At 44.5% G+C, this 71,554-nt stretch overlaps 3 protein-coding genes and 2 pseudogenes across 3 annotated transcripts in view; 2 read left to right on the top strand and 3 right to left on the bottom strand.

Annotated features, from left to right (window-relative positions):
* LOC130381718 (cilium assembly protein DZIP1-like) overlaps positions 1–15,019 on the top strand; it is a 20,624-nt gene extending 5,605 nt beyond the window's left edge. The window contains exons 5-18 of the mRNA XM_056589434.1: positions 381–496; positions 1,904–2,062; positions 2,870–3,007; positions 3,426–3,488; positions 3,849–3,977; positions 6,453–6,504; positions 6,740–6,790; positions 10,231–10,457; positions 10,990–11,200; positions 12,317–12,491; positions 12,685–13,103; positions 13,445–13,584; positions 13,881–14,052; positions 14,743–15,019. Coding sequence (XP_056445409.1) covers positions 381–496; positions 1,904–2,062; positions 2,870–3,007; positions 3,426–3,488; positions 3,849–3,977; positions 6,453–6,504; positions 6,740–6,790; positions 10,231–10,457; positions 10,990–11,200; positions 12,317–12,491; positions 12,685–13,103; positions 13,445–13,584; positions 13,881–14,052; positions 14,743–14,828 — 2,138 coding nt within the window. The 3' untranslated portion in view covers positions 14,829–15,019. The remainder of the gene's footprint in view (positions 1–380; positions 497–1,903; positions 2,063–2,869; positions 3,008–3,425; positions 3,489–3,848; positions 3,978–6,452; positions 6,505–6,739; positions 6,791–10,230; positions 10,458–10,989; positions 11,201–12,316; positions 12,492–12,684; positions 13,104–13,444; positions 13,585–13,880; positions 14,053–14,742) is intronic.
* A 147-nt stretch (positions 15,020–15,166) lies between these two features.
* Positions 15,167–18,862, bottom strand: LOC130381719 (claudin-10-like). Its single transcript, XM_056589435.1, has 5 exons — positions 18,518–18,862; positions 17,358–17,519; positions 16,791–16,872; positions 16,298–16,405; positions 15,167–15,870 (listed from the first exon to the last, which is right to left on the bottom strand). Exons 1-5 carry the CDS (start codon positions 18,747–18,749, stop codon positions 15,648–15,650), a joined length of 807 nt encoding a protein of 268 aa, XP_056445410.1. The 5' UTR covers positions 18,750–18,862; the 3' UTR covers positions 15,167–15,647.
* Positions 18,863–20,735: 1,873 nt separating this feature from the next.
* On the bottom strand, positions 20,736–24,187 carry LOC130381641 (claudin-10-like). Its single transcript, XM_056589337.1, has 5 exons — positions 23,744–24,187; positions 23,154–23,315; positions 22,591–22,672; positions 22,034–22,147; positions 20,736–21,177 (listed from the first exon to the last, which is right to left on the bottom strand). The coding sequence occupies exons 1-5, from the start codon at positions 23,973–23,975 to the stop codon at positions 20,787–20,789; spliced, it is 981 nt and encodes a 326-aa protein (XP_056445312.1). The 5' UTR covers positions 23,976–24,187; the 3' UTR covers positions 20,736–20,786.
* Positions 24,188–29,754: 5,567 nt separating this feature from the next.
* LOC130380963 (claudin-10-like) lies at positions 29,755–33,291 on the bottom strand (annotated as a pseudogene).
* A 9,441-nt stretch (positions 33,292–42,732) lies between these two features.
* Positions 42,733–70,258, top strand: LOC130380962 (ATP-binding cassette sub-family C member 4-like; annotated as a pseudogene).
* Positions 70,259–71,554: the final 1,296 nt, after the last annotated feature.

Genomic DNA, 71,554 nt, shown 5'->3' with positions numbered 1-71,554 from the left:
AAGTTGACCCCCGAACCGATTCTATGCTCCTATCACGTTTTTGTCGAAGTCATATCTTTATTAGACAAGTGTAGTCGATTGCACCTGTTTAGGGCAGTCTTTGATCACCTGAGTTACACTTGACTGTTATTTTCTAAGTGGTTCTGTGGTTGCCGTGGTAGAGAATCTAGGTCAGAAGCCTGGACTATTCTTTTCTTCTAAAAATAAAGGTTGAAGCTTTAAGGGATGGTTTGGCTTTTTGCGCCCTCAAGTGGTTAAAATATAATTAACAGAATAACATGGCCGTACGATACAATACATGTGAGCGAATACAGTGGAGATGACTCATTCAGAGACTTTAGGATACTATTAATTAAAAAAATATGGTGCCGTGCCAACAGAATCGCGGCCAGACAACGAGAAGAAGTCTCAGCTGGACGTCCTGAAGGAGGAGATCAGCAGCCTGAAGGAACAGCTGGTGCAGCAGCAGCAGACCCTGCAGGCCAAGACCGATCAGGTAGGCCTGTCTGTCTGCCCCTCTGTCTGCCCCTCTCTCTGCCTGCCCCTCTGTCAGTCTGTCTGTCTGCCCCTCTGTCTGTCTGTCTGTCTGCCTGCCCCTCTGTCAGTTTGTCTGTCTGTCTGTCTGTCTGCCCCTCTGTCAGTTGGTCTGTCTGTCTGTTTGTCTGTCTGTCTGTCTGTCTGTCTGTCTGTCTGTCTGTCTGTCTGTCTGTCTGTCTGTCTGTCTGTCTGCCCCTCTGTCGGTTTGGCTGTCTGTCTGCCTGTCTGCCCCTCTGTCAGTGTGTCTGCCTGTCTATCTTTCCCTGTGTCAGTGTATCTGTCTGTCTGTCTGCCCCTCTGTCCGCTTTTCTGTCTGTCTGTCTGCCCCTCTGTCTGCCCCTCTCTCTGCCTGCCCCTCTGTCAGTCTGTCTGTCTGCCCCTCTGTCTGTCTGTCTGTCTGCCTGCCCCTCTGTCGGTTTGGCTGTCTGTCTGCCTGTCTGCCCCTCTGTCAGTGTGTCTGCCTGTCTATCTGTCCCTGTGTCAGTGTATCTGTCTGTCTGTCTGCCCCTCTGTCGGTTTTTCGGTCTGTCTGTCTGTCTGCCCCTCTGTCAGTTTTTCTGTCTGTCTGTCTGCCCCTCTGTCGGTTTGTCTGTCTGTCTGTTTGTCTGTCTGCCCCTCTGTCGGTTTGTCTGTCTGTCTGTCTGCCCCCTCTGTCGGTTTGTCTGTCTGTCTGTCTGTCTGTCTGTCTGTCTGTCTGTCTGTCTGTCTGTCTGTCTGTCTGTCTGCCCCCTCTGTCGGTTTGTCTGTCTGTCTTTGGCAGATGCTTTTAACCAAAGCGAAGTCCATTTGTCAGAAGAAAGAGAAACATTATATCGTTGTCGGTACAGTAAGAATTGCTTTGTTAACTCGTTCCCTGTAGTTTGTCTGTCAGACCCTCTCTTTGGAAGTCACCGTTGCTTTCCTGTTCTTTGAAACGTGAATTCCGAAAAGCCTTCTAAATCAAACCAGAGATCTCCTCCGAAAGTAGAGTCCATGAAGATTAAAGGAAGGAAAATCTGATAGTGAATAAAAGCGACAGCGCTCCATCTCAACCATTAAATCTTAAACCTAACCCTGCCAGCAAAGGACCTTAGTCTAACTCCACTGCATTTGGTCCTTGGCTTAATAGGCGGGGAAACCTAATTTGTGAATAAAGACGACAATGCTCCAAACGCTCTATCTCCATCATAACCATCAAAGGAAATCACCTTGAGGAAGAACAGTGAGTCCTTCAAATGTTTTATTGCTAACAGCTGATTGTGCTTCCCTTGTGTGTGTGTGTGTGTGTGTGTGTGTGTGTGTGTGTGTGTGTGTGTGTGTGTGTGTGTGTGTGTGTGTGTGTGTGTGTGTGTGTGTGTGTGTGTGTGTCCGTCCGTCCCTCCTCCAGGAGAAGGAGCAGGAGTCTCTCCACCGGGACCTGGTGCGGGAGCTGGAGCGCTTCAAGGCGGAGGAGATGACCCGCATGGACCGCAAGATCGAGGACAGCCGCGACGGCTTCCGCCGCGAGATGGAGTTCTTCTACACCAGGAACTTCCAGGCTCGCATCGTAAGCTGAAAAGGATCCAGTACTCACGCCGTAGCTCCTAGACATAGTCCAGTCAGTCTGGTTGTATATAGCCCAACATTTCAACAATCTCATGGCCAAACATTCAACTAGACGTATCTGAAGTCAATGATCAATATCGATTTCAGTAATGTTGTAAAATCACATACTTTTCCTGATATATTTTACTAATAAATAATGCTGGCCAGGATGTAACAATCTCTTTGTTTACAATAATCTTGCAGACAGAACTCTGTTATTTAGTTTTTATAATTCTGAAAGTCTCCTGGGCACTGGAAACTCAGCTGTGGTGACTTCACAATGTATAGAATATTAATCAGATCAAATTTATATTCATATATCTATAATCAGGTGGAAATACATAATTTGCTGCTTGATGCTTTAAAAAAATAAAATGGATCATTATGAAATGAATTATTTTTTCTGGGTTGCTTGTCAGACAAAGCAAGCAAATTAAAGACGACGTTGGGCTCTGGTAACTCGGGGTTATGATTCATCGGTTATTCCCAAAAGTTCTTTGTCGATAAACCGGCTATGAAAATATGTACCCTACTATTTTGTTGAATCGGCTAAATATATATAAAAAACGCAAGCAGTGGTAAGAAATGGCCAAAATAGGAAAATAAGGACACTGCCAAAGACGGCACCATCTGTTTTTCTGGAGGAGATAAAAGTCTTCTCGTGTCTTGTTTGATATCAGGACACAGGATCGAACCAGTGTGCACCCATTAAAACCGTGCTAACCCCTCTTTTTCCTCGCCCTTTGACCTCGCTGACCCCACCCTGTAGGAGCAAGAGCACAGCCAGATGTCGCGGCGCGAGACGGCCAGCAGCCCCGTGCAGCGCCCCCCCGAGCGGGAGCAGGACGCCCACGCCGACGCCCAGGCGCACGCCATGCAGCGCCTGGAGCAGCAGCTCAGGAAACAGGTGCTGCTCTATTGTTTACATGGTTACCGCGGCGACCGCACCCGCTCTTAGAGCGGCACCTCAGCCTGGCGTCGGATGTGCTGTCCCCTACTCGCCGGGATCTTAGACAGAGATTCGCAGCTCTTTGATTTTTGGAACTAAAGCGTTTTGTGCGTGTGTGACAAAGTGTCAAACATGTGTCAAACATGTGTCGTATGGCATAACAAAAATCGGACAAGCAATAGTTATTATTCTGTTATTGTTTGAGAGAATAAGTGTTGAAACTGAACTTTGAAATAGAATGGGAATGGGTAATCAATGAAGCAAATCGTAAAGAATACTAATGGTAATAGTATTAGTATCGTAAACAGCAACAACTTCTTATTTGCTATATTTTCAGTATGACTAGATGATTGACATTGTGTCCCCCACCCCCCAGGATAAAAAGTGGGAATCCAGACTGCAGGAGATCAAAGGCCAACACGAGTCAGAGAAGAACCAGGTAACACTCACTCACTCACACAATTACAAACTCACTCACTCACTCCATCACCTACACTCACTCACTCAATCACCTACACTCTCCCTCTATCACCTACACTCACTCACTCCATCACCTACACTCACTGACTCACTCAATCCCCTACACTCACTCGCTCACTCACTCACCCAATCACCTGCAATGTCATTCACTCACCCATACTTTGACTCACGCATACTTTCACTAAGTGACTCTCTCAATCACCCATTCACTCACACTCACTCCCTCCCTCACTCAGCGACTCACTTGCAAACTAACTCCCACTCCCACTCACTCCAACTCTCACTCCCTCCCTCACTCTTTCACCCGTTCACCGGGCAGCTGCTGAGTGAGCTGAGCAGGATGCAGTCGTCGGTGGGGGAGCAGCAGAGCCGGGGTCAGAGGTCACTGGAGGAGATGGAGAGGAGGCTGCAGGAGAGAGACCGCACCATCACCTCTCAGAGAGAGCAGGTCTGTACACACACACACACACACACACACACACACACACACACACACACACACACACACACACACACACACACACACACACACACACACACACACACACACACACACACACACACACACACTGATACACACACACACACACACACACACACACACACACACACACACACACACACACACACACACACACACACACACACACACACACACACACACACACACACACTGATACACACACACACACACATACCTACACACACAAACACAGACACACACACACACAGACACACACACACACACACACACACAAACACACACACCCGAAAGAAAAAATAAAGTTTAAATTAAGTGACGATCCATCCCATGTGGCGTCTCGTTGCAGCTCCTTCCTTTTAGGCCACTAAGCAAACGTCTTGTAGATGAGACTGCGCCTGGGTTATTTTGGTTTCGATATTGGTTATATTTTAAAACAGCCCATCATTGTAGCCTACCACTCGTGGAATATAGCCTGGTTAACGCCAGACCTCAAGTCCTCAATCTACTTTGAGATGAGGTCTGGGAACCACACATTAATTTTCTCGTATTTGAGGCGTGGTTTACGATTGCCCGGAGCCGTTTATTGGGCGCTACGAATGTCTATCATATGAGTCTGTACGTAGCTCATAGCCAATCAAAGCCTGTTGGTAGCAGGGTAAAGACATCCTTCTTGGTAATGAAAGAGTTTAACGCCGAGTTTATCTAAGGCTGCATCGAAAGGTAATGCGTCTGCTGCCATTTTGGATCCGTAAACTACAAGCTTCGGTGTGTCGCAATGACGTCGTCATCATCTTGCCGTCCCTCTCTGTTCTGTGATTGGTTCCCAATCTCAGGCAAAAATCTGATCCATGGAATCCAGGCTGCCTAGCAGCACAAAATGAAATCGCACGCAAGGCAGCATGGGTATACCCAGGCTACGTGGAATAAGGAATTAAAAAGAGATTATGGAGTGATTTGACTCAGAAGTGACATTCGGCAATGGCCGCGTGAGATGTTCAGAACAAATTCAACTTCTAGTTCAATAACATCCACAGTTAAGAACGATTGTCGTAAAAAACTTTTTGCAAGGCAAGAAGGCACGTTTTGGGGTTATGTACAATAAAAAATATGAACATGCATGTTGCACTGTTGTGCAGTGGACTTGCAGGGAATTTTGGAATTAGTAGGCTCGAGTCAGCGTTTCTTTGATATCTAGGCTTTCTTTTTCTTTGCAAAAAACATTAGCCTATATAGTAGGCTTGATGCAACCGGCAGATGGCGGGCGGTTGCAGTTTTGAAAATGGTTCAAGAACATTGGTGCGGACGGATGACGGACGGACGATGAGTTTGTGATGCGGTTGCGGATAAGATAATAGCCCATCCACCACGCATCTCTAGTGTACACACACTCACACACATACACACACACACACACACACACACACACACACACACACACACACACACACACACACACACACACACACACACACACACACACACACACACACACACCATCACCTCTCAGAGAGAGCAGGTGTGCACACATACACACACAAACACACATAAGCAGATACACATACACAGAGACACACACAAACACACGCACACACATACACAGATACACATACACACAGACACACACAAACACACACTCCCACATACACACACACATGCAACACACCTCATCACCTCTCAGAGCTCTATCCACACACTCCCACACTGGACACACTCCTCTGTGTGCACTGGTCAGGAAGCGAGCTGGTGTTCCGGGTCTTGTTCAGGATATCCTGTATTTGGACTCGCTGGCTGAGATTTCCCGTGTTATCCTACAGCAACACTCTGTCATTCATAATACGCTCTCCTCTATCAGACAAGCACGTTCAGATACAACAGATGTAACGAAGGACTTGTGTAAGGATGAAATATAATAAGAATAAACCACAACATACAGTATATTATTTCTGATATGAATGCAACCTGTAAGGGTTAATCCTGCCGATTTTATCGACTCAATCAGCTGTAACTAAAGTCTTCTTCGTAGTGCATTGAGCTTGTTTTAGCGTTGTCAAGGAAACATGGTTGATAGATGTGTTTCACCATAGTTCTTAATGTTGGATTTGTAGTGCATTGATTCAGAACAGTTAAAGGTCCCTTTATCGAAAATGACTCACAGCCTTGGAACATTATTGACTAGTAATGGGACTGCCTTCAAATGTAAATGCATTCTGAAGCCTTGCCTCTGGTCTTTTTTGTCTTAGGTTGCAGCTCGGTGGCAGGTTGAACGAATCGGTTTAGTTTGGTTACCACCTTGTCCTAAAAGCGCAATAAAGCCTAAATAACATGTGTGTGTGGATAGTATAGTCCAATATACCGGGCCCCTTTAGAGCAGTTCCCTAAGCAACAACCCTGGGTGTTTCTAACCAATTACGGCCATCCTCTCATTTTCTTCTTCTGCAGATTAGGAACATATCCTCCCAACAGCCGGTCACCAAGATAGTGGAGGTACCAGGTAAGGACCCTCCATCATGTGTTGAAATGACTCCATCTTGTGTTGAGACGAGTCCATCATGTATCTGGATGATGACTCCATCATCTATTTAGATCACTCCATAAATGATTTAGATGCATATGGCAGCTGTATCGACGGTGACAGTACCCTCATCCCCTCTCTCTCTCTCTCTCTCTCTCTCTCTCTCTCTCTCTCTCTCTCTCTCTCTCTCTCTCTTTCTCTCTCTTTGTATTAGTCATCGTCACGGCGACCCCACCAGAACCGAGACGCAAGCGAATTGTCCGCGGTAAGTCAAAAGGAAAACACTGAAATTCATCAGACGAAATGTTAGCTTTTGCGCTACGCTAACCCAACTGCGACGTCTCCTAACACCCTGTGATTGGTTAAGAAGGAGCTTGGATGCGGGAGGATGAGGATGCAATGTACAAAAACGGAAAGAGAACCGCACCAAAAAACGCACACCCCTTCCCTTCTCCTCTTCCTCCTCCCCTTCTCCTTCATCCTCCTCCCCCCTCTCCTTCTCCTCCTCCTCCTCCCCTTCTCCTCTTCCTCCTCCCCTTCTGCTTCATCCTCCTCCCCCCTCTCCTTCTCCTTCTCCTCCTCCCACTTTTCTCCCCCTTCTCCTCTTCCCACTTTTCTTATCCTCTCCCCTTCTCCTCCTCCCACTTTCCCTCCCCCAATTCCTCCTTCACCCCCTTCTCCTCCTCCTCCACCGTTCTCCTCCTCCTCCTCCCCCTCCTCCTCACCCCTCCTTCTCCTCCTCACCCCAACTCCTCCTCCTCACCCCTCCTTCTCCTCCTCCCCAACTTCTCCTTGTCCCCTGAAACATTTTTGTGATCCCGTTCGGGGCCGTCCAATCAGAGGAGGCCACGCCCCCGGCTCCTCCGTGCCATTCCCTGGATCCGATACAGGAGATGTCGGAGGAGGACAGAGGTAAAGCGTGCGCGAGGTTGCTCCGCCTCCTCCACCTCCTCCTCCATGTGCACGTTCTCTTCTGCATGGTCACGTTCTCTTCTCCCTCCCTCCCTCCTCCCTCCCTCCCTCCACATCCTCATCCACACATGGTCAGCTATGGACGTCCACACAGAGCTTTCTGTGCAATATGGAACTGTTGTGGATTGCGCGTGCATATTGTTGTGGTGATCTCATTCTGTGCTCATCGTCGCAGTGTGTGTTTGTGTGCGTGTGTGTGTGTGATCAGACGCCCGTCGTTCCAACCCAGATGAACACATGATGTACGGATTCACGGGCCCCTATATGGAGTTAGATTCATGCCAAAACCCCGCACACACGCAAAACGTGTTTTGCTCACGCATAACGATTCACACGCACACAAAACGTGTTTTACTCACGCAAAATGATTCACACACACGCTCAGTGTGGTTTGCAAATACAAAACATCATTCACAAACTAATACATTTTGCTTCAGAAACAAATACAGTATGTTTTACACAAAGTACAAAAAAAAATCCTTCAAGCACACAAAACCATTCTACAAGTACGGAACACGAAAGCTGCGCGTGGATCGGAATGCATTTGCGCACAGATCGGATTGCATTTGCGCACGGATCAGCAAGGCGGAAAATTAGTGCCAAAAGTCACGTGACAAATAAATGTCCTGTGATTCATACTACACAACAGCAGGTGGCGGTGTTGAGTCAGTTTAAGGCCGCCAGGAGGATCTTTTTTCTCCCCAAAATCTTTATTTGATGCCGGCCAAACGTGTGTGGATTCAACTCCATACTATGCGACTTGCCGCCCCTTTGTCACGGAATCTGAATTGACGAACACAGAGATTGTGACATCCGTCAGCAACACGCAAGCTCTGTGTTCGCCAATCTACTTATCGAGTCTTAAAAACAAAATGGCGTCGACGGGTGGTCTACTGATGGTATTGTGTGTATAAAATGTACTTTTTAATAAACAATCTGTACACTTATAAAGTTCTCAATGCCTCGTTTTATATCTTAAGACCCTTATTGTACTACCCAAGAAGTGTCGGGCTACTTCTAGCATTTTAAATGGTTTAAAATAGCGATTTAGTTTTTACCATAACCACTGCCCCCATTGTTCCAAGTTTATAGCCTTTAGATAGAATCGGCTAAAAACAGCCAACTGAAGAAAGCGTCTATATGCGTTTTTTGTGCTCCAAAACGAACGTTTCAACTCAAGCATCAAATAAAGATTTTGGGGAGAAAAAAGATCGTCCTGGCGGCCTTAAACTGACTCAACACCGCCACCTGCTGCTGTGTAGTATGAATCACAGGACATTTATTTATCACGTGACTTTTGGCACTAATTTTCCGCCTTGCTGATCCGTGCGCAAATGCAATCCGATCCGTGCGCATCGGATTGGAATGGTTTAAAATAGCGATTTAGTTTTTACCATAACCACTGCCCCCATTGTTCCAAGTTTATAGCGTTTTGATAGAATCGGCTAAAAACAGCCAACTGAAGAAAGCGTCTATATGCGTTTTTTGTGCTCCAAAACGAACGTTTCAACTCAAGCATCAAATAAAGATTTTGGGGAGAAAAAAGATCGTCCTGGCGGCCTTAAACTGACTCAACACCGCCACCTGCTGCTGTGTATTATGAATCACAGGACATTTATTTATCACGTGACTTTTGGCACTAATTTTCCGCCTTGCTGATCCGTGCGCAAATGCAATCCGACCCGTGCGCAAATGCATTCCGATCCACGCGCAGCTTTCGTGTTCCGTACTTGTAGAATTGTTTTGTGTACTTGAAGGATTTTTTTTTGTACTTTGTGTAAAACATACTGTATTTGTTTCTGAAGCAAAATGCATTAGTTTGTGAATGATTTTTTGTATTTGCAAACCACACTGAGCGTGTGCAGGGGCGGCCCCAGCACATTTGGCGCTCTAGGCGAGGGGGGGGGTGTATGAAGCGATTGTTGACGGGGGGGGGGGGGGGGGGGGGGGTATAAAGCGATTGTTGACGGGGGGGGGGAGACGTGGCCAATAGGTGTTTTTTTTTTTGTTGTTTTTTTTTTTGTTGTTTTTTTTCTCGCGCATTTTATATTTTGCGCCCCCCCTCTAAATGGCGCTCTAGGCGGCCGCCTGACCCGCCTGTAGGGAAGGCCGCGCCTGAGCGTGTGTGTGAATCATTTTGCGTGAGTAAAAAACGTTTTGTGTGCGTGTGAATCGTTATGCGTGAGCAAAACATGTTTTGCGTGTGTGCGGGGTTTTGGCATGAATCTAACTCCATACCCCTATTTTACCTTTGAGTGTTAGGGTGACCCACCCTTCCAAAGTCCATCCTCTCTCCACGGGACATCACACATGGATGCCTACCAGCCTACCGAGTGGACTGTGCCAACTGGTTGGCCGGTAAACTGCAATGGCTTGTCAAGGGCTTATCAACATCATACCCGTTAATAATAATAATAATATAAGAAGAAGAAGAAGTAGAATACGTCTTTAAAGGTGCCATATTATACCACCAGGTGTGAGTGTGATTAGCCGTTACAAGCCGTTTAGACAATCGACCTCTTCTGACATCACAAGTGGGCATGACCACCTAGATGTGTGTTGGATAGATCTTGTCACCTTTAACAAATTAATTGGCACTCTGCATTTTCCGGTTAAGAGCAGGCGCCCATTAGTGTACTCATTTGTTAATTGCTTCCCTAATTGGATAACTGGGATGGCGGATGGATGAGTCATTGTGCCGTGGTGTCCCTTTGTTTCTGTCGTTGTTCCCAGACTCCAGCAGCGTCTCGGAGAAGAGGCGCCCCCCGGTGGTGTCGGCGGAGAGCAGGAGACCCGAGGCGGCGGCGGCGACTCCGGCTCCGGCTCCGGCTCTGGCTCCGGAGCGGCGGGAGAGGCTGACGCCGGCCGCCCTGCGGAGGAACCCCAGCCTCAGGAGAGAGCTGCGGCCCGCACTGGAGCTCGCCCTGGCCGAGAAGCTGGAGGACCTGGGGCTCCGGCCGGTATGCTACGCTCAGCTACGCTCATCAGAACACCTGTGTTTGTGTAATGTTTTCGTCATGATGTTTTTAAGAGACCCGCAGCAAATTTTGGATGCAGGTCATTTAAGGGCCGTAGCGGTCTGGAAGGTCGAACAGTGGGAACCGTCTCTCCTCGATTGATCAAACAGTGGTTCCAACTCGCAAGCCTTAGCTACAAGTAGCGTTGGATTTGGCTTAAAATCGTAAGATTTAAAATGAATTTCAAAAAAAGATTGTTGAAGTGATTGTACACTTCTAGCTATAAACCTCAATGTGGTACGCTACATGCTACCTAGATGTTGCTAAAACAAGGCTAAGGTTATTGGCTGCCCACATACTGTTTGTTATTTCTGTTACTGTTTGTTAATGTAATCAAAAACTTCATGAAGGACAATCAATGGTCATAACAATGGCGCCAACATCGCAGACCTTTTGATCGTCATTGTCACACAGTTTACCGACAAACAAAGAAAAGTAATTGATTGTGTGTGGGTGTCCTTTGTTTCCTCTCCAGGGGCAGAGTGGTCTGAAGAGCAAGGAGCTGAGCGGCATCCTGTCCCAGGTGGTCTCGGCGCGGGAGAGCGCGGCCCGCGAGGTGCCGCAGTACTGGCGCCACCGCGAGGAGGTGGTCCGCGACCTGGAACAGAGGCTTCAGGACCGACGCCGGGGCAGCGAGCCCGCCGCCAATGGCTCGCTGCGGGCCAAGGCCAGGGCCGCCGCTCAAGGTACGGGGACTGATGATGGAGTCATGAGGGACCCCTGTTAGAGGCGCCATAATCTATGTATATCTGTCCCTTTGAAAACATAAAGGGTTAAGGTTGCTTAAGCCTGAAGTCATAGTGATCTGCAAACGACTACTCTTTCATTGGCATTGGGATTAAACATGACATAGTATACCCCCAGGTGTGAGTGTGATTAGCCGTTACAAGTCGTTTTGAAAATCTGCCTCTTCTGACATCACAAGTGGGCGTGTCCACCTAGATGTGTGCCTGATAGATGAGCAACGTTTGCTTCAGTCCACTAGGTAGGCTTGACGAGTGATCTATCCGTCATACATCTAAGTGGAAACGCCCACTTGTGATGCAAGAAGAGGCAGATTTTCAAAACGGCTTGTAACGGCTACTCACACTCCAACCCTGGTGGCAGGGCCGTCGTAAAGGGGTGAAAGGTGATGATGATTCTAGGGGCCCACAGCCCAGGGGGGGCCCATGGCAATAAAAAAAAAAAAAAAAAAAAAAAGTAACTACCAGCCCATAGTACTAGGCCCCCCCCCCCCCCCCGTCAACAATTGCTCCTTCCACCCCCCCCCCCCAATTCAGCGCAGGGGGGCCCATCAGTACCTCTTGTACAGGAGCCCAGGACTTGTTGCAACGGCCCTGCCTGGTGGTATAATATGTAAACTTTAATATCATGCACGGATCTGAAAACTGTGGAAAAAAGGGATTTTGGAGTCACGAGCAAAGGTTTGGAGCTGCTGCGCTAACCAAATGTTAAATAAAAACAATTGACTTCTTGGCTTTCAAACTTCCAAGACAGAGCCAACATAGTTCAATACCAGTTATCAAACAGTACATAGACACTTCAGGTGAGTTAGTCCCCGCTAATGAGTTAAACAAATAAGCCAACTGTGTCTAGCCAAGTCCTTAAGCACTTTTTAGAAAGGAATGCGGTAATTTGTTGTGATGACACTGAACACACTCTTTTATGAAGCTCTATCTTAGACTAATGCTAACTTATTTTCTTTAACGACCTAGATAAGCTCCACTGACTCACTGCTGATCCACAACATGGTACTTACTTTGTGTGTGTGTGTTTGTGTGTGTGTGTGTTTGTGTGTCCAGCGAGTCAAAACAGACCTCGGTCCAGTAGCCTCCCCTCCAGGGTGACTCAGGTGATGTCTGGACCTCCGGCAAAACAGGCCAAGACCCCCCAGCCAACACCCAGGACCAGTACTGTCGACCAACCGAAGACCTTGACCAGCAGAGCCAGGAACCCGGCCAAGGCTGCCGTACCCAAGTATGGAAAACGACAACAGTAGTGGTCGCACTGTCGTCTACGCTAAAACACGAGATTCACTGGGACGTGGCTTTGCATGGGAATTCTCATAATAAGCAGCGGAAGTAACATGATGAATCTAGCAATTATGCTAACCGTGCTAATGCTAGCAGTGCTAATCGCACTGAAGCTAATCATGCGTCTCGACTCTCAGCTTCAGGACACCTCCTTTCAGCTCAGACGAAGACTCAGAGGAGGAAGAGGACAGTGAGGATGACGACGAGGAAGAGGACGAGGAGGATCTAAGAAGGATGCGCGGGCGCTCTCAGGACCCTAGGGGCCGGTCCCCGCAAGCCTCCAGACCTCAGCGGGCCCCCGTTGTGCTCCAGAACACAGCCGGCAGACCCAGCCCGGTCGCACGGCAGCAGACTCCAGCGCGGCCCGCACTCGCCTCCACGCCCAATCAGCAACGGGCACCAGCCGGGAACGTCGTGAAGGCGGCGGCCGTTAAGGCTCCGGACAGCGATGACGACGACTGGTCGGAGGTTAGCGTGCTGCAAGAGATCGACCCCAAGCGGCTACAGTCTTATGAGGACCGGAACGGCAGCACGGACAAGAGACCCGCGGTGAAACGTGAGTGCTGAAAGTGTTGTGTACCATTGGATAATGTTTGTTTTTGGCTCACATTAGGTCGATTCATGATTCATGATTCGTGACAAAGGTATGTGAACACACAACTATCACTTCAATATCATAGCTTCCCTATTTTATTTTTTGTTTAAATTAAAGGACAATAACGATCAGAACTATTGACAAGGTTAATAAAAATCCTGATCCTGAAACTGCAAAAAAATATTTTAAATGTGCTTCAATTTTTCTTAGCTAATAAAAGAAAATCCATTGATGTTAATTAACCATCGAAAAAATAAAATCTTGCTTAACCTGATTAGCTCGGTTCACTTTCAACCAATCAGAGGCCACGGTGCGGGAGTTGGCTGTGAAAGTGGAGAACAAGCTGGCGGAGAGAGGCGGGCGACGGCCAGCAGGGGGCGTGAACGTCGCACCGAAGAGTACAAAGAAAACAGAGGAGGAGGATGTAGTTCAGGAGCTACTGGTGAGGGCCCCTTTTCTTCTCGAGACCAGTGGTTGCAAGACGCTGTGCCTTTCATAATAACACACTTTGTTTGTATAGTGATATCTAGACACTCACCGGAACTTCACAATGGGAATAAAAAGTAGGAGTAGAGAATAAATAAAGAATCTAAAGAGCAATTTGCCATATAGTTTTATTTGTATTACTTTCTATATATATATTTTAATTAATTATTCCTCACAAACAGACCTACTGTACATTCTTTAGATATTTTTCATATTGAGTTCTTCTGTTAAATATTTATATTTTACTTTTAGTACACAGATCTAGAGGAGAGCAGTGATTGGGCGGTGTCGTCCCTGGAGGAGCCGGGTCACATCCTGGCTCTCCCCAAGTCGGGCCCCAAGGGGCCCCCACCGACCAGGAAGAGTCTGGACTCGTCCAGCACTAGCGTCTGGGGAACCTCCACGGGCAAGGGACAGAAATCCGGTAAGGGGCCACACCACAATTTGTCATGAAATATTGTGAACATGTTTAAATACCTCTAGATTTGTATTGCCTCGCTGTACTTTTATTTATTTTAGTTAAACCTATGAACGTTTTCCATTAGCCTCTAGTGGCTTGAGTAGCTACAGTTATAGCTATATGATTGATATGAAGCTATTTAAAGATTTACCCAGAAAAAAAATCGATTCATAGCAAAATAATCCCTGTATGGATTGACACGTGACAGTTGTGATTTATTCCTTGAGAAGCATTCTATGTTTTAATGGAGTAAACAGCTGCAGAAGAAAAAAATGACATAGTTAGACTTAGACTTAAAGACTTGCTTTATTGTCATTCAATAAACACAGCATCAGTGCATATATTAAAGGCCCTTCGTTACCTTGGCTCACGGTGGAGTGGACATATAAATATATGTAACATTCAAATATTCACAGAACATAAAGTGCTGGTATTACTTAAACAGGTTGAAATGACTGAGTGTATTAAAAGGATAATGATAAACGAATCAAGTGACAAAGTGATATTGCACTCAAAGGTAGAAGTTATAGTCCAGTGAGGATCCCATGGAGGGTGGGGGGTGTTACAGTCCATAGATGGGGGTTTATTTATTATATTATATATTAATTAACAGATTCCCTCGTAGCTCATTCGTTGTGGTCGCGTGTTTCTCAGGAGTGACGGACACCGCGGGGGCCGGCAGCACGCTGAAGAGCAGCCTGATCTCACTCAGCGACTTCAGCGACTCAGAAGACATTTAGCATTGCACACCCTACTGTTCTGACCCCACATGAACCCTGGAATGTCTTTGATGACCCCTTTATATATGATTTATGAGATTATTTTACCCTATAGGTACTGCTTTTATAGTGTCCGATTTATATGTGACAGAATCTTTTTTGTAGATTTTTGTTGATGATTTTCTCCTTTATACATTCATACAAGCAATAAATTGGGCTCTTTGTTCAATTAAATATTTCCATTCTGTCCATTGAATGTTCAAAAACAACAAAAAAGAATGTAAAAGAACGACATGAGACGTTTAGGGAGAAATTGCAATTTGTCTCAATTGCTTTATTTACATAAACAACAACAATATCAACCCAAAGAACCACCAATCTGCTAACGATAATCTAGTTCGCTCTTGTTGCTCACCAATCAGGGATCTGCTACCAGGTGACTGACCAATCATTGGGCAGGGGAGGGTTGCAGCATCCTTAGGGCGGGCCCAGTATTAGAAGGTTAGTGTTTTGGCTGAGGTAGGATTGAGGGTCTGTGTTAGGATTACAGTTGGCATTTTGATGGTGAATTTGATACCTTAAGTGATGGATTAGTGGGATAGATAAGATATTGTTTAAATTCATATAAATCAGTTTGACGTTAAGTAAGATGTTTTTGGGTTAGAGGTTAAAACAAGTCATAAAAAAATAAGTCACAGACCAACAATCTTGAAACATTTCTTGACACACAAAGAACAAAAAAATAATAAAAAGTCCAGTTCATACAACAACACGAATAAGTATTACAAAAGGCTTAAAAAAACAAAAACTCATGAGTCTCTGACCAAGCGGCTGCGACCGTCATACAAACTCCTCGCTCCCGGGGAAGTTGATGGTCCTGGGCTGGCTGGTGGTCCTGGGTGTCCTGATGGTCCCAGGGGTCCTCGTGCTCCGGACCCCCCTGCTGTCGCGGCCCTGGTAGAACAGAGGTGGTCCGTAGGTCCGTCTAGTCCGCGCTGTTGCGTACGTCCGTCTGGAGCGGGCCTGGGCGTATGTTGCGGGTCGGCGCGGACCCTTGTCGCTACTGGAGGAACGGAAATGGGCGTTATTTAGGATGGGTTTTTTGATTGGCATGTAGGGTGTTAGCCTCCCATCCAATAGGTGATGGCTTCCATCCCCTCTGTCCACAGTCCAACAAGTAAGCGCTCTGTAAGCAGGATGCCCTAAAAGAGTGTTCCCAAAACTCTAGGGGAAATGCATTTGGGGTCACCGGAGCTCGCTGAAGTATAAGCTTTAAGATATTTGACGATAAAGTTTGTATCTAAATAAATCAGACTATTTTTAGTTTGATTGGGTGATGAATGATGGTGAGTTTTAAGCAAATCCACAAAATTGTCAAAAGAAAAAATACGAAAAACAATGAATTCAGTGTGATTTACGTTTGACAAAAGTACCCACTAAAGAACTTTAGTAATCAATGGTGAGTTGCACTGTTAAACTGGTCGTTTTACCTGAAGTGTAGGCCCTCTCTGCCAGAGAGATAGCTCAAAAGGCCCCCTCCAACAAGCAGGAGGCTGGATCCGCCCCAGCCCACGAAGACCGCCGCCCCCAGCTCAAACCTGACCCGCAGAGACAGCAGATAGCGAGTCTGTTAAGAGATTGTGTTCATGGCTGGAATTTCCATTGAAAAATAAAATATGAATAACTATTTCACTATATTCTTTGGTAAAAAAAAAGATATAGATATATTCACAATGTGTACAATTCAGTACCTTGCAGTTACTGATTTCATGTCCTGTCTTACTGGCTGTGCAACAGTGATATGCAAACTAGCTCGGCTAACCGGTTGGCCTAAGTGTTTTTTTCAATACAGCACAAGTTAGCTTTGTGACCTTTCATTCCTACATGGAAACGTGTCTCACGGTTCTGTTTTCTGTCAACAGAAACAGAAAACAAAAAGTTCAGTCAAATGACTGCTTGCCACAGAAGCAACACCTTACTCACTTCTGTGACACAAAGTTTGGATCCTTGAACTCGCTAACGACTCGGTTGCCCCAAAGTGAGTAGGTGACCATCCCACAGAGACCTAGGAGGAAGCGAAATATAGGATTATATTTGATATACTGCTGATTTTACTGGTAGGCTATATTTCATTACGATAGAGTAATAATAAAGCGATAAAGAAATTAATGATATTTAATCAATTAAACTTAATTAATATAGTTGTTTAGGGTTTAAAGGGTTTAAACTTCCATTTTACTTGAAGATGGTTTTGCATTGTTGAAGACTCCCTCGAAAGGTTTAAAAGTGCCATTGCGTGCATGATCTGCGACGTCACGTCAACTGCTTATTTTTAAGCGTCACTGTGACACGTGCTGTCCCCAGCTGTCCCCCATAGGTTACATTAAGGAGCTCTATTACAGTGTGATTTATATATATCTATTCCTATTTGGTTTGGAGTTTACGTACATTTCTGAGCAAAATGGGCATCTCTTTCACGATTGGTTCGGGGAACCCATTTTCCCTGTCAATCACAGGTGGGCTTGAAACCCAATTTTTTTTTTTTTTTACCTGATACAAAATACGTGACCGCTCCTGCGAAGGTGACCCGGGCGTTGGCGAGCTCCGAGCCGCCGATCTTGGTGCACTTCATCCCGATGAGCGTCAGGACGCCGCCGAAGAAGCCGGTGGCGACGGACGCCACGGCCAGCGCGCGGCACGCGTGGAGGAACGCTGGAGGACACAAGACGGTTGAGGAAGCGAACCATTTGTCCGACACACACAATGCACCCAGAGGAGCGTTATCTAAGTAAAAACAGAGGAAAGGAAATTAAAGTAAATCGATCTGTAACATTTATTTATTTCGGGGATATATCTTTATAGGCCTACATATTTATTTATAATAATTATATATTTGAATTATGCCTACTTCATTCATTTCACCGCTGCATATATTATAGTTTCCTAGTTTCGTGCTTTTGGCCCAGAAGCCCAGGGGGGGCCCCCATACCCTAAAGGGAAAAACATTAGCCTACTTATAATAACAGCACGTCATGCCATCAATAGCCATTCCGCACGGGCGTAGACAGTAATTTTGGATATAGAACTACTGACGCTACGAGGGGCCAGCTCAGCCAATGGAAGCACAATGTCGAACAAGAACTTGAATGGGGCCGGGGGGGATTATAAGAGGAGAGTGTTGACATGTAGTAAAATCCAATCACTAACCGTGGCCTTTCTAATTAAAAGTATTCAGGCTCTCAGGGGCCCCACAGGTTGCCCCCTTAATCTGGGCCCTTAGCAGAACCCTTTGTTTCCCTTTGTTAATCCTCAATTTGTTATTACTGTCTAAATCATTGTTTGATTAAAAATCTGAACGTAACTTTGCTCAAGTTCTGAAACACACATTGAAGTAGACCCACAAAATAATTAGATCTGAACCATAACTTTACAGGTCGTAACGTTTTTCATGGTTAGCTTTTGATTTTTACATTTTATTCAATAAAAAATACAAGCGGAAGCAGCATCTCAAATTATTTTATAACACTGATCACGCCTACCGCTCATTTCACGCTTTCCTTTTATTTTTTTAATGTTTATGGAGACGCTTTACCTTTCTTTGTAAAGGTAAAAAATCTCTGGTGGGCCTATTTAATCACATGAAATAAGGCCCACTGATACCTAATACAGGCCCGCTAAACAGTGACGACTGGCCGACGTCTGACGCCTACCGGAGAGTCCCAGCATGGAGGGGTAGTACTTGCAGTCGGAGACGCCCGTGGTGTCCGAGATGCAGTCCATCCACAGATTTGAGAAGTAGTTGGCGGTGGTTAGGACGGTGCTGCCCACCTCAGAGAAGTTCCAGTACTCCGTGGGCAAGGTGGAGCAAACCAGGACCCAGCCGCACAGACACGACACGAAGCAGCCCACCTCCAAGTACATCACCACGGTCCTGTACTTCATCGTGGCCGTCCACCCCTAATCAAATAGAATAAAATCCAACAGCAACAAAAGGAGGAATCTGGAAAATGCTACTGTGATTTAATGGTTAAAAGACCATGGGCAATGGAGAGAGAAGACAGTTGTAAAATGCTTTCAAGACAAGTCAAGCTTGGATAAACTGAGATCAGGTGTTGAGCGTCAAAATGCTGATGCGGGCTGGTTAAACCAGTCGGTCTTCATCACGTCTTTTAGTTGTTTTTGCCCAGTAAGCATTTGACCCAACACTTTCCCACGAGTGGAAGTGGGAATGTCCTTTTATCTGTAATCGTAGCCAACCCCTCTCAAATTTCTTGCTTAGAGAGAGAGTTTCATATGCCCCATGTTTATTTGAAGATGACATCACTCTGTCTAATCTAGAGTAGCTAAACGGTCGAGGAACAAAAAAAAGTAACAATAACAAGGATCCAATCAAATGAATAATTAATTGTAAATTGCAAAAAAGGCAATGATTATTCAAGGGTTAATCAGAGTGGAGTTTAGTCCCTTCTGGTTGGGCCCTTGGGCCTGACGGCCCCCACATCATCACACACTAATACCCTGAAATGGACTAGGAGACAAAGTCAAAGTGCCAGGGTTGTCGATTAGTGTTTTAATAATGTCATTGCATTTTGTCCATTTAGATTTTCCATTTCCGACCGATTCATTTCCAGGGTTCCTTTGCGTCAGACACCTCGTTAGGGCTAACAGGGTACACCTGAGCTGCCCTCCCCAGCTGCTACAGGCCTAAAGGAGAGCCCCACTTCAGTCTGCGCTTCAGAAAGTCCTCAGATGTGAAGGCTTGTTATACTGTGGTGGTTTTTCGTCTATTGTCTGATCATTGTGGCTAGTCCTACATAAAATAGGGTGTCCTTTATGTACAGCGAAGTTTCTTGAAATTTTTGAACATTTACCATTAATGAAATAGATGAAATCTTGGGGTTTCTGAAGATTTTATAATTTTACGATATTCATACACTTGAAATCAAAGATGATATAGCATTTGACCACAAAAGGTATTTATTCAGTTTTATTTATGTACATCATTGGCAAACCAATATATAGTATAACTTTGAATCTTTGGTAGAAAGTACAGTAAAGGTTTCCCAATAGCTTCCCAGCATTGATATCCTCTTTATTGAAACAATTCAAGCATTAGGCTGTTGTGTCAAACAATATCCCCATTACGTTCTGGAGAAATCTTTCCATGTGGCTCCAGAGCGGCTGACATTTTGGATCGTAATCCTAGTAGTACGGTGTTATTTATATAAACACTAACGTAAATGTAATAGTGCTGTGACACTCCTACCTATATACACATGTCTTACCCTGAACCAGTTCCTTATGTGTCAATGGGCCAAAAATATATAAAAATCTAAAATATTTCTACATTTTGGTGGTATCTGGAACAATAAATTATTTAGTGGCTATATATTTTTTTTTTCTTTGGTTTCCCACTGATGAGCAGGGGTTGAAGGACAACAGGAGGAGTTGAGATTAAAGGAGTGTTTGAGGAATTGATAAAAAAATACAGTGAAGATGACCAGACAAGCCCTATTCACTATCCCCAGGACGGAATGAACAGAAATGATGAATAGAAAACCAATAAACCCAATTGCCAAACTAATTGATCAAGCAAAAACAATATCCACACATCCATTCAGATTCACGGTCGACAAAAACGCACAATCGTATCTGGAGAGAACCTGTAATGTAATTGCACACTATTGTATTTAAAGGTGACATATTATACCAGGTGTGAGTGTGATTAGCCGTTACAAGCATTTTTGAAAATCGGCCTCTTCTGACATCACAAGTGGGCGTGTCCACCTAGATGTGTGCTGGATAGATCAGTCTACCAGCCTACCCAGCGGACTGCAGCAAACGTTGCACATCTATCTGTCACACATCACAGGTGGACACGCCCACCTGTGATGTCAGAAGAGGCAGATTTTCAAATCGGCTTGTAACGGTTAATCCCACTCACACCTGTTGGTATGATATGTCACCTTTAAATATATTTCAAACGTAGTTGGTATTCAAGAAGGGTATGCGGTCACTCCTGGACCCAGCGGACCGAGACGATACTGTCCCAGCGCCCCCAGCCCCGCTGGAGCGAGACGACCGGCTGGACCTCGACGAGCGGCCCGACTCCGAGGCTGATGACCTGGCGGCCCGGGACCGAGAGGGCCGCCCCGCCGACCTGGAAGACCCGGATGACCTGGAAGACCTGGAAGACCCGGAGGAATGTTCGGCCCTCGACGAGATCCCGGACACATCGGAACGAGCAGTGGAGGAAGAGGAGGAGGAGGTGGAGGAGGTGGAGACCTTGCTCTTGGATGGGATCTCAGACACGGTGGACAAGGCCGTTGTCGTCTCAGGAAGCTCAAGAACGGCGGGAATCACGATAGTCCTTCAAAGGGAAAGTCGAACTTTATAAGCGGGATTTCTTTCATTGGTTCAGCAATCTTCATCCTTACCTTACAGCTTGGGTAGGCAATTTGGAGAAACAAGTCAGCAAGATTTGGAAAGAATCTAACCGTAAAAATCCCAACCTTCTCTTCAGGCCTATGTCTAAAGCCACTTACCAAAAATACTTGACTAGCTCGCTAGCTTTAGCCTAGAGGGCGAGTAGACAGAGTGGTAGGCCTTACAACCTGCCACAGATACCGGATTTGTTAAATTTTTTGACTGAGTATTCTAAAATCAGTTGCCTACCATAGCTTTAACTTACCCCTTATAAACTATACACGGCAAAGCGATGTACCATGGTAACAAGTATTTCAATTTTACATTGAATCATTTAGCCAAACATTTTATCCAAACGGGATAGAAAAATGGAAGGGCTGCACACCCTCTTTCAAAAAACAACCAACTACACAGAGCGCAGAGTATAGGAATTATTATCATAGGTAGTGAGAGGCATCGTGGGAGTTCAGACATCACAACAAAGTAACCCGACACACACAGCTAACCTTGAAACACAGGATCTTCTTATCAGAGAAAAAAAAGAGCTATAATAATCTTATTGTGTGTGTCTGTTTGTGTGTATATTTGTGTGTGTGTGTTTGTGTGTTTGTGTGTGTGTGTGTGTGTGTGTGTGTGTGTGTGTGTGTGTGTGTGTGTGTGTGTGTGTGTGTGTGTGTGTGTGTGTTGTGTGTGTGTGTGTGTGTGTGTGTGTGTGTGTGTGTATGTGTGTGTGTGTGTGTGTGTATGTGTGTGTGTGTGTGTGTGCGTGTGTGTGTGTGCGCACACGGGGGGACGCTTACGTCACTTTTCCTCCACACAGCGGCTTGCATGAGGCCCACAGGTAAAAACATCCGCCAGTAATGTGAAACGCAGAGCCCACCCAGCCCAGGAAGAGAGGGGTCCCCAGGTCAAACCTAGAGAGAGAGAGAGAGAGAGGGGGGGGGGGGGGGGAGAAGGAGAGAGGGAGATAGAGAGGGTGAGAGCGAGAGAGAGGTTAAACATACGTAGAAAAGGTGAGGGATAGAGAGAGAGGGGGGGAAGACACAGAGAGAGGGTGAGGGTGAAAGATAGAGGGATAGAGAGAGTGAGAGAGAGAGACAGAGAGAGAGAGAGACAGAGAGGGTAGAGAGAGAGAGAGAGAGAGAGAGAGAGAGAGAGAGAGAGAGAGAGAGAGAGAGAGAGAGAGAGAGAGAGACAGAGAGAGAGAGAGAGGGTGAGAGAGAGACAGAGAGAAAGAGAGAGAGAGAGAGAGTAAATGAGTTAACTGTCATTCACAATGCAGTTGAAGAAATGATATTGTTTAACAATGTAATATATGATTCATTGAGCTAACAACGAAGATGACTTCTTGACCTACTTCAGTCCTTCAAAATGGGGGTTGAAGTATTCTCCAGAGACGTACTGGGCATAGACCACATACCCGCACGTTGACAGGATACCTGAGGTTCACAAAAGCATTCACTTCAGATTTCAGAATTACATAAGGTCGTTATTATACATTAAGAAAAAACTATTTGATAAAGTTTTAGAAAAATACATTTCAACCTTTGATTGAGCAAATATTGGTTGCACTTTATTATTGGTTTAGCTTTCTTCATTAAATAATAAAAATGGAGAGTGCAGCTATTTGTGTTTTAGCAATATTGAATCTTTGCTCGGATAAGGAAGTCCATGTTCAATGCAATCCCTACCATGTTTTGGCACAACCCCTTTCCTCCACAGTGAGTCAGGCACTTCAACATGTTACTTGTTGCATTAAATAGATTGCAACTAGATTGCTAGTTGGCTCGAAAACACTAGAGTTGATTATGAAATACTGGTCCAGGAATTTAATAAAACATTGCAAATGTACAACTGGGTTGTTTCATGTCTCTGGGACACCTATCCTAGTTTACACTCCTCTGGTTCCCAGCTGCTTACCGCTGAGTATGTGGAAGCATCCCCCTGCGTAGACCTTCCTGTGTTTGGGCTTCTCCTTCCCACCCAGGAAGGTGCATTCCATGCCCATCATGCTGAGCACGAAGCCCAGCGCGCCCACCGCCAGCGACCCCATTAGCAGCCCACGCACTATCTGGATGTGGCCTGCAGGGGGCAGCAGATAGACGGAAATTTCAATGATGGGAAGAAAACGGGTGTTGCAGAACAAGGTCGAAGGATGAGACCAAAGGCAGACCCAGGAATAGGCCAATATAGTACTATGTATGGGAAAATTTAATGGACTGAAACTGTGTGCCAACATTGCATGAATGACCCTTCACTGTAAACATTTCCACACACTGCACAAACCTAAAATAACCTAAAAGAGTTACAAGTGGCAAGTTGTGTCCTCTAAGACTCATCCTTCACCCAAATACGAAACCAACTAGCCACTGATCATGTCTATACAAACTAAATCCATTTTTTTTTGGGTCAATAATTTACAGAAACATGCCCTGTTTCAAAAGTGCCCCAGATCGTTCAGAACACACTTCAAACTTCTACCCAACGAACAACAGACACGTCTCACCCACCATCCACGGACCAGAGCACGGGGAAGTCGTAGCAGTTGGTGACGGCCGTGGAGTCGGTGAAGCAAGCCCGCCAAAGGCTGGACCAGAACCAGGCTATCTTGATGATTGACGAGCCCCCCATCCCACCAATGGAGGTGATCTTCCAGCCCTCCATGGCTATGGTGCAGGCCACGAAGATCCAGCCCAGCACCGTCATCAGAAACCCCCAGATCTGGACCACACGGATCTTCATCGCTGCTGGGAACCCCTCGGTGTGTTAGTCTCTTTTTTGGGGGGGAGAGGGGGGCGGCGTCTTGACAGACGTTGCCAAGGAATCACGATCCCTCCAGACGTGATTTTTTTCTTTGTATTGCGGCGTTCTCTTCACCTTGCTAACTCCTAATTTGGCCATCGGAAGTCCATAGCGATTCACAGGGAGCTCCGAGTGAGGTGTGGAACGACCGTTTCGTGTTGCAGGCCGCTGCGTGTGAGAGGCGGCGGTGTGCCGAGCTCTCAGGGCCCTCACCGTCACTGCTGGAGATGTGGAGTCAAGATATTGGCCGAAACTGTAGGCCTCAGCATTCGGCTCGGGTTATCAAAACAAGGGATTAGATGCACCTTCTCTCATCCTATTGGTTGGTTTCTGGGGCACTCAACAAGTTAGATTGTTGTTTGAATTCAACAATATAACTTAATCAGAGCAATTAGAGCAATAGCCCTGATTTGGCGACAATTTTAACTGCTTTCTGTACAATGATTCAGCAGGATAGGATCTACTTTTCCAGACATGTTGGATCTTTCTGCCTAGATGACACCTAACTCCACCCAGCCATTGAGTTTGACAAGCCCTTACCGGTGTTCCTTCATATTGTTCTTATTGCAATACTATGACATTAGTGCTTGACTTGGCTGCAGGGCAGACACCACCCAGCATCTTCCTCTGAAGCTGTTAAAGGCCTACACTGTGGGGCCGCATGCTGAGCCTCAGACCGTCTACTGCCCATGCTCTCTGAGCCACCATGACTGGAATTAAATACGTCATTGGAGGGTTATTAGGGTTAGGGTTTGGGGGTTGATTGATGTGAGGATTTCTGCAGGGAGCGTCCATGAAAGGGATGTTTCACGACCCCGGTCTCAGCTTATAAGTAAAGGAGGGACAGATTGGCTGTGGTGACAGTATTGTACCATGTGATGTGAGTGGGCCCCCCTGGTGATTAAAGTGTACAAGGCGAATAGTGTGTATGTGTGTGTGTGTGTGTGTGTGTGTGTGTGTGTGTGTGTGTGTGTGTGTGTGTGTGTGTGTGTGTGTGTGTGTGTGGGTGTATGTGTTTGTGTGCTGGCCAGCTCGGTTTTGGGCTGTGATATGCACCTGTCGTGAACATGTCCCACCGCGATTCTTTTTTTAGGTAATAGAAGAGAAGAAGAGATCATCCTTGATTCTCGCTCTTTAGAAGAGTTGCGTTTTAGAGAGGGGAAATACAATATGTTATTCTCGAACTAAATCGATCTCTTGAGGTGTGAGACATTGAACAGAAAGGACAAAAAACAAAACTATGGAGCACCTCACTATAGGAAAAAAGAGATTCACCCAGAAGTTCTTATTATTGATTGAGAATCACATAAATAATATCAACCATATAAACCTCAATCATTTCAATTAAGTTGTGTGCTCAGTCCTTGTTTTAATTGCATGTCCCCATTTGCCTTATCGTAACCTATTTGTTTTGTTTTTCCCAATAAAAAGTGCATTTCACGACAGGGAGTGCATACCAATGCTGCACAACACCTGAGAAGAGAAGGGTTGTAGTAGCCATTCAGTGATCTGGGTCGACTGACCATGGTCGCTCACTCAGACTACTTGTTACGACCAGCAATTGGCGCCAAAGCTAGTGGTCCGAACCAGTTGGCGAGTGATCAGTGAAGTTGTCTGTGTTGTAGCCTACGTTAAAGAGGAAACGATGATGAGGAAGCAATTATGACATACATTTCTATGGAGGTAGATTTGTGTCTTTATTATGCAATCAAAAATAATAGGTTTGAGAGCAAAACTTTCCACACTGCAATAAAAAAATAGGTTTGAGAGCAAAATTGTCCACACTGCAATCAAAAAATAGATTTGAGAGCAAAACTATCGACACTGCAATCAAAAAATGTTTTATTGCAAGATAAATTAATGTGATAAAAAAAAATATTAATGGGAATCCAAAAGTTTTGTTTGCAAACCCAAAAGTTTTGGTTGCAAATCCAAAAGTTTTGTTTGCGAATCCAAAAGTTTTGTTTGCGAATCAAAAAGCTTTGTTTGCGAATCCTAAAGTTTTGCTTGCGAATCCAAAAGCTTTGCTTGCTGTTGAGCTGAATCTCGTGGGCGGGACCTACGCCGAAAGATGTAAGACACGTCTCTATTGGCCAGTCTCGATCGCAGTGACAGCTTGGCAACATCCACAGTTAGTAACGAGAGAGGGAGTTCTATTTCATGTAGGCTACGCCGTCTAGGCTTCGCCTTATGGGCTTGTCCCGTGCGCGCGCTTGCGCGCCCTGAAAATTCCGTAGGCCTCCCTGTCCGCCGACAAGGAGACCATGGCAGAGGAGAGCAGGGCGATGTTGTTGAGCGCCGCCGCGGATTGGGAGAAACAAACAAACACCCTGTCCGTCAGGCCGACAATCTGCTTCTGGAGGCGGTCGGGGGGCAGAGGCTTTTCAGATGTTGCCAAGCTGTCACTCCGATCGAGACTGGCCAATAGAGACGTGTCTTACATCTTTCGGCGTAGGTCCCGCCCACGAGATTCAGCTCAACAGCAAGCAAAGCTTTGGATTCGCAAGCAAAACTTTAGGATTCGCAAACAAAGCTTTTTGATTCGCAAACAAAACTTTTGGATTCGCAAACAAAACTTTTGGATTTGCAAACAAACTTTTGGGTTTGCAAAACAAAACTTTGGATTCCCATTAATATTTTTTTTATCACATTAATTTATCTTGCAATAAAACATTTTTTGATTGCAGTGTCGATAGGTTTTGCTCTCAAATCTATTTTTGATTGCAGTGTGGAAAGTTTTGCTCTCAAACCTATTTTTTGATTGCAGTGTGGAAAGTTTTGCTCTCAAACCTATTATTTTTGATTGCATAATAAAGACACAAATCTACCTCCATACATTTCTGAGCCAGCAGTTTGAAAAAAAGGCAAAATTGCAAGAGAGCCAAACGATGACCGTCATGCGGGCGAAATCTGCATATTAGTGAACTTTAAAGAGATGGAGGCCGGTGGCTCTTTGTCATCCATGCCCAAAAAGCATGATTTAATTTAGCAAATTGAGGAACTATTGAGGACCAAAACCTAGTTCCTCCCTCATTGAGCCCCCCCCCCCCCCCCCCTTTCAGAAAGAAGGCACTCTCCAGCAGGCTTCTGTCATGCTGAGTGGATAAATCTCAACACACAAACTAGACCAACATCAATGCTCTTGAGATGTGTTTTTTATATATATAACACCTGCAACAGCGATATGCTGCTGTACACTTCAAGTTGTTCAGGTTGTCACTGTGAGCGGAGGAAAGACGTTAAATGTATGAATCTGTTTCAGGAGGAATACATGACTTCGCAACGGCGAAGTCTTTTGACAGTTTATTATTTATCCTGCTGTCCGGGGGGCAAAGTATTTTGACTATTTGATTATGATCTCGGTGCCAGGGTTGCTAATTCCTAGTTGCGCTAAAGTGTGGACACGCTGCCCTCTAGTGGTCACTGAGGTGCGTGCTTCAGGAAATCGCAGCCGACCAAAAGCTGTCATCAAAAACGTATTTGGAGTCTACGGTGATGTTAATCTGAGCGATCGATGCGTCAATCAATGTAATGTGTTTATTAATGCGTCATTATCCTTCCTCTTGGAAACATACACCCAGCAAAAAAAAAAAAAAAAAAAAACGCACAATGCAACCATTATCTTAACTCCCCCCTGCTCCTTCTCCTTGGAACAATCCAGAAACCTGATCACTGTTTAGCGGACGGCAGGGAACCGGGGCGACCAGGTAAATGAAGTATTTTCGTCATGGGGGGCAAGTGCTATTGTGTGACATGGGACGGTTGGGACGGGGATGGGGGTCTCGATATTGATCAACAGGTGGTGATAGATCAGTGCTAGTGATACATTATGACCTCTCGAGGTCAGAGGGACACTGCGAGAATGGGAGGAAACCATCTTCTGTTTTAGACTTTTCTCAGAGGGGCCTGTTGATTTTGTAGTAAAGGAAAACCTGACCCATTAAATCCATTACAATTCTTCACTGATAAAGTTTTTGTATCTTTATATGGGTTTCATTGGTACATTTCAGTTAAATATGTTTTTTTTAAGTTGTCATCACAGAAGTCAATAGCCAATAGTGATGTTTTATAAAACTTTATTTACGTTGACACGTAAAAATGTACAAACAATGAGAAAAAAACGTTGAGATATTGAGTAGAAGGATTGAAAGTGGTATAGGCTACATGGCGTTAAGCAGCAGGTATTGAGTTAGGGCATCTTGCTGTAGGGTGACTACAGTTTCACCCCCTAACCTTAAAGACAAACCCTAATAACTTGTCACTAGATCAGGAGTTCCTAACCTTTTCGACTCATGGCCCACTTCCTATCTCTGTTTAAAAGTAGATATTTCGGAGCTCACCCAAAACCCAATAATCAAAAGTAGTGGAGGCTTACTACATTAACCTAACTTATTAAAGTTATTTCCTGTTCTTGAAGTTGTATGAGTTATTATGGAGAGCTTGTTGCAATTTTTAGAATTCTGAATTCAGTGTTGTTGTTTTCGATGTCCCCGTCGCTGCGCCCTGCCCGTCACACATAGGCGTACGTTCGAATCTCCGCGTCGAGTCCCGCTGAGCGCGCTGCGTCTCCGCGTGGAGTACTCTGCCTTTCCACGGGGCGAGCGGTCGCAAATGACGCGCGCCTGCCGTAGGTGTACTCTGGTCTACTGGACAAAAGGAACAGGCGGAAAAATAAAAGAATTGAAGTGTGTGTATATGCATATATATATATATTATATATAGATATATATAGATAATTGTGTGTGTATATTGGGGCTTCAATGGTGTGGTGTGTGGTGTGTGTGTGTGTGTGTGTTTGTGTTGTGTGGTGTGTGTGTGTGTGTTGTGGGGGTGTGTGTGTGTGTGTGTGTGTGTGTGTGTGTGTGTTGTGGTGTGGTGTGTGTGGTGTGTGTGTGTGTGTGTGTGTAAGTGTGTAAGTGTGTGTGTGTGTGTAAGTGTGTGTGTGTGTGGGTGTACACCTTGTGGTGTCGCATGGTCGACAATAAATAGTGATTCAAATTGAGAGGAACGTACAAACAAGTGAAACCTTGCCTTGACGAACTGCGCTGAGGATGTCCCGCTATCAAGCGTTAATATGCTATTTATAAATCAATGAAAGTACAAATATAATGAAATGGTTAAAATACTACTACTGGTATTAATTCTTTAAATTCTACTTCCATAATTTTCTACCCTCACAGCAAACTGTGTTCTGTCCGCAGTGGTTCTCTTGCCCTCGCTGCCAAGGTGACATTCACATAGATAATTGAGGTCGTTATTTAACTGAAACAAAGAAAAACAGTCATGTCATAATGGATATTAAAAAGAAAATCATGCTGTTCACCCCAGGAACCACGTCTCTCCTCGGGGTCAGAGTTGGTCTGGGGGTCACTGCACAGCTTTTCCCTGACTGGAACCACAGCGCTCTTTAAACAAAGGCCTGCCTCAAAGGGCAATAAGAGTGATTCCCTATATTGTATTCATGCAGTAAAATCTCCCAAGAATGACCCTTGAAACATCCCAAGAGCCTTGGAGGGGACAAAAGGCTTAAACAAATATCATTAAAATCCTTATTTGAGTAATTTATTGTCCGATTGACTGATTGACCGATCTACTGATTAGTGATTGATTGAGCTTGCCTGACTGTGAAGCCTTCCGACAGGGGACAGACAGAAGACCAGGCCTCCCAGGACACACAGCACGGAGCCGGCCCAGGCCGATGAAGAGCGCGCCGCCCAGCTCAAACCTGCACAGGGACCACAGCCCAATGCATCATCACGCTAACGGCATCGCTAATGCTAATGGAAACAGTGACGGTAATGGACAATGATGATTATAATAATGATAATGATATAATGTATGTAATTTTAAATTAATGAATCACACGAAAAAAAATAATAACTAACTAAACAAATACAATCACGTTCAAAAAGAAGACACATAATAATTGGCAAATATTTACCTTCTGTGCAATGAAGAGAGGATCAAAGAAGTCTGTGGTGATCCTGTGAGCGTAGATGGAGCAGGCGGTGATGCAACAGAGCCCTGGAACAAGAAAAATACTAACAAATGATCCACTAATTATTCCGCTCAAACCAGTTGGGGAACCAAAACCATGGATGTGTTAATGCTATTGACTGCCATGAAAAATGTTAAAGATGATGTTGATAGACACTACAGGAGCTAAAGGTCATGTATCTATACGTGTGTATGTGTGTGGGTTTGTGGTGTGTGGAAGACTTTGGGTGTGTGTTTGTGTAAGTGTCAGTGTGTGGTGGGGTGACTTGGGTATGTGTGTGTGTGTGTGTGTGTGTGTGTGTGTGTGTGTTTGTGTGTGTTGTGTGGGTGTGCTTTTGTGTGTGTGTGTGTGTGTGTGTGTGTGTGTGTGTGTGTGTGTAGTGTGGTGTGTGTGTTTGTGTGTGTGCATATGTGTGTCTGTGTGTAATCATGTGTGTGTGTGTGTGTGTGTGTGGTGTTTGTGTGTGTGCATATGTGTGTCTGTGTGTAATCATGTGTGTGTGTGTGTGTGAGTGTGTGTGTGTGTGTGTGCATATGTGGTGTCTGTGTGTAATCATGTGTGTGTGTGTGTGTGTGTGTGTGTGTGTGTGGTGTGTGTGTGTGTGTGTGTGTGTGGTGTGTGTGTGTGTGTGTGTGTGTGTGTGTGCGTGTGAGTGTGTTAGGTTAATGTGTGTGTATTAGTGTACTCTTGTGGGCGTGCATACATGCATGTTTATGGGGGAATGCATGTGTATGTGTGCATGTGTGTGTGTATGTGTGCATGTGTGTGTGTATGTTGCATGTGAGTGTGTTAGTGTGAATGTGTATGTGTGTGTATATGTGGTGTGTGTGTGTGTGTGTGTGTGTGTGTGTGTGTGTGTGTGTGTGTGTGTGTGTGTGTGTATGTGTGTGTGTGTGTTGTGTGTTTGTGTGAGTGTGTTTGTGTATGCATGTATGCATCTGTGTGTGCATAATGTGTGTGTATTAGGGTACTCTGTGTGTGTGCATACATGCATGTTTTATGGGGGTATGCATGTGTATGTGTGCATGTGTGCTTTGTATGTGTGCATGTGTGTGTGTGCATATGGTGTGTGGGCGCTAGTGTAGGGGCTCCCATGGACGCTGTTTTCACCGTCAGAGACAAAACTGGGAGTCCCGGCCAGGGCGGTGAGGCGGGCCTGGTGGGCTCGGAGCCCCCGATCCGCGTGCAACTTCCATGCCCACAGCATGCCCCGAGCAGCCCAGGAAGCCCAGAAACACGGACGCGATCATCAGACCCGGCACAGCTGGATATAGGCTGTGGGAAAGAAGAGAGGGAGGAGAGAGCAGAGCGGAGCCGAGAGAGAGAGTCGAGAGGGCGGAGAGCCGAGAGCGAGAGCGAGAGCGCGAGAGCGAGACAGAGAGAGGCAGAGAGAGGCAGAGAGAGAGAGGAGAGGGAGAGAGAGAGAGAGAGAGAGAGAGAGAGAAGAGAGAGAGAGAGAGAGAGGAGAGAGAGTAGAGACGAGAGAGAGAGAGAGAGAAAGAGAGAGAGAGAGAGGGAGAGAGGAGAGATAGAGAGAGAGAGAGCAAGATTTGGGGAATGAGGGGAGAGAGTAAGACACGGACTGAAGAGCAAAAGTAAAATAAACTTTATTTTAGAAGGGGGAGAGAGAGATCGAGAGAGAGAGATGTCGTGCGTGGGAGATTTGAAGGTCACTTCTGTAACCACTGTGAACTGGGGGAGTTGGTAAATAAGGACCGTTTGACATTTTCACTTTTTTGGGGACCGGGGAAGATCCGGTGAACCTCGAACTCTCCCTCGCGTTGAGCCTTTCTCAAATTGCGGCGAGCAGGTGAATTAGGGGCCACTTTGTGTCCGAGCAGCCGGGCTCGTTAGCGGGTAAGTTGTGCCCCTGCGCTGGCCTTGGTGGATGTGGTGGCAGTTGGAGCGCCGCCACATTCCTCTTTACGAGCCGTATAGAGTTCCCCTTCCCTGGTTGTTTTCAATGGTGCTCATTCATCTGAGGAAAAACAACTGTCCGCCGTAGATCGACACGCAACGGGAACGCCGCGCACCGCGAACGCATGGACACTATGCACACGCACACACAGGCCCACGCTGACACACATATCAGAACCAAATTGTTGTTATTGTTATTGTCTTCCTGGTAGACAGCGTTTTATCTTGTGATTGATACTTCATCTAAAATATTATTGATCAATGACCTCCACAGCCGTCATTGCACGCACACACACACACACACACACACACACACACACACAACACACACACACACACAACACACACACACACACACACACACACACCACACACACACACACACACACACACACACACTTGTGCTCACATGGTTGAGTGAACACTGCGTAGGGCAAATGTTGTGTGATGACCGCGGGTTTGATTCCACTTGCTTGAGAATCCCTCTTTCTCTTTCAAAACATTTCCTGTCCCCGTCTACCTTTCCCATGTCCATGAAGGGATATTCATACATATTAATAAACGTTTACGCACAGATTGATAACAAAAAAAACACATTGTCAAGAGCATACTGTGCACACACTCACACACACACATATCTCTGAAAGATCACACAAACTGGCCTTCTCTTTAAACCTCTCCTCCTCTCAACACACACACACACCACAAACACACACACACACACACACACACACACACACACACACCACACACACAACACCACACACACACACACACACACACACACACACACAAAAGTGCACACTTCCCTTGTTGATAAATCACACACACAACAACAACACAATAACAAAAACTACCACCATTTGTACGCAACACACACACACACACACACAGACACACACACAAACACAAACAGACACGCACACACACGTACAAACACACACACACACACGCAAAGTGCACACTTTCCACCCATCAAGGTAATAAATCACACACAACAACACAACAACAACACTTACAAACACATTAACAACATCAACAAGCACCTCTACACCACACACAGACACACACACACAAACACACACACACACAAACACACACATACACATCTCACCGTCCAGGGCGAGCATGGAGGGAAATTCCTTACAGTGGGACACGACAGTGGAGTCGGTACACACACGCTCTTCCTCCACAGGTGGACCAGAAGGTTGCCGTAGTGATGACTGGTGCCGGTCCACAGAGGACCACCTTCCAGTGGTCATGGGCAGCGTGGAGGACACCAGGATCCAGCCAGATCACGCTGAGGAGGAACGCCACGATCTCTGTCGCCATGTGGCCCATCAATCTCTCTCGGTCTCTCTAATTCTCTCTCCCTCTCTCTCTCTCTCTCTCTCTCTCTCTCTCTCTCTCGCTCTCTCTCCTCTCTTCTCTCTCTCTCTCTCTCATCTCTCTCTCTCTCCTCTGAATTTCTTATCTCCTCTCTCCTTGTTTCCTCTCTCTCTAATCTGGTGATTCTATCACTCCATTCCTTTCTTCTCCCTCTCTCTGTTCTCTATTTCTCTCTCTTTGTTTACTCTATCTCTCTCTATTTTGTTTCCTATCCTCTCTCTCTCTATCTCTCTCTCTCTTCTCTCTCTCTCTCTCTCTCTCTCTCTCTCCTCTTCTCTCTCTCTCTATCTCTCTCTCTCTCTACTCTCCTCTCTTTCTCCTCTCTCTCTCGCTCCCGGTTTCTCTATCTCACCTCTTTCTCAGGTCAAATCTAAGTATTTACATGGCCTGTCCCTGGGATATGGTTTTATGACAAACGCGCGTAATAGTGATTGTAATGCCTACAAAAAGTAAAAGAGAAAATATCTGTAAATATATCTAAACTCATCATTCTACATCATCCAAAATTTGAAGAAATTAAAAGTAGTCCCATTCTGTGTGTCCCTCTGTCGCTGTCTCTCTTATGTCCTCTGTCTCTGTTTCTCACTCTTATCCTTGGTCAGCCTCAACTGACAAATAATGGTCAAAGTCGGGACCTTGGATTTAGTTGAGAGGTAGACACTCTTTCTCCTATCTCTCGATCCTTTCATCTCTCTCTCACTCGCTCTCTCAAACTTCTGTCTACTTGAACTTACTATGAATCCTCTTCATGCTCTTGTCTCTCTCTCTCGCTCTCTCTCTCTGCGCTCGCACTCTCACACACACATGCTTAGACAACTAATGCTTAGCAAACACACACGCACACACAAAAGTAACCACCAAAAACAGGCACACACAGACCAAACACTCTGCGTTGTTCTAATACGAGATAAACAATATGTACTCAATTTACGAAGCCTTTGGCTTTCACAAACTTAGATTTCTGGGATACTTTTGTATCTGTGCACTCAATGTATTACTTTCCTTGTGTCTCTTCTTTCGTTTGTCAAGGTTAAACTCCTTACTACCCTACTACGTTTGGTTTCATTTCAAATTGATTTCCTTGTGTTGCTATTTTCATGTGTTAAGCCACGTGTACTGATGTTTTTTTAGGTTTATCTAAATAATTTTGATGAATTAATTCTTATTATTATTAATATAATAGTAGTTGTAGACAATGTGGGATCAGGAATGGGAAGCAATCTTTTCAAATATACCCTGATAGCAAAAGTCTCACAGATACTAGTAAATGTGGACACAAAACACACCTACACCATTAATATTTAAATTATTATTTAAATGTTTATAATTGAGTTGTGTATTATACTAATGCATTTATTATAATTGTTTATAATTGTGCTTCTTATTCTTCTTTTCTATAATAATAATATTGCGGGATGGTCTGTCAGTTACCCAAAATCCTCTTACACCTAATTCCTATAAGATGCATCGGCCAGTAGAAACTACAATCTTTTTAGCATTAACAGGTAATGATTATAAAGCAATACTGCCCCCAAGTGCGGACTGTCTTTGACGCTCGAATTAAAACAAATCGTGGGACATTAGAAAATTTGATCTGTTGGAGGACACACCACACACACACAACACACACAACCACACACACACACACACACACACACACACCACACACACACACAACCACCACACACACACACACACACACACACAAACAAGCCAAACTGTTCAAACGAAGTTACAAATGTGTTAAGGTAGTCCTTGTTATCTTCGAACAATGTGGTCTATTTTCGGTCACCTCCATTCAATTAAATTGAATTGTGTAGCCCTTAATCAATTAAGGAAACACTCCCTTAATTAGGCCAAGGAGTAACAATCTTTAAGAAGGAACGTAGAGTAGGCAGAGTCTCTCTTGGAGACTTTATCATCTTTGCAGCACTTGACACGTGTATATGAGTAAACTATGTCGTACGGGTAACATTCCAGCCAACACGGACTGCAGAAGATTTCACGAGGTTGTTGATAGGGAAAATTGCCAGGGTGGTGAAGTCTTAGGGCGTTCTGCTAAGTGCTCTCTAGTAGTAGCAGCTGCGGCTCTAGACCCGTTTCCACCTGGGCCAGGACCAGTCCGCCCAATCACAGCTCTACCAGCCCCCCCCCCCCCCTCTTTCTGAGGAAAAACTGAGGAATGTATGCCAGTACCATCGTCTTAAATTTGATGCAAGCTACTACAGGGAGCCAGTGGAGGTCCCGGAAAGAGGGGGGTCACATGGGAGAACTTCGGTAGGTTGAACACGAAGCGCGCTGCCGCATTCTGGATGCGCTGCAAAGGCTTTATCGAAGAGGCAGGAAGTCCAGCCAGGAGTGAGTTGCAGTAGTCAAGGTGGGAGATGACCAGTGATTGGACTAGAAGCTGAGCTGCTTCCCTTGTGAGGAAGGGCCGGATTCTGCGGATGTTGTAAAGTGCAAATCTGCAGGATCGGGCGACCGCAGTGATGTTTGCAGTGCAGGATAACTGATTGTCCAATACCACACCAAGGTTTCTGGTGTTCCCAGATTGTGTCGTCCTCAGCTCCTCCGACAGGCTCACCCATTCATGCACACACCGACTGCGGAGTCAACCATGCAAGGCGACAGCCAGCTCGTATTCTTTGTTTAAATTATGTATTTCTGTCACCTGGACTACTCTGTATCTTCATTCAAAGTTTGCTGCATAAATAAAATTGGATTTACCATTCGATATTGTGAAATGAGAATTACAAACGTATAATAAGCATTGAACCTACAGTGCAATAGGCCTTCATTAAATTATTCATCTGTATTTGTCACATTGGTGTTCCCAGATTGTGTCGTCCTCAGCTCCTCCGACAGGCTGCTCCAGAGGCGAGGACAAGGGCGCAACTGCCTACTTTCTGGGGGGTATGCAGACACTTAGCAGGCACCCCCCCCCTCTTTGATCTGGGCACAAATTTGACCTAAAACACACTCTGATATTGAATCAAAAAATTCATTTTGAGTGCACCAGGACAGATATCCGGTGTTTTTTTTAGAGGCAGCCTTTCTAAGATGCTCTGCCAGTGTAACATCATACCGTGCTATAAGAGATCAAGGATACGCAGAAAATGTCCATTTCTAGGATTTCCTATCTGTGCATTTTGTCCCTGTGAAAAAGAGTTTCCTCGACGCACAATGTTGTTGGTAAAAACATATTTTTACTTAAAAACAGTCGAGTCACTTGCACAACTCAAGGCGCCCTCCAGTCTAGAACTCTGGCCCTCTTAAGGAGCACCAGAAAGGGTGTGGCTCAATTAATCTATGAGCCACAGCTGCAGACTATTACAGGGCTAACAGCCAGACAGGAACACGTGAATCTTTTAAAACATGTTAACACAGTGAAGATGCCATTCACATATTCACAGTCCCCCTCAGTGGCAGGTTTCTTTCTGCAAGGAAGAGTATGCAGTCGATCACTCGAGTCAACAGGCTCTCTGCAATTCGCTATCAATAGTTTTACCTAAGCGGGGTGCCAATTCTTTCCACATCAGATAAGCATTTATGTGGTAACCACTTGTTTCATGGTGCTTCAGTATCTTTGAAAGACACTGCCAGTTATTATACCCCACCACTCTAGTTTCACCAAAAAGCTTACATGCAAAACAATAGACTCTGTTAGAACTGTACAGAGTACAGTAACCAATAAGGGTGGGAAAAATAATCGATTCTTCGATGCATCGTAATACTGTGTAGAACGATTCAGTCTCGATTCAGATACGATAATAATCTTTTTTTTTTTTTTGGGATTATTATTATTATTAATTTATTAAATTTTGGATTATTAACGGAGTTATAAAGTATAAACTTTATAACTCCGTTTTTACTGGGTCTATTGACATAAAACAAAGAATTGCATAGAGATTGAAGTAAAACAAAATAACCACAAACAAGTTCCTTTATTTTTCTTGTTATGATCCGTTATATTGTAGGCTCCATTCTATCAGTACACAGTTGCAAGACAACAGTAACCTGTGTTTTACAGTAGTAGATGTAGCTAACCTGTATATTTACAAGCCTCCTCTTGATACACTGACATAAAAACGACCTTCCCAATCTTTCTTTTTCTATATTGTGATTTGTGACCCCGAGGGCTTTCTTCTCTGCCTCTCCATATTGAGGTACGTGTCATCAGATGACAATACGGTTCAAATGAAGACACTCTGGCGCTCACCTCCAGGGCGTAGTCGAGGGGGCGGCCACTGGAGCGCCGTGTGGGGAGGAGGGGGGGAGGGAGGCGAAGGAGCGGGGGGGCGCCTTATCAGTGACGTTCCTCTGTTACTGATCATCATATCATGTACACAAACGCTGTTAAATACAGAAAATGCCGACTGAAATAATTGTACTTCCATCGCTTTGGCGCCCCCTCTGGTTCGGCGCCCCTATGCGCCGCATATAGTGCATACCCACTTTTTGCGCCACTGGGCGAGGACCATAGACACTAAAGGCCGCCTCCCCGAAGGGCCCTGTCCTCAACCGGGGAACAACTAAGAGGGCAGAGCCAGGGGAGTGGACTGATCTAGAGGGAGCACACATCAGGAGCATGTCTGACAAGTATTCGGGCACTGATCCATTGTTTTGAACACCAAAAAGAGGATTTTAAAATCGATTCTAGAACTGACAGGCAACTGATGAAGGGTCCATAGGACAGGTGAAATTGGTGCTCTCCTTCTGGTCTTGGTCAGTACACTTAAATGGACTGTATTTATAAAGCACTTTACAGTATTGCCTGTCGTTCACCCATTCATGCACACACCGACTGCAGAGTCAACCATGCAAGGCTTCAGCCAGCTCGCCTGGAGCAGTTAGGGTTAGGTGCCTTCCTCAGGGACACTGCAACACTCAGCTAGGAGGAGCCGGGGATTGAACTAGCAACCTTGCGGTTACCAGTCAACCCACTCTACCTCCTGAGCTAATACAGTTATACGTGCTGCTGGAGGACTTGATCAACCAAGGCTCAAAAGCTTTACAGTTGGAATTTGTCTTTGTTTGATTGGTCTGCTGTCGGTTTTGCACCCCTGGCCGTCATATTCTACTGACGTGCAAACAACTACTAGTGTGATGATGCGATTATTCGTCAGGAAGATGTCAATAAGCTAAGCTAGCTGTTTATATTTTTTCTCAACAGGGAAGGGGTGGTCAGAGGGCCAAGGTTCAAGAGTCAAAAGTGACATATTATACCAGCAGGTGTGAGTGTGATTAGCCGTTACAAGCCGTTTTCAAAATCTGCCTCACAAGTGGACGTGTCCAACTAGATGTATATGGTATGTCTATCAGACAACCAGCCTAACCGGTGGACTGTAGCAAACATTGCTCATCTATCCTTCATACCTCTAGGTGGAAGGCCCATTTGTGATGTCAGAAGAGGCAGATTTTCAAAGCAACGGCTAATCACACTCAGACCTGGTGGTATAATATGTCACCTTAAATGCAGACCAAATCCTGTGTTGCAGAGTTCAGCGCAGACTGCTGCGTTTGGTGGGAGTGTCACTTCCATGGCCCATTTGTGTGATGTCATGTTACGCATTATCAACACACAACGCCAAGTGGCTGCACAGCAATTCACTTCTTTGAACTTTGAGGCTGACCACTTCTTTGAAAATGTCAGAATGCTACAATGCTGACTCGAGATCCAATATTCAGCAGTCTTGTTGGTCACATACATATACAAGAAAGGCAGTTAAATGAAAAATGGCAGTGCCTGCAGAGATGGTGCAAAGATTTTTTTTTTTTGCAAAAAACAACAAATAGAGGTATTCTGTACAGTAAAATGAATAATGCTATCTCTAAATGGAAACAAGGTTGTCCTTCCCACGGGCTCCTGCGGGATTGACCCCAGCAGCGTGATGTCGGCTAAAGTTTCTCCAAAAGTGGATTGTGTTTCTACTTCTATCTACACACCGCTGCACTTTTTGTGCCCCCCCCACGCTGCCCCCCATTGCGTAGCTTACCACGCACTACCCCCATTGAAATGAACGGTTGTACAAGGTTGCGACGCAACGCCTGATTCAGCCTGACAAACAATTCAGGCATTGCATTGATAGCCACAGACTGCTGCAGTGATGGAGGGGTGTCACTTCATGGCCCATTTGTGTGACGTCATGTTAACTATTGAAGGCCATTAGGGCAAATTACGTCTTAGAAATGTCCGAGACCAAGATTTGTGTGTCCAAGGTGACATATTATACCGCCAGGTGTGAGTGTGATTAGCCGTTACAACCCTTATCACACTTACACCTTGTTGTGCAATATGTCACCTTTAACATGTAGTTTGGTCTTGTTAGCACATCATATGTTGATGTGATAATGCAACAAAAACTGACATATCAGGTCTCATTTTGGCATGTTAACACACAAATGGTCTGTTTCAGCCAACGGGTTGTTCCATTCTTCCATTCTTGTTCCATTCATGTATTACTTTATATGGGTGTTCAGAACACTACAGCATAAAACTAGCGATGTATCTCACCTTGCCATGGCTACTTGGATTGCTTCCTCATCATCCGATTTTGCTAGTGTAATGCATTCCATAAATGTGCGGTATCATAAGACAAAGTGTGCAGTGACTCAGCAAAAACATCTCCTTTTAACGTGCTTTGCGTTTCAGGGTTCCTTTAGTATCATGAAGACACTCATCACTGCATAAATCTAACACCTACACCGAAAGGACCTTAGTCCTTTACATGTTACAAGGTACAAACATTTTTTTGTCATTCTACAACGTAGCAAGATGCAGTCCCATTGGCTACTTTGTTACCCATTCGATTATGGAGGATGAATTTAAAGGTGACCATTCAGATAACGGCAAAAGTCACTAAAAATATGAAGGCATACATACTGTAAATGTATTGATAGGCAGTATGCAACTTTATGTATACTATTTCCTGTGCTTCTATGGACATAATTACTTATTGCCTAATGTCATCTTATGTTACGACGCACACATAAACATGCACACAAAGTTAACAGGGAAATGCAGAGTAACAGCTCGAGGTATTATTCAATGTACACACTATATCTAGGTTCAGTGATTGTTTAAGATGTTTCGTTAGTTAGTCAAACTGCTCTGGGCATTTTTCATGCTCACTTGCGCTTTTGAGGGATTACAATCGATTTGGCTATATTCTGTTTGAGGAATAACCTAAATGATAAATTGAATACAATCCGTATTCCAAACAAGTGGAGCATGAGCTACATTTTTGTCTAAATCACTTCAGTCATTTACTTGTTTAAAAGTAAATGATTTAGCCTGCTGCCTGCCTTTACTCCAGACAATAGTGCACTTGATGACATAACAAAGTTACATGTTGCAGCTGAGCTGCCCTAAACCCCCCCCCCCCCCCCCTCCCATGTGTGCTATGAGTAGGTGACTTAGGGGTCAAGGCGACTAACAAGTGAGCTATAGACCTGGGGTCTCTTTTATATCAAAGAGGATCTCAAAGGACATATGCGATAATCAATTTGGGGGCTCCAGCCCTACAAGAAGTGACTCAGCAAATGCTCCAATGCTCGCTTGCGAGATTGTAAACTTAAGTTCTTCCCAGACCTAACCACTATCATGTGTACATGCACATCTGACATCAGACCTCTATTACATAACCAAAAAAACATGTGGGCAAAATGCACATTCACATCTTTTAATACAATAAGGGGCATGGTGTGGGCTCCTTTTAACCTTTGACACCAGACTTCAAAAACATGTTCACAGATGTGATTACACGCCTTAGGGCAACGACATTTGATGGTGCTTTGTGAACCTTTCCCGTAACACTAGAGCCCCCAAATGCGTATTCTAGTAGACCTTAATGAATTGATTCATATTAAAGAGAGGTCTCTATCTTATTAACAAATTTGTGTTTTTTGACATCTTAAAAGGTCAATTCCGTCACTTCCAGTTGGGGTAGAGCTTCTAAATCTAAACATATCATTTTAGTTTGAGTTCTAGGTTGAATCCCTCATTCATATCAAAGTTGTCAATGGGTGTACAACGCTAGGCTATCATTTGCAACCATAAAGGGGGGCCTGGCTGTCACCTGTTACCTTAGGTAACCTTAGGTTCTCTTCTGATCAATGGCTCTAGATGCCACTATGATCAGATCTACATCTTACTGGCTGTTTGCTGGTACTTATGTTTTGGGAGTTGTCTATGTCACTCTTAAAGTACTAGAGAACTTGTAATTTTTCCAGCATGTAACCAGTTTGTTCTTGAAACAATTGACACTTGGTGCGTTCACCACTTCTGATGGTAGGTTGTTCCATATGTTGGTCACTCTCACACACACACTCAAGTTTTTCCTTATTGAGTTTTGGGTCTTTGGGTTGTTACTTTGTACTGGTGCACCCTGGATGAATGTCTCAGGCCTTCATCTTATGCAGTGGGTCACAGGTCTGCTACTCTCGGATAGTGGGCCACGGTAACTTGTCCTTTTGACATACACAACACATTAATGGAGTATACACACACAATTTAGGAGCTTACTAGAGTCTCCCACACTCACAATAATGTGGGCTTTCATATTTCTAAGACATTATTTCCACTTATGGCCTTCCATAGGAGAGGAAAACACAGAGGCTATCAGTCTCTCTGCCATCTTCACAGTAGCTCTGCTACTGTGAAGAACTCTTCTTCCCTTGGCCATTGTCTGTTCTGATCGCCGGCTCACGTGATTGGCCACCACAGTTTGAAGTCAGGTTATGGTTCTCCAAAGTTGATTCTGTTTCAACCTGTCACCCTAGATCACATTAACGCATTATACTAGGTTACTTTTGCACTTCAGCTGAAAGACATCTCTGCTGTACCTGTTCACTGATTTGTACTGTGATGTTGTACCAATAACTTAGTATTTCTAATAAATCTCTGTACCTGTTCACTCTTCACTGTATATTACACTGTATTGTTGTTGTGATACTAACTTAATGCTGAACTCTAAGTTGCTCATACAACTTGCATAATAACTTGATCTGTATATTCGATTTTTAACCTTTTCAGAGTATTGAAGATAAGATTTTACTACTTGGTTTTCCTTTGTTTCATTTAACTACTTTGGCAATCTAAATGTTTATTTTACAACCTTCACATATTATTCAAACGTTAACATTGGACGGGTATCGAAGGAGGTAGACTGATTCTAAATCTGAAGGTTTCAAGTTCGTTCCTTTTGTATAAAAGTGTCTCAACCCTAAATGTAAATGCATCCTGGGGTAAAATAAAAAAGACGAAGTATCCTGAAGGGAGGAGCAACTGGTAGCGACCCTGCCCCCTGCTATCCTCACCCAATCATGTTACTCTTTGTGTGCACGTGACCGGCGCTGCTGGTCCTCGGGCGGTGTTTGAGTGTCTGATGTACATACACAGCCCGGCGTCCAGAGCGGGCATGCGGCGGCTCCAAGGGGAGAAGGACTCACGCATCTCTCGGTGGGCTTTAATTGGGAGCGTCACCTCCCACACCGCGTACTGATATCGGTCCCGAATGAGTTGCAGCCATGGAGCAAGTTCAGGTGAAAGAGATAGAGAAGATCAACCCAGCGGCGACGGCCAACTGGTTCTCAAAGATTTTCTTCTGGTGAGTCGGAAACAATGTTTGAAATTAAAACGTGCCTGGTTACATAACCACGTCTTAGCGATAAGAACTGTGGCGCGGTGTCTGTTTAAGTGTGTAGACACACAGGACTTGGAAGTAATAAACCGTATACATACTGAACTTGGACTGCTTGGACCATAGAGATACAGGACGTGGTCCGCGTGGACTACTCAAACCATAGACATACAAGAATTGGACTACTTAGACTTGGACTACGAGATACACATAAACAGGACTTGGACTAAGTTACTTAGACCAGATACACAGGACTTGGACTAAGGTACTGAGACCATACAGGACTCAGGACTATCTATATGACTTTTAAAGTGGCTCAGCATGTCTGAGTCATACAACTAGTTATAACAATGTATCGCCTACACGCAAATAGCATGCACACTGTCACAGTGTTAGTTGAGGTCGTGTTTAACCAGAACTCTGACTCTATATAGCGGTTTCCTGGAGGTCTGATGTCACTCCTCTTCGCACCCACCTGAGCGGTGCAGTCCCGGTGTTGTGTCGAGATCTGCATCTGTTTCCCCGTCGAGATGTGTTTCCCCTAGTCCCCGCCCCCGTCCGAAATTACCCGAAAAGGCCCTCTGTTCCATAGGAAAGGAGGCTCACACATCTTTCAAATTCATACTGCTGACTTATTTCCCCACAACAGATAAGTGCTGTGATTTTCAGGCTGATATCATTCAATTTGACCATTTAGAACAGGGGGAACGCATCCTGACAGTCATTATCTGGGACTAGGGGAAACACATCTCGACGGGGAAACAGATCTCGACACAACACCGGTCAAAAGCCAAATAGTTGTTTTGATAAAGCCGTTTAAACATTTAATAGACGTCATGTATATTGCACGAAATCTGAAATCTAATTTCTTCGAAGTAAAAAATAACTTTCAGATATCCACATACATAACTTCTCAGCTACATAACTTCTAAATTAAATGTATTATTATTATTATTATTACATCCTCAACGTCCGAGCTCAAACCACGCCCCTTTTACCATGCATGTGTATTGGGTTCCAGATATCCGCAGTTGCACTAATGATATCCAGAAAGAACATTCTGGTTATCTGCAAAATAGGAAAAACTCCCCTTTCAGATATCTGACTATAATTCAAATGTTAATAGTTAGTTTCAATTTTTTATTTCAGATATCCAAAGATGGTGTTTTTTGATTGGTGATAAATACAACGTGTATAATAGCAGTATATACATTAATACATTTTTTAAATGTGAAGTTTACTAGACAGCACACTCACTGTATTGACTACTTTTACTCTGCAGGCTTTGAACATTATGTCAATTTGCTCCTTAATTTCTATCTGTGGATCCCAATTTTTAGTAGTATAGGATACCCATATAATGTTGTTCTTTGCAAAAAAACAATGAGAAGATAGAAATAATTTGGAATTGCACTGCAGTAGTGGGCAGGTCTATCTCTGAGCTCACCTGCTATTTACCAGGTTCTTGAAACGATGCCCTAGGCTTGACAAACAAACACATTTAGGATGTTATTTTAATGATTACACAATTCAGTGTTCCCCCCAGGAATGTGTGTGTGTGTGTGGGGGGGGGGGGGGGGGGGTGTTATCTGTTGGTCCTGCGGTCTTCGGTGAGGTTTTCAGTTCGCAATAATATATACAACCACCAATTGCCGCCTTTTCAATTCCATTCGAAAAGCATTATCAGTATTACCAATGCAATGCATTATTTATCTTTATTTTTTTTTACCTGATGGAAAAAATGTTTTCTTTCCCTACGTGTTTTGTACTTTATTAATGCAGAATCATTTCCAAAATTATGATTATATAGCCTATATATTTTTTCAATACATTGGTAGTCATTGGTAGTCAAGGCTATTGTTGTTAAGTCAGCCACCTTAACCATACAGTGCAGCAGCCGCCTTAACCATACAGTGCTGGGGGAAACACTGCACAATGGATTAGCCCTAAACACACACACATGCACACGCACACACGTGCTAATCAATATCACACCCCCAAACGATTGCTTGTTTCAGGTGATGTCATGGGTGGCACACTTTCTATTGAAGAAAGTCAGCTCAAGGAAGTGTAATTTACATACTTTCGTTATGATAGGCCCGTGTGCAACTGGTTTTTAACCTGTTTATGTTTACTCGCTGCTTAAGGGGTTTCCCTGACGTGTCAAACTTTTTTTATTCTCCATATTCTTTTTATAATACGATTTTATTTACCCTATTTTTTATGAATACGTTTACTTTTTCTTTATGATTCCCAAAGCATTTAGTGCACTGTTGTAACCTTGTGAAATGTGTACGCCCCCACAAACCACACTGTATCTTACAAGCCGGTAGCCAATAGTCTACTATGATTTTAGTCTCTCTAAATTCTCTTCTGTCACCAGCTGGCTGAACCCCTTGTTTCGTATCGGTTACAAACGGTCCCTGGAAGAAGAAGACTTGTACAACGTGCTGCCGGAATTCCGCTCAAAAACACTGGGGTTGACCTTGCAAAGGTCTGTCTGTCTGTCTGTCTGTCTGTCTGTCTGTCTGTCTGTCTGTCTGTCGTCTGTCTGTCTGTCTGTCTGTCTGTCTGTCTGTCTGTCTGTCTGTCTGTCTGTCTGTCTGTCTGTCTGTCTGTCTGTCTGTCTGTCTGTCTGTCTGTCTGTCTGTCTGTCTGTCTGTCTGTCTGTCTGTCTGTCTCTGTCTGTCTGTCTGTCTGTCTGTCTGTCTGTCTGTCTGTCTGTCTGTCTGTCTGTCTGTCTGTCTGTCCTGTCTGTCCTGTCTGTACTGTCTGTCCTCTCTGTCCTGTCTGTCCTTTCTGTCCTGTCTGTCCTGTCTGTCCTGTCTGTCCTGTCTGTCCTGTCTGTCTGTCGTCTGTCTGTCTGTCTGTCTGTTCTGTCTGTCCGGTCTTTCTGTCTCCTGTCTGTCTGTCTGTCTGTTCTGTCCTGTCTGTGTCTGTCGTCCTGTCTGTCTGTCTGTCTGTCTGTCTTCTGTCTGTCTGTCTGGTCTGTCTGTCATGTCCTGTCTGTCTGTCTGTCTGTCTGTCTGTCTGTCTGTCTGTCCTGTCTGTCTGTTCTGTCTGTCTGTCTGTCGTCTGTCTGTCTGTCTGTCTGTCCGTCTTTCTGCTGTCTGTCTGTCTGTCTGTTGTTCCTGTCTGTCCTGGTCCTGTCTGTCTGTCTGTCTGTCTGTCTGTCTGTCTGTCTGTCTGTCTGTCTGTCTGTCTGTCTGTCTGTCTGTCCTGTCTGTCTGTCTGTCTGTCTGTCTGTCTGTCTGTCTGTCTGTCTGTCCTGTATGTCTGTCTGTCTGTCTGTCTGTCTGTCTGTCTGTCTGTCTGTCTGTCTGTCTGTCTGTCTGTCTGTCTGTCTGATCTGTCCTGTCTGTCTGTCGTCTGTCTGTCTGTCTGTCTGTCGTGTCTGTTCTGTCTGTCTGTCTGTCTGTCTGTCTTCTGTCTGTCTGTCTGTCTGTTCTGTCGGTCTGTCTGTCTGTCTGTCTGTCTGTCTTCTGTCTGTCTGTCTGTCTGTCTGTCTGTCTGTCTGTCTGTCTGTCTGTCTGTCCTGTCTGTCTGTCTGTCTGTCTGTCCTGTCTGTCTGTCTCTGTCTGTCTGTCTGTCTGTCTGTCTGTCTGTCTGTCTGTCGTCTGTTCTGTCTGTCTGTCTGTTCTGTCTGTCTGTCTGTCTGTCTGTCTGTCTGTCTGTCTGTCTGTCTGTCTGTCTGTCTGTCCTGTCTGTCTGTCCTGTCTGTCTGTCTGTCTGTCTGTCTGTCTGTCTGTCTGTCTGTACAACCTGTCTGTCTGTCTGTCTGTCTGTCTGTTCTGTCTTCTGTCTGTCTGTCTGTCTGTCTGTCTGTTCTGTCCTGTCTGTCTGTCTGGTCTGTCCTGTCTGTCTGGTCTGGTCTGTCTGTCTGTCTGTCGGCCTGTCTGTCTGTTCTGTCTGTCTGTCTGTCTGTCTGTCCTGTCTGTCTGTCTGTCTGTCTGTCGTGGCTGTCTGTCTGTCTGCTGTCTGTCTGTCTGGTCTGTCCTGTCTGTCTGTCTGTCTGTCTGTCTGTCTGTCTGTCTGTCTGTCTGTCTGTCTGTCTGTCTGTCTGTCTGTCTGTCTGTCTGTCTGTCTGTCTGTCTGTCTGTCTGTCTGTCTGTCTGTCTGTCTGTCTGTCTGTCTGTCTGTCTGTCTGTCTGTCTGTCTCTGTCTGTCTGTCTGCTTTGTGTGTCTGTTTGTGCCTGTCTTTCTGTCCTGTCTGTCTGTCTGTCTGTCTGTCTGTCCTGTCTGTCTGTCTGTCTAAATGTCTGTCTAAATGTTTTAAAAATGCCTAATAATCTTCTTATCATGTTATTGTTATATTTGGCCAAAAAAACACCCAACGACATGACAATAGATGAAAAACAAAGAAGAAGTAACATTTGGAAGTAGGCTAATATCTTTTTAGCCAACAAAAGCAGTTTGTAATCCGCACAAGTGATAAGGCCCATCCTAACCCCCATTTAACAGCTACTGGATGAAGAGTGACCTGAAAGTGCCAAAGAGGCTGAAGAAAACCAAGTTCTCTGCAAAGCCGTCATCCGTTGCTACTGCACGGAAAAAAAAAAATCCTATTCACCTGCTTGGCAATCTTCCACATTCATTGAGGTAATTTACACATTGCAGGCTGACTCATCAGCTATTAATCCTAATTTCTGTTTAGGTTTTATTTCACCTTGAGAAACTTTTATTTCTTGTTGATGCTATCAAGTCTTAGTACCTTCTGCCCTTGCTACTTCTGCAAATCTTCCAGACGTCAGATATTTACGTTATACCCACCTTCTAACACTCAAACAGATAAATATTCAAGCACATGTTGGGCGTCTCAAAATAGATGCATACAAGTAGGGATGAACTGTTACAGATACCAGTACTTGGACTCGGGCCCGATACTGCGCTCATGTACTCATAATTTGTGAGTCTTTTATTTTTTCCGCTTTATCACGATTTTGGACGCGATAAAGCGTGGGGCTAATTTTCAGATGGCTCGCGTGGGGTGGGGTTGCGGCGCATCGAAGGCGAAGGGGTGGAGACAAAACTCTATCCAAACTTCAATTCCCTTTCTGTAAATTGAACATTCGGTGAGAACTCGAAGATTCGTGTTGAAAGTAACTTAACGGATCGTCTGAAAGTAACCACTCTCTGCTCTCAGGAGGCGACCAAGATTGTCCAGCCGGTGCTGCTGGGGTACCTGTTGCGCTACTTTGAGACTTATGACCCCAATGATTACCACGGTCTGGAGCTGTCCTGCTACTAACGGCCCTCGGCATGTCCCTGTGCATCCTTCTGCTGGCGGTGATGCATCACATATTATTCTTCAATACCCAAAAGGCGGGCAATGAAGTAACGGGTGGCCCATGTGTAACATGATCTTCAGGAAGGTGAGCCTATTCGATGGGCCTTGGGCTCTGAGTGGGTGGGGCTTGAAAGTGGCTGTAGATTACCTGCAGTTGGCTAGGGAGTGAGCTAAAGCTGCAGGGGACTTGAGCGAAGGTGAGCTGTTTCGTGAGATAAATTATTATTTATTAGTATATCATGTTTTTTATTACTTTGCGACCGGGGTTCGATTCCTGCCCGTGGTCCTTGGTTGCATGTCTTCCCTTCTATCTCCCCCATACCTCCCTGTCTTACTCTATAATATAAAGGATAAAGCCTTTTCAATTTTTAAAAGGATTTGAAGAAAGAGAGCGAGTGAGAGAATTCGGGAACCACTGTGAACTGGGTGGGGAGACAGAGATACTTTATTTTCTTGTAAATGTTTCTAAAGGATAAGATTTGTGTTCACAACTGGTCAGGGTCGTGGTTTGGTAACTTATTCAAGGTAAGACCCCGGAGTGTGTTAAACATTAATGCTGTTCTTCCCTCCTTCCAGGCCTTATGTCTCAGCAACTCGGCCAGAGGGAAAACGACCACGGGTCAGATTGTCAACCTCCTCTCAACGACGTCAGCAAGTTTGACGATGTATGTGAAATCTCCACCGACCAGGATGGTTAGGCCAAGATGTTAGCCTAAAGTATAGCATTTCGATTTCTGTCTAGCTACAATAACTACTTCTATACAGTAAAACCAACCCCCCACAGCTTGAGCAATTAGGTATTTTTTAGGGGGATCGGGAAAGGGCTGGTTTATTCATGAATCCTTCTCGCGAAATCACCCGTTTAAACCCATGGTCCCCTGTTTATTTCTTGAATAATAACTATTTCATGATGATTGACTACAATTGTTCTATTTAGTAATTTTTTTAACCAAGCTAACTTGCAGGGAATGTTGACGCACGACATTAAATCTGCTGGATTCTTAACTCCTACCTGCTACTAGAGCAGTTTGGTACTACTGATCCTAGTTCATGTTGCTGCGTTTTATTTTTTTTGCTGTTGGGGGTTGGGCCTTTTGCTCAAGGTTGCCTATAGGTAGACTGGACCCCATTCACCCATCGCTCATTAAAGGTGACCTAGTATAACACCAGGTTTGAGTGTGATTAGCCATCACAAGCTGTTTGGAAAATCTGCCTCTTCTGACAGAAGTTGGCGTGTCCACCTAGACGTGTGCTGGATAGATCAGTCTACCAGCCTACCCAGTGGAATGTGGCAAACGTTGCTCATCTATCAGTCATCTAGGTTGTGGTATCAGAAGAGGCAGATTTTCAAAACGGCTAGTAATGGCTAATCGCACTCACACCTGGTGGCATAATATGTCACCTTTTAAATCCAGGGAAAGGTCCTCTCTTATTCTTGATTTATTTTTTTTATAAATTCTGCTTCAATCATGACGGTTGCATTAATTTTCTGGTAGACCATTCTGGCCATCAGGGGATCGAACCCAGTACCTTTTGACTTGGGAGTTGAGCTGAACGCCAACGGCCAACGGCCAACAGAGTCTTTCACACTTGACAACACCTCCAGATATCTCTCCTCTAGGCATCGGCGTGTTAATCGTAATAGTTTGGAAAGTACCTGGCAAGTACCTGGCAACCACACCGTCCCACTTATTCACGTCCCGGTTTACATTATAATTAGTGAGCTTGGAAACTAGTGTGGAGTATTTTGGTGGCCTTTGTACCTTTTTGATGCACGGCGGTTGGCTGTTCCTGATTTTGTTTTTTTACTTTTCTCCAGCTTACTATTTTCCTGCACTACCTGTGGGTGGGGCCTATCCAGATAGCGGTGGTGGTCGCCCTTCTGTGGGAGAAATCGGCCCCTCGTGTTTGGTGGGAATAGCACTCCTCATCTTTCTGATGCCCCTGCAAACCCAGTTTGGGAGGATGTTCTCAGTTTACAGGTAACTTGTATGCTCTTCACCCAGCGACGGCTCATTCAAATTAACACCGGCAAATGTGCGGAGTCGACTTGTTTGTTATGTCTTGTGTTATGACGGCATTTCGCTTCACTTCACTCTCTCAAACAGTACCCACTGTTAGGGCTGAGCAAAGCTTTGGTTTTTTATTCCTTTTTTGGTCAAAACGATTACCAACCCATATATATTTTTGTTCGTATATCGACATGCAATTTGTGAATGTTCACTCTCTATTGACTCTGTTTAGCCACAGTTAGTCAACCGCGTCTTGTAAACGATTGCCTGGCCTCACTGATGATATGCAAAAAGTTGAACTTACATTGCAACTTTTTTTCGCAGTGTTATTGACCATTTCAATGGTGTCAAATGTTACATCACATACATTGTAACATTAGCCCAGGTGATGCTGACTCATTCCATAAATAAAATAAATCTCCCCGATTCATTTTTTCTCCTTTTTGTAAGTGATATCGGTGTTTCTTTAAGTCTAAACATATAGAAATGGACAGAAAACGGTGGGTTCAACTTTATACCTTGAGCTTTTTATTTCATTCAATTAAGGGTATTTCATCTGCACACTAATACACATAACGTTAACGTTTTCATTACGTTTTTACCCATGATGCATTGCAGGAGCAGGACGGCGGTGCTCACCGACCACAGGATTCGCACCATGAACGAAGTGGTTACCGGCATGCGCATCATCAAGATGTACGCCTGGGAGAAGCCCTTCGCGGCCCTTGTTTCAGAGTACAGAACGTAAGGTTTTAATAATTTAAAGAGTGTGTGTGTGTGTGTGTGTGTGTGTGTGTGTGTGTGTGTGTGTGTGTGTGTGTGGTGTGTGTGTGTGTGTGTGTGTGTGTGGTGTGTGTGTGTGTGTGTGTGTGTGTCCCAGATGCATGATGGGTGGATGTAAACTTCTATACTATACCAACTCTAGTAAGCTCCGTCATACACTTAGCCCAACGTATAGTCTGTGCTCATACTGTCTACAGTAGAGATGAAACGAGATGCTGTCTCTACACCCCTGTCCCCACCATAGGGAGGAGATCGTCAACTTGATGAAGAGCTCCATGCTGCGAGCCGCAAACATGGCCACCTTCTTCTCGGCCAGCAAAATCATCGTTCTCCTCACCTTCGCTGTGTACGTGATGCTGGGCAACACCATCAAGGCCAGCCGCGTGTTCGTCACCGTGTCGCTGTATGGCGCCATCCGCCTCACCGTCACGCTCTTCTTCCCCAGTGCCCTCGAGAGGCTCTTTGAGAGTCTCGTGAGCATTGAACGGATCCAGGTAAGGGGGAGCCCCCATGTTTTTCCTCAACCCATCAGGCTATCAGGAGCCTGATGGGTCTAAACACCTCTGGGGGATTTTTGGGGTGCTTAAAGCATGCTCACATGTAATCAAGAGGGGTGGCAGTGGCTAAGGAAGTTGGCTGGTAACCAGTTTTCAGTTTATCTCTATATCTATCTATAAAATAGCTATCTATCTTTAAAAAAGAAAAGTTACCACAGCCAGTCTTATTTATTCTCAGTGAATCAGAAAAGACTCATCGTCTGTGTAACAGGTTAGGCTTACCAATAATGTTTAATGATAGAATGTCTATGGCTTGCTCGACCCACTTGCTATAAAGGAAACCGTGCGAGTGCATTTTAGGGCTTGGTCATAAGCTGGGACCAAGGTTCTCTTCATAAAATAACCAAAAAGCTGAGCAAAGGGGAAGATTAACTTAAGTTTGTCTGGAGGCAGGCCTCTCCTAAACCGCAGATTCACTTGTGTAGGCGACTGTTTTTAAACCACTTTTAGTTGTAGTGTATAAAACGAGTGCAATTTCAATGGAGGAGCAGAAAAGTAAATATATTTACATCATTCATTTTTCAACAGAGATCAAAGTCTGCGTTCAAAGTCTGTGATCAAAGTCTGCTGGTCTGTGTTCGTTTGGTGAATTACATTGGATGTGATGCTCTGTAATTATGTATGAATGAACACAGAGAGGCATGTCCACTTAAACCCGACCCCAGACACGCACATTTGTGAAGGCAAACAAACTGCGTGGCCATGAGTGACGCTACACCTCCCTGTAGCTGCATATCTCCCTAACTCTCTTGCCCTCTCCCCCATGCATCCCTTTGTTGTGATACTATTTGTTGAGTCATCTAAACTCAAGTATATTTGAGTTTTTAAAGAAGGCCATGATTAGGGAATGGCACTTTGGCCGCTGGCTAGGATAGAGGCTCTGCTTAGCTGGAAAACAAAGTGAATTGGAATGAACCAGAGTCGCCGGCTAGTGGTAGCTCCAGAGCAATACATATTGTAGGAGCTAATATGATTTCTATTTGAAATCGTAATATTTAGACGGCAGAAGAAAATTGCTGTTTGTTGGCAGCAGAAAACAAATATTTCTGAATTATCCAAAATTTCAACTCGCCTATAATTATTTTCCAATAGTTTTGCTATCTGACATATCATCTCAGTTTGGCTTGTATATGAGGGGGTGGGGGGGGGGGAGTCATGTTGCATTACAGAAGTCAGGATGTGTGATGTTTTTTTAGACTAATGCTTTAAGTGAGTAAATGATTTGTCCATTGTGCATAATGTACGTCTGTGTCTATGAATGGTTCTAAGTCGCTTTCAATAAAAGTCAACTAAATGTACATTTATTTGTAATGTACACACCTTTTTTTTATTCATTTATTCATCAATGCATTATTTAATCATTTTACTGATGTGTTCCTTTGTTTTTTTTATTGAACCTGTTTGTCTGTTTTATTTTGGTGAATTGCAGACCTTCCTGAATCTAGAGGAATTGCCCAAGAACACCAATGTGTTCTGCCAGCCAAAGGATGCCTCTGTGATCATCCAGGAACTCGTCTGCTACTGGACAAGGTCAGCAAAACCTCTTGTTCCCTGGTGTTGGCCTAGAGGGAAGGGTTAAAGGTGCTGTAAGTAAGATGCCAGACTTGTAAAGAGAGCGAGGGAGCAGAAGAGGGCAGGCTTTTGAAACCAAACTGCCAAAACGTCCCCGCCCTCTCTGCTCTCTACTTTTCTATAGAGTGGAACCTTGTTGTCTAGTATTTGGTGGTTAGTGAGGTCCCCCCTTCACTGTAAAGCTTCTTTGAGTGTCTAGAAAAGCGCTATATCAATTAAATCCATTATTATTATTATTAATTCAAACTCATGTGATGGCCTGACAAGACCAACCCCGCAAACCAATCAGGGAAAAGATGCCCTGATTAGTCAGAAATGAGCCACGATCTCAGAGACAGGCGCGGCTAGGAACAGATATTCTCACAGAAAATGTCACTCACTAATGGGTGGAGAGACGGATGGAGAGGACATTTCTAACAAATTACACTCAAATTATAGCTCCAGCTTATAGCAAACTTTTAAAAATGTTGTAACACACATTTTAGTTTAAATACGCTATTTATTTATTGCTTTGTTGTGGGTAAACAGTGAATGAAATGATTACAATTTAATGAATGAGAGAGATTTTTTGTGAGAACTAGTTTGTCACTGTTCACTCAAAACGAATAGACTTTTCAAAGTTTGCGTGCCATGAAGGTATTGTCAGGGTTCCCACGTGTCCTGGAGAAACAGTATTGCATTTTTTTATTTTATTTTATTAAACCTTTATTTGATATGATCTTTTTTATGAGGGAGCCTTGACCAAGATAGCAGCAATACGGTTTAACAACAACCTACAATAAACATTAGAACTACATAAAACAAAGCATTTAGAAGTAGGTCAGAATCATATGCCTAATGCTTCAGACCAAAATAATAATTTGTCGCCTTTTCACGTTGTCTGCCAACAAATCACACTCTGATTTAACTTCCGGGTCCGGCCCGGGGGCCGCCAATTGAATAGCCCTGCTCTAGGGTATCTATCATATAACCGCGTTGTCGGATTACAGATCATTTATTTTTTAGAATTTACCAGCTCTCGTTGTGAAGAATAATCACCGCTCCACTCGTTTAAAATGGGAATAGCGACGGTCTATACTTCCAACATGAAGTGTACATATTTATAATTCGAAGTTCATCCCAGCCTTTATACCACAGATACTCTAGGGTCTATACAGCATATAACCGCATTGTCTGATTACAGTTTAATTCATGGTTCATGATTTACCAGCTCTCGTTTTGAAGAATAATCACTGCGCCATTCACTTCGTTGGGAATCGCAACGTTCTATACTTCCAACATAATGTGTACATATTTATAATTTGAAATTCGTCCCAGCCTTTATACCACAGATACTATAGGGTCTATAGCATATAACTGCATTTTCTGATTCCAGTTTACTGAAACAGTTATGACAACATCCTATCAAAAAAAATATATTTTTGCGATCATACTGCTCGCGCATCCGCCGTGTTGATAAACAAATAATCCCCCTATAGCGCGACTGCGGCCCACTTTAAAAAAAAATAAAGAAATCATTAATTAAACGGTTATCCCTGTACACGAAAAAAATGGGGTTGTGTAACCGTTAACAATTTTGTGTAATCGTTCACACCCCTATTAGGCACTGCTTTCTCCTGCAGCGGGCAGCGCCGAGGGTGGTCCCTCGGCAGCGGGAAGCGGGGCTAAAGCGGGAGACATTCGCGGGCAACAATCCCTTTCTCCTCCATGTCGTAGTTCATGTACTTAGTAGTAACCCCCACAACGAGTCTCGTTGTGGAAATACCAGAGACGAGAGTCTGATGTGTTATGCGCAATAACACCAACAGCAGATCGGTTATCCAAATAACAAAGAAGTGTACAACACTTGTGAACTCATATTAATGTTAGAAAATCTCAAAGTGAAATTTTTATTTTCATCTTTAATGATAGTTCCAGCATTGTCTTGTGTCCCTCAACCATTATTACTTCTTTTTTTTACAAAAGTACATCTAATGGCCATCAAGTTATCGAAGGGTTTCAGGGCATTGTGCTCTGGGAGCGATTCAAATCCCCTTATAAATGAATGAAGCTGTTGACGTGTGTGTGTGTGTGTGTGTGTGTGGTTGTCTTTATGTTTGTGTGTGTGTTCGTGTGTGTGCATATGTGTGTCTGTGTGTAATCGTGTGTGTGTGTGTGTGTGTGTGTGTGTGTGTGTGTGTGTGTGTGTGTGTGTGTGTGTTGTGTGTGTGTGTGTGTGTGTGTGTGTGTGTGTGTGTGTGTGTGTGTGTGTGTGTGTGTGTGTGTGTACTCCCCTGTGCAGAACCAAGACGCACCCTCCCTCCAGAACGTCTCGTTGAGTGTCGGCTCGAGGCAGCTGGTGGCGGTGATTGGACCTGTGGGCGCCGGAAAGGTCAGGGCTCCTTTCCTTCATTATTACGGATTTTTAAATTTGCCCTCCTCAATCCCAAAGCTGTGGGAACAGGGTCCAAAATGAGTACCTGCCACCAGCTAATGACCCATTTTGAGTACCTGCCAATTGTTTAAATCGATGAGAACTAAGTATTAGAAGAATTGCTTTTTAGGTACATTATTCCATTGTGGCTGGCGAAGTATAACATTTATAAAGTATTTTTTTAACTGTTTAAGAATGCTATTACCACCAAAACCCCGAAATGCTACAGTCATTCGGCCTAGCAGGTTAGAGCATATTTTAAAAGGTTGTCAAGGAAGCAGTGCAACCATTCCAACTGAAACAGCTGTCCTCCCTCCCTTCCCTCAGTCCTCCCTGCTGAGTGCCATCCTGGGGGAGCTGCCCCTTGACAAGGGGGTGGTCAAGGTGAAGGGGCAGCTGACCTACGCCTGCCAACAGCCCTGGGTGTTCCCCGGGACAATCCGCGGAAACATCCTGTTCGGCAAAGAGCTAGACCCCGCCAAGTACGAGAAGGTGCTGCGGGCCTGCGCCCTGAAGAGGGTGAGTGGTCCGGCCTGCACCCTGACAACCTGGCTCAATCTCTGGGACTTGATGACAACCCCTCTAGGATATTTAGATTCAAATCATTACAAGACTAATTATCATGTTCATACAGTGCTATGATGATGATGGTCTCATTGCTCATCACTACGGCCTAAGGATCCTTCACAATCGGTATGTTTACATGCAAAGGGGCAACCAGTATCCAAACTGCCATGTGAGCCCAAACCAGGTTTTGTTCAGGATTACCCAGCCTAGGTAATACCCGATCCTAACACTGAATAATTTCAATGTATTCTTTAACTAAATGTCAGGCACTTTAATGCAGATTAACATAGGGGTGGGAAAAATAATGGATTCTTCGATGCATCGCGATTCTCGCTAGAACGATTCTGTCTCGATGCAGATAAATTAATGATCGGAATGTTGCCTGCTGCAGCATTCTGTTCGCCAAAGAGGGATAATTTTTGTAATTTTAAAATTATTGAATTTATCTTCAGTGTGTATTGGCCAATCTGATTTGTCTTGACAAGATTGCGATTCAGCCTACGCATAGCATGCGTGCAATCTCACAGCTAGACACAAGAACTCCTTCTAATTCAAGAGCAGCTTTTCCTTTAATGACATAGAAAAGAAAGATTAGAAATAAAATAAAACTGAAACCTATTTTTTGCATGCTTCCATATTGTGTTGTAATGCAAGCTGCATTGATTATTGCATTATTCATAGAAAGTCATATTTGTGAAAAAAAGCTATCTTATCTAATTATGAAATATTAGATAAGATAATTCATCTGTTGATGTCTTTAATGATCATCACAAAAGTAGGAAGTGATTAGCAAACTCTGAGTAGCAAACCCAGATGTATAGACATATTTTTGAAAATCACGCATGGAAATGTACATAAAAAAAATTGTTGATCGATAATCGCTTCAGAATCGAATCGTTGACCTCATAATTGGAATCGAATCGTGAGGTGCCAAGAGATTCCCACCCCTAGATTAACACCAGGACGTAAATCAAAATGGCATTGACCATTAGTCTCGATGCAATCAGTGCTACAAGCCATGTTTCCGTGCAATGCGGGACACAGATATAGGTTTATTTTGAAAACGTGACAGTGTGCAATTTTGTCGCAGTTGTGTCCTGATACAACATCTTACAGCCGTGAGATCTGCTGCTGAAGTTCTTTTCCACTTGCTCCAGGACATGGAGCTGCTGCCAGACGGGGACCTGACTCTGATCGGGGACCGGGGAGCCACACTCAGTGGGGGGCAGAAGGCTCGCGTCAACCTGGCCAGGTGAGTCTGATGCTCACCTCAGCTGAACCCTGGAGAGTTGAACCCAGGGGGCGGAGCTTAAAGGACGATACCATCCTGACTGTTCAAACCAATGTAACCGACTCCCCTGGCCTCACTAAATGACTTCTTGTCCTGATTCGGCAGTTTCTTTATGACCGTTTTTGTGACAAAAAAACATTTCCAAACCACAGGGTTGACTGATCTAGTACTGTAGTACCACATCTTTAACTGCTATAGTACTGTAGTACTACAGTATCTATTCTGAATTCACTGTAAATCGTCTTTGATTAAAGCATCAGCTAAATCATATATATATATATATATATATTTATTTATATATATATATATATATATATATATATATATATATATATATTGTGTGTGTGTTTCAGAGCTGTGTACCAGGATGCTGACATCTATCTCCTTGACGACCCTCTCAGTGCCGTGGATGGCGAGGTCGGGAGGCACCTGTTTGAAAAGTAAAAAAACCTCTTGTATGGTTAATGATAATCCTACACATTTTTGCACTAGCATGCTTCTACCAGTATATCTTGAGTAGTGGCTTTTTTTTTTACCTTGAAAGACAACACCTCTGGCCCATCCTCTTGTGTGAGGAGATGGCTGAGGGAGGTCCATGAATTGTAGTGTGTGACTTGAATTGACATATTTGCGGTAGAAGCAAAAAACTCTGGCTGGAAGTTTTGAATAGCTCCGGTAGGGCAGCCTGTGCGGGATGGCGTATTCACTCTACCTGGTAGCCTAATATCCCGCACGTTCTGTGTAGAGGAAGGTTTTTGATCAACTGTTGTTTAGAGTCTTTCGCAGAGCGCATTGCCAGACCAACCGTCCAGAAGGTGTCAGCCCTATATTGCATTTTCTTTTGGACACAATTTAAACAAATTCAGGCACTGTGTGTGTGTGTGTGTGTGTGTGTGTGTGTGTGTGTGTGTGTGTGTGTGTGTGTGTGTGTGTGTGTGTGTGTGTGTGTGTGTGTGTGTGTGTGTGTGTGTGTGTGTGTGTGTGTGTGTGTCCCTCCCTCCAGGTGTATCTGTGGTATTCTGAAGGACAAGCCCAGGATCCTGGTCACCCATCAGCTGCAGTACCTGAAAGCCGCAGACCAGATCCTGGTTCTCAAGGAGGTCTGTCGACCCCTCCTCCCCTGTCCAATCACAGAGCAGTCCACGCGTCATTTTTGCTCATGCATGGCAAAACCAGACCAAACACACACACAGCTCTTAACTTACTCTAAACGTCTGTTATGGCTAGGTACCGAACCTTAACCCTTTTGAGAAGGGAACAAAACAAAAAAATAACTGTAACTGTACGTCCACACCAGGAGCGACCAAAGCGTCAAAGACGCTCTGGTCACTCACAAAGTTTCGCTGCGAATTTTTCTGTTCGCTTTGGTCGCTCAAGTCGCTCATGACGTACAATTAAATTATGCAGACGCATTTAAAGGAACCGTATGCGTTTAGTAGGCCCTACAGACAGCCATATCAAATAGTGAACTCTCCCATACACCTTGGCCATATTGGCGAGACGGTTTTGCTTGTTCGATAAAGTGCTTCGACAACAAGTAGGACAGTGATTCCCCCAATATAAAAAAAATCCTAAAATGTAGGCTAATTACAACCGAGAACAAAAAACCCTGCGTGCTGTAGGAGTTAAAATATGTTTCACTGATCTGGATCTGCAAATCATGATCTGCACTCATTCGTCGCATTCAAAACAAATAGACGTTGGGACACATGGCTAATTTGCATACGTGCACAGGACTGGTTGGCTCCGCCAGGCAAATATGAACATATCTATCTATCTATTCTAGGACTTTCTGTCTATCTATTATCAACGCGTGTATAGTTTTAATGTGATGTATGTATGTATATCCAGTCAGACTTGTTCTGTGTGGTATTGTAGGCTACTGTCCTGTGTGGGACGAACCACCTACATGGATTCACACGACGATTTTTGTCGTTTGGGTATTACTAAAGGAATTGACTATCTATTCTATCTAGAGTAGACTATTTAATTAAAAATATTCAACTCCGGCTCCGTGAATAGTGGGGAATAGAGGGATAAAAGACAGAGATATATCCCTTGTCATTTATCCCTGTATTGTCGTTATTGTTTATTTGACGATTTACAAATTACTTTTTTGGTTTGTTTTTAAAGCATGCTACCCGCGAATTGGTTGTTAGATTGGTGGCATGTAGAGCAAATTATAATGATTCCCGCTGTAATAACGAACGTTCTAGATGTTAGCCTATAATAACTTCCCGTTATTCCTCACTTGATATCCAAACCACTATGGCGTTTCGATCTCTGAACTGAAAAAGGGTGGGTTCGTACAACACCGGGTGCCCAGTTACAGTCGCGATTAATACTTCAGCCGACTTTTTGTTCAGTGAGTGAATAAAGGTAGGTAGGAACCTAAGTGCCTGCCGATGTTCCCTGGGATCCACGCAAGCGAAGAGCGTCTACATTCCGATTGGCTGTCAGTGTTTGGTCGCTGAAGCGAATAATAGTCATTTGCATAAAGTTAAAAAGTTTTCAACTTCTTTTTGACGCTCTGGTCGCTCAACTTTGGCCGCTGGTAGCGTTGGTCGCTTTGGTCGCTCTGGTCGCTCTTGCCCATAGAAAGTGAATGACTTCCGGCGATTTGGTCGCTCAATTCGCTTCTGGTGTGGACGGACAGTAAGACAGGACACATCAATGTAATATTAATGAATAAAATATTTTGATTAATGTGGATTCACATAAACTATGGTGTATTTCGTTCAGCCACTCATTAAAAAACAATTGCAAACATGATTTTGGTGGTTGAGATGTTTATGACATCATTTTCAGGCACCAGCTACTAGTTAAGACCAACGCAGATAATGATTTACAAACATAAGTTATGGTGGTGAACCAGCGCTTCATGCACCAATACCCAACACTGCCACGCCACACCAAGTCCATGATTCTCCATCATCAACATGAGTACATACCATATTTTGGTTTGGCTAGTTTTCTATGCACAAATCCAGTTAATACAAATCCAATCAGTGATCTGAGTTTCTCTCTCTGTTCAGCCATGTATTGCTTGTTATTAAAAGTTTTTCAAATTAAATGTAACTGATCTAGGCTGAATAGCATATAGGTTTCGGGTTTCCATGGAAAGTAAGAGAAGACAAAAAATAGATTTTGTTATGGGAAGTGAGAGCCAGATGATGTTATTGTTGATGTTAATGTGAAACGTTGGTCAACCCCTGCGGTGCCTCCATCACAGGGTAACGTGGTGGCCCAGGGGGGGTATACAGACCTGCAGAGGTCTGGACTGGACTTCACCTCTCTGCTGAAACACGAGGAGGAAGGGGAGGGGAAGTTGGAGGAGTTGGCACGCAGCCGAACAGTCTCCTGCAACTCCTTGCCCAATGAAGAAGCAGACCAGCTGCCGGTGGGACTTTCAATTCATTTCAAAATACTTTGTTTGTCCCCAGGGAGCAATTGAAGGCATATAGAGCATCAACAAAGGATAAAGGTTAGGTGAAAACATAGAAACAAAAACAAAGTGTTGTTAGTTAACAGATAGTATACACATACATAAAACTCTCTTAAAAATGTAAAAAGTGCGACACATGACAGGAATATAGAGTGATTCTAACTAAGTCCCAACATTTTCTGATGCTTAGTCAGTCTCTTTGATGCTTAGCATTTATATCTTGACACTAACGGTGTTTGCTTGTGATGCTAACACTGTATGGGGTCATCCCTATGTTCCCCAGGTCCTATGTTCCCCGGATGTTAAGGTTAGGGTTAGGGTGAGGGTCAACCCTAAACCTAACCCCAACCATAACCAATCGGAGGAGAGGCATTCTAACCAATCACAGGCGAATCAGAGGCGAAAAAGGCGGTACTTGCCCCTACCATCCTACGGAAAAAATATTTGCTCACAGGGTCCTATGTTCCCCGGTCACATACAAAACGGGGAACATAGGACCCAGGGAACATAGGACCCAGGGAACATAGGACCCAGGCAACATAGGACCCAGGGAACATAGGACCCGGGGAACATAGATACGCTCCCCACTGTTCTTACGCTAACACTGTCTATTGATGGGAACACTGTGCCTCAAATGTTACCACTGCTTAGAAGGTAGATTAGCTGCTACATTAGGGCCACTATCTAAGCCGCTGCACTAGTAACAGTGTTATTAATTCATCTCTAAAGGCAGAACATACCCAAACAGCTGTGGAGGAGGGCCGATCGCAGGGGACTATCAGCACGGACATGTACTACAAGTACTTGCGTGCTGGAGCGACCATCATCTTTGCTTTGGTAGTGCTTCTTTGTGGGTCAAACATAGAAGTCGATCAGGTAGAGCTAAATGCTTCTATGCCAGACCGTTGCCAGGCCACCTGCATTTTGTATTCCATCTCTTGACACCCATCCAAATTCCACACAGAGGTGACTTGAAACACTGAGTGTTTATGTGCCGAAAGCACATTCCGAATTCTTTCATATTCTTGTGCTAAATTTCTGAATACATCATGAGCAGAATCTAGCGAATGAAATCTGGTAGGTGAATTGTCAATAAAAAAAGTTTTTTTGTAGGTGGCCTACATCCTTCAGGACTGGTGGTTGTCTGAATGGTAAGTATGTAAGCATCAAATTTGTTCTTTAGATTTAACACAGCCAACTGAATTAATGATTAAAACCTTTAAAGTCATGAATCAATATCAATTAGCAAATGGGATACTGTAAATAGGCATCTCGTTTGGCGTCTAGTCTCGACGGTCAGCATTAAAAGAGGCATACATCAATGGGTTGGGACCTTTTTCACATCAGGTCCGATAGGCAAGGCAGCCTGACGGCCGACATAAATAACATCACCAACGCCACCGAGGTGTTGGATATACCCTTTTACCTGGGAATATACGGAGGTGAGGAAAAAAAACAACGATTTTGTTTTTCACAGCGCAAACATAGCTAGCACACAGATGGCAAACACAGCTCGCCTTAATGAGATGGATCCCATTTGCTGTGATCCATCCAATTCACTAGTCGGTCTAGTCACTTTGCAGAAACTTAGATTGGTGACCCTGAATTAAGAGGAAAACGCTGTTTTCACTAGGTAAAGTAGGTAAAAACACTGTAGCTCTTGCCATAAATAATGGTTCAGTTTAATTAAGGTACAGCAGTGCACTTCTATAGACACAAGCAGTCATTTAAATATACATTGACTATGCTGATTCTGTGAGAGACATAAATATAAACCAACCCAATGCTAAGAGTAACAGGAAGATACTTTATCCTTCAAATTACTCGCTGTGAAGTGTGTTCACAGCGAGTGTCCAGAAAGTGTGTGTAGTGTTTCACATAAAAAATAAAATGTTTAGTTTTTTCATTTGTATGTTTTGAAGTTCAGAGGGACACTGTATTGATGAAACATACTGTATAAATAAATAAAACATATTCTGTGTATATATTTGTGGCTCAGGGTCAATGCAAAACACTGTGCTGATGTGTTTTCAGGTCTCACTGCAGCCACGCTACTTTTTGGGCTCGTCAGGTCAATGCTCTTCTTCAATGTGCTGGTGAAGAGCACGGAGACCCTGCACAAACGCATGTTCGACACCATATTGCGAGCGCCCGTGCACTTCTTCGATGTGAACCCCATAGGTAGGAGAAGCAGAGTGTGTACCCCGCTGCTTACACCGCAGAAGTTTGTTATTATTGAAATCTGGATGGAGTGATTCATGTCAAGATGTAAATCCAAAATTTGTGATTGTTTGGTTTAATAAGGGAAAACTAATGTTGATTAAAATGAAATGGTTATATCTAAATATTGGTAAATATACATTTCCTAAAGTGTGTGTGTGTGTGTGTGTGTGTGTGTGTGTGTGTGTGTGTGTGTGTGTGTGTGTGTGTGTGTGTGTGTGTGTGTGGTGGTGTGTGTGTGTGTGTGTGTGTGTGTGTGTGTAAAAAGTGTATTTTTTTTACTTCATTCATACACATTGTGGCGACTCGGCCCCAGGAATGTCTCTATTTACCAAACGCCCAGGTCCGTTCAAAGCCAACAAGAGGTATTTATTCAATGTATAACAGAAAAACCCGGGGGTCGGTGCCCAACGCGGGATAAATGGAAATAATACAAATGGCTCCGTGAGCCATGGAGAAGTCACTGCTAATTGTCTCTCCGGCCGGGCTGGTCTTGTTCCCGGAGAGGGAGGTTGCTCCCGTCTGGGCTGCTGTGTAGGCGGGGCGTTCCTCAGCAACGAGTGTAGTCCTTGCGTGCGGCTCCCTCGGGAACGCTTGGGAAAGGTCCAACTTGTCGGCCTGCCCGTATCGGGTCCTGGAGGTTTCCTGGGTCTCTCGTGCTCCCAGTTCTCTCGTCTAAGAGAAACGTTCACGGCTCCGACTGGTGGATATCGGCGGTATACACCATCCACCACCTCTCCCTCGGGCCGCCTGGCCAGGAGGTTTGGGACCGGGGTTGCCACAACATGTGCTTCAGTGAATTGAAAGAAAAAATGTATCAATGAGGAAAAATAAACATGGCTGTAGGAATGATATTAATTCTGTGTGTTTGACGTTGGACATTTCTCAGAGAGTCTCGTCCTGACGTGGTTTTCTGCATTTGTTCTGTGTGGTTCAGGCAGGGTTCTGAACCGGTTCTCCAAGGACATCGGCCAGATGGACGTGTTGCTACCCATCACCTTTGTGGACGCCTGCCAGGCACTGTTCTCAAACATTGCCTTGTACACCTTGAGGTTATCGGCCCCTTGGTCATTGAAACCTGTAGGAATAATGTTATTAAATTATGCTGGTCAATTATTAGACTCTACGGCCCTTTTGAGCATATTTTTTTGGTGGATTTGGTGGAAGATGTTTAACCGATGCTGTTAATGTTATTTCTAGTGCACGGGCATGTAGTGCACCAATCAGAATCTAGTTTAACGTCACTTGTGGGATAAAGATAGAGATGGAAAGATGAGGTTCAATGCAGTAAACGTTTTATTCTGTGTTGTCTCGGGCAGATCATTCTGCAGACGATCGGTGTGATTGTGGTTTCGGCGATGGTCGTTCCCTGGATCTTAATCCTGGTCGTACCGCTCCTCATAATCTTTTTGTTCTTCCGCCGCTACTTCCTGCAAACCTCCAGGGACATAAAGCGACTTGAGGGGACCAGTAAGTCTCCCCCATGCTTGCTTTGGCTCCATGTCTGTTAAAGCGAAGACCTTTGCAGTGGTCCATCATGTTTACCAGTCTATCTTGTCAAACATTAAGTTAAAACCCAAATGTTACAGGTCTAGGTTTTGACGACCTAGTGCCACGTGGTTTACCATACAAGTATCACATGATATGATCCTCCAAGAGGGGGTTTAACTCCCTGCCCTATGTGAGGTCAACTTCCTGCTCCTTGTGCTCCTTCCTGCAGCTCGAAGTCCCGTGTTCTCCACCTGTCTTCCTCGCTACAGGGCCTGTGGACCATCAGGGCCTTCAGAGCCGAGCAGCGCTTCCAGAACGTCTTTGACGCCCACCAGGACCTGCACTCAGGTGCCCCGCCCCTTTTCTCTGATGCCTTGGAATCACTGTACTATAGCACGATTGGCTGTGATAGATGTGTATTGGACACATTGGAAATCAACCAAAAGCATCATGTGACTGTTTTAGGTCACGACCAAATTCTAAAATGAATTCTTAATTTTTTCTTGGCTGCCATTTAAACGTAGACAAATAGATCAAATCGGCCTGAGTGAACCCCTGTGACTGATTGGGTGTGTTCCGTCTGCTATAATACAAAGTTTAACTTTTGCATTCAGAGACCTGGTACCTGTTCCTGACCTCTTCCCGTTGGTTCGCCATGCGCCTGGACCTATTGTGCGCCGTCTTTGTCATCATCCTCATATATGCCTGCGTGCTGCTCCGAGATAGTAAGAAAGCTCTGTTCGAACCCCCTCCTGTGTTCCAGGTCAAATTCCCCTTCTGCACTTCCATGGTTCTGGGTTCATATCCCTTCTCAACCAATAGGGTTGTGGGTTTAAGAAGATCCTTTTGGGATTGAGGTGCCTCAACCCAAAAGCTATCAAAGCCCATCAAATGACTGGCCTGAGCTCTCTCAATGCATATTTGTTGGTGGCATAACATGTCATGCTTTTGTTCCTCTGTTAGACCTAGGTGCAGGGGATGTGGGGCTGGCTTTGTCCTACGCAATCACCCTCATGGGGATGTTCCAGTGGGGAGTCCGGCAGTCAGCGGAAGTGGAGAACTTGGTAAGTCTGTGGGTAGATTCACTGCGGTTATTCTTAAGTCTGATGGCCAACAAGCTCATATCTGGGTATACTTACGAATCGTATTTGTTTCAACCAATCATTGTGCTGGTGGTTGGGATCTGCAAGCACGTTCAATGGTTTTTAAATCAATACCGTGTGGAATGGCCTCTGAAGTGCTACATTCAAAGTCCCCCTTTGATACTTCATTCAATTTAGTTTTCTTAAAAAAAAAAGAGGTAGGTACTGACAAAAGAGGAAACAAGGCATAACTCCGCCCCTTTCAGTTTCTTTCCCAGGCTCTGTGCCGTCCCCCCTAGAAGTTCTGCTGTGACATACAAGGACTGGTGGATCAATTTAGTGTCACAATCACAAAGATGAACCGGAGCGCTATAAGTGCTCCCAGACCGGAAATGACGTCACAATTGCAACTCGGAAAGGCTGGTGTCCGAGGTATCTGGATCACACCATTAGTCTTTGGTCAACCAATGCGACGATGCGTTTGCGTTGTTGTCCTGTATTTTAAAGTTAATTTAGAGTGACCATCCAGGTGTATGATGGATTGTTCCAACTCAAGCTGACACTCCCTACTTGTGATGTCCATTTAAGTATATATAAAATTGGGGCCCTTTTTGAGTTTAAAAAATAACTCTCTCTCATAAGATGACATCAGTGGAGCGAGTGATGGAGTACACAGAGCTGGAGAGCGAAGCACCATGGGAAACCGAGAAACGTCCCCCGCTTGACTGGCCGAGCCAAGGCCTGGTGACCTTCGACGGGGTCAACTTCTCCTACAGCGCAGACGGGCCGGTGGTCCTCCGTAACATGAATGCCACGTTCCTACCCAGGGAGAAGGTGGGACATCTTGGTTTGACTTCCACAACTCTGGAACATCCAGGGATGACCCGTTCTGATCTGTAGTGTGATTGGTTGTGCTCTCCGTGTGTCCTTCAGGTGGGCGTGGTGGGGAGAACCGGTGCTGGGAAGAGCTCCCTGGTGTCGGCCCTGTTCCGCCTGGCAGAACCCCAGGGGAAGATCTACGTGGACGGAATACTGACCTCTGAGCTCGGCCTCCACGACCTGCGCCAGAAGATGTCCATTATTCCAGGTACTCCTCCTACTCCTGCTTCTGGGAGGAGATGGCCGGCTCATAACATGATTCTGGATGGTCTGTTGCTGAGCTCTCCTCTGATTGGTTCCCCAGGATCCTGTGCTCTTCACTGACACCATGAGGAAGAACCTGGACCCTTTCAACCAGCACTCTGATGAAGAGCTCTGGAACTCTCTGCAGGAGGTCAGTAGCCCTTCTACCCCTCCTCACAACCTTGGAACAAATGTTGTCCCCATACCAGTTACATTATATACACACACACTGAAGGAAGTGTTTATGTGTTCTGTAGGAAGTGGTTCTATGTGTTGAGGGAATGGGTTCCGTGTGTTGAAGGAAGTGGTTCCATGTGTTGGTTCTCTGTTTTCCCCGGGTGCAGGTTCAGCTGAAGTCTCTGGTGGAGGAGCTTCCCGCCAAGATGGAGACGCTACTGGCCGAGTCGGGCTCCAACTTCAGCGTGGGCCAGAGGCAGCTGGTATGTCTGGCCAGAGCCATCCTGAGGAAGAACCGCATTCTCATCATTGATGAGGCCACGGCCAACGTCGACCCCAGGTACAAGTCTGCGCTTGTAGCAGAGTGTGTTTGACCACCGGGGGTGCTGCTGTTGCTCCACCTTAGTTTCTGTTGCTCTTCAAGTCTGAGTTTTGTATTTCGCCGTCCATAGGACGGACGAGCTGATCCAGAGGACGATCCGGGAAAAGTTCAGAGATTGCACGGTGCTCACCATCGCTCACAGGCTCAACACCATCATAGACAGCGACCGCATCATGGTGAGTGACCCTCTTCTCCTCTAGTAACCACACCGTTCTACCCCTCCTCCCTGCTACCTGGAGCCTTTACTAACTCCTACCCTCGCCTTCTCCTATCCCTCAAAACACTGCTCCTCCTTCCTTCCTAACTCTGCCACCTTCCTCCCAACTGTATCTTTCAATTCCCTGTCCTCCTAGTTCCTCCTCACTTTCTTCACCCCTCCTCCAGCCTCTCCTTACACCTTCTCGTTCCTAACTACTCTTCCCAACCTAAGTCTACTGTGCTCCCAACCTAAGTCTGCTGAGCACCCATGCTGGCTCTTGACCAGTTACCATTAGTACTAACCGTGCGGTATGGTTGGAGCTTGCAATCCTGAGGACTTTTGATTGGTGAACCGCAAACTTCTTTGGAAATCTGTTGATCAGAGATAACCTAACTCAAGAATGCCTTGTGTCAAAAGTCTGAGCTGGGTCAACAGGAGGACAAAAAATAATGGCAGCTCTGTGTTCCTTACTTGTCGTTACGGAGCATCTTTTGACCTGAGAGGCCACTGTGTGTCCAGGTGCTCGACGCGGGGGAGATCCAGGCCTACGACGCGCCCTACACCCTCCTGCAAGACCCCAAGGGCATCTTCTATAAGATGGTGCAGCAGACCGGCCAGCAGGAGGCAGAGGACCTCTTGGCCTCCGCGAAGCAGGTGAGTGCTGCTGGTCCTCATTGAGACACTTATCAGACACTTCATCTCAAGACACCTGCAACTTAGGAAAATCCAAGCACACAATATAAAAAGTGCAATAACTTACCATATGTAAAGACAAATTACCAACTTTATGAAAAAATTAACAAAGTAATGCCCTGAATACTAACTCTTTCGGACATACAAGATCTCTGCTCAACAGTAAGGATTGAACTTTAATGTATTTTTGCTAAGTTATAGTTGCCAAAGTGCTATATGCAGGACACACTGATTGACATCTTGATCGGGCTTCATTGGGAATTTTGAGGTTGAGCTTTTTAGTTAAAAGACAGAAAAAAAGGACTCAGCTCTGTGCCTCACGAGTCTTCCTTCAATGTTATAATTGGTCTGGTAAATGCTACCGTAACAGTTAAAGGAAGGTGCTCCACACGCTGACGGCTAACGTCATTCTTTGCCCATAAATTGTTCTAATGTTTTCATTGTACAAAGGAACATTTCAACATAAGGGCCAGTCAACGTGGCACTAGTAAAATTCAAATAACTTAATTTTTCCGTTAGGAATTATGTTCGCATGGTGCGAACTACCGCGCATTAGGGCACTGAAACCGAGAAAGACAACGTACAAGACAACAAACAAGCACACGTAAAAAGCAGCCTGTAGTGTCAAAATCTGATCTATAATATTATACAAGGTCTACTAAGAGGTTAAAAACCGCCAAAAATAACTGCAGAGTTGAGTGCTCTGATTGGGTTTGGTCACACATATTGATGACAACAAGGGATTCCTTTTTACACCAGAGTGTAAAAGAAAGTAACGCTTGCATTTAAAAATCTTCCCCCCTCTTGCTCCCAGGCCTACGAGAACAAGAGTCAGCCCAGCAGCAAGCACGGCAGCACCTCCAACGTCAACCTGGTGATCCACGAGACGCCCATGTAAAACCACTCAGCCAATCTCTGCCTTCATACAAGAGTGGCGGTGCTACACTATAACAGTGCTTGCGGTAATGACGGAAGAGTTGGGCTTTGAGAACATGCGGCTCTTCTAAGCCACAAGTGGAACCAGGATGTTCTCGGGTATGGGAGTTATTTCAAACCAAGTGTTAATAGACACTGGTGTAAAAAATGAAACAAAAACCAACTACACAACCTCAAATTATTATTTACCTCATCAAGGTGTTGTTGTTACGCGAAATGGCTTCATAGCTGGCTGCTGCTTTGTTAAGTGCCTTTACCACGTTTCAAGATCAGTGAAAACTTTACTTTTCACTTAAATCTTTTCAAGGACAATTGTGCGTTTTCAGTGCCTTGCTATGGTTCTCATCTCAATCTCAGGTGAGGAAAATCTTTCATAATTTTTGGTTCAGGTTCCTAAAATAATCCTGATGAATGTATTAAATGCTAAGCCATGTCACGTCAACTAGAACAAGCTGTACCTACCCATAAATTGGGTGTAAATGCAAGTTTAACAGCACCTCCTGTTGGCCATGATGTTGCCTGCATGTCCTTAGAGTTGGTGAAGCCTGTGTTGTCTTATTCTAAAAGCCTTTAAGCAAGCACAGCCAAAAAGTGAGATTTTCCAAGACACAATTATCGTCCTACATGCATTTCTGCAATTTGAGTTTCTGTTTGGATTGTAATTGTTATTGTACTTTTAACAAAGAGATTGAGCGAGAGAAAGTTACCCTTGAATTCTCAACAATCTATATGTAACTGTTTTTCAGTAGCATTTTATTGTGATGTTGAGTTTCTTGAGAACTAAAATCACTAATATTTAGTTCTTATTCTTGCATCAGGGAAAAAAAAATATTCTTAAGTTTATGTAAATCGAAGTATGCTGAGACAAATGTTGAATGTAATTGAGTAATGCTCTGTTCACAACTGGTTGCAGTGTTGCCTTTCAAAACATTTATTTCAATGGAAGATGGATGACTGACAGTAACGGATCCATTGGAAATCGGCGGATATGTTTGAAAATGTCAATACTATATTTGTGGTTGGGACTGAAATCAACCATAAAAGTCATCTAACACAATTTGTTGCTTGTTTTCCTTTACTAAATTATGGATTTTTACTTCTTGATGAATTAAGCCTCAAACCTGGACTATATCAATCCATCCAGGGTATTTTAAATCTTATAAATACTGTTCCACTTCTGCAGGCAAAAGCAACTGTCTACAACTGTAAGGCCACTAGAGGCTACCTAATGAAAAAATGTACTCCCTAGTGAACAAACTACCATTGGCAAACGTTTATATAAGATCAAAATGTGTCCATCTCATGACAAAAATGACAAGGATTTAATTCTTATCAGCTATATATTTTTATAGATATGAAATTATATAAATATTAAATAGGTGAAGGCTGCGTGAAGCGCTAGTTATTCGTAATTTTAAACAGATTTTCTGTGTAATTTTATTTTGTTCTTTTTACCCTCTTAGTATAGGCCTACTTAGAGTTGGTCTCCTTGACTTCCTCTGGGCCCTGGGTGAAGATGTGACCCGCCAAAGGTGATGTCATCATCACAAAAGCTAGATATTTCGGACCTCGCGGAGGAATACAAAGTAAAAATATTAGCCTAGAAACCAAATGTAAATCCTAAACTGTTCTGGTATTTCTTGTTTCACCTAAATAACAAATACAATTGGAAACATGCTTGTTGAGCATCGGTTGTTTGTGTGGTTAGGATAGTTCCCTATGGAGACTCACATTTGTTGACACAACGGTCTGTCCTATTAGAACGTTTTTAAAATTGAGAATAGACTCACTTAATGGAAAGGACACGCACGATTTGACATACAAAGGTGTCTCCTTCTACTGACTCATCTTGTCCAACTTACCCAACTCTCAGTGAATCTTTTTGAGAACGAGTAGTCTGGTTTGAGCCTCCTGCATGCAGTGTTGACAGATTGGGCGGGACCGCCTAATTGGGCTACTTTTGATCATGTTAGGCAGGAAGAATGTGGGCGAGAACATACCATTTTGGCAGATTTTGAATTATTACAATTATTTTTTACAAACAACAATCAATACCAATGGACAAGAGGTTGAGTTGACGTTTGGAGTCAACACAATAACATTAGTATTAAGGGGTGGGGGACGGGCGCCTGTCCAACAGTAATTAGGGGCGAGGGAGGGCCAGCATGCTTGTCAATCAAACCTCCGTCCCAGGTGTCGGGAGATTTGATTCATGACGTATAAGTGGACTGTACATAGTTCTTCTCAGGTTGATATACTTTAAGTTCTTGAAAGTTTTACCTGAGTGTAAGCTAAAACTCATGTATCAAAAATTGTGTGCGTGTGTGCGAGCGAATGGGTGAATG

This window comes from Gadus chalcogrammus, chromosome 4, assembly GCF_026213295.1.
Source record: "Gadus chalcogrammus isolate NIFS_2021 chromosome 4, NIFS_Gcha_1.0, whole genome shotgun sequence".
Classification (NCBI taxonomy): Eukaryota; Metazoa; Chordata; class Actinopteri; order Gadiformes; family Gadidae; genus Gadus; species Gadus chalcogrammus.
This window is presented reverse-complemented; position numbering and strand designations above follow the sequence as displayed.

Coding starts and splice junctions, on each gene's coding strand:
- LOC130381641 (XM_056589337.1), bottom strand. CDS start 23,975: ATGAAGATCCGTGTGGTCCAGATCTGGGGGTTTCTGATGACGGTGCTG. Junction 22,673..23,153: donor ATGCTTCCACATACTCAGCG/GTAAGCAGCTGG, acceptor TGTGAACCTCAG/GTATCCTGTCAACGTGCGGG. Junction 21,178..22,033: donor CTGTGTGGAGGAAAAGTGAC/GTAAGCGTCCCC, acceptor TTCCCTTTGAAG/GACTATCGTGATTCCCGCCG.
- LOC130381719 (XM_056589435.1), bottom strand. CDS start 18,749: ATGAAGTACAGGACCGTGGTGATGTACTTGGAGGTGGGCTGCTTCGTG. Junction 17,520..18,517: donor CTCCATGCTGGGACTCTCCG/GTAGGCGTCAGA, acceptor TGTGTCCTCCAG/CGTTCCTCCACGCGTGCCGC. Junction 15,871..16,297: donor AGAGAGGGCCTACACTTCAG/GTAAAACGACCA, acceptor CCGTTCCTCCAG/TAGCGACAAGGGTCCGCGCC.